This window comes from Acomys minous, assembly GCF_964271855.1.
Source record: "Acomys minous genome assembly, chromosome: 8".
NCBI lineage: Eukaryota > Metazoa > Chordata > Mammalia > Rodentia > Muridae > Acomys > Acomys minous.
The window spans coordinates 105,265,632-105,332,813 of NC_140489.1; the positions used below are offsets into that span (position 1 = coordinate 105,265,632).

The following is a 67,182-nucleotide window of genomic DNA, read 5'->3' on the forward strand; positions in this document are numbered from 1 at the left end:
AAAGACGACAAAGGAATAAACTGGCTTCCCTGTTCCATATTAAAAAGACCATATCTTTTTGCCATTCAATTATTTTTAATTATAAAGACTATATCTTTTTGCCATTCAATTATTTTTAATTACTGACAACAACTTAAGCAAGGTCTAGAGAGATAGTTCAGCAGTTACAAGTACTTGCTACTCTTGCAGAGGACCTAGGTTTGGTTCCCAGCACCCACATGGATGGTCCGCAGCCATCCTTACTCTATTTCCAGGAATCCTACATGCTCTTCTGACCTCATGTACAAGGCACAGGCTGTACACATACATTCATGTAAGCAAAACACTCATACACATAAAAAATAAATAAATTTGAAAATAAACTACCCATACAGGGGTAGCTAATGTCTACAAAGTCTATCCTTATTCCAGTACCTGACTGATTAGATCGTGGCAATGTCATAATCTAGTGCATTTGTGCTCTAAGAAGAGTGTGTAATCTCCTTGCATAGCTTTCTATGTTACATACAATGAGGGTACCAGCAAGAACTTTACCTCCTACAGACATACATTCCTTCTGAAACTCAGAGACCTGTCATTACCCTTAGATGCTGGCCTGCTCATTTGCAGTGCCCTGTGATCCAGAAGAGGAGTCTGGGTTTCCTTTTGTTTTATAAAGCTAATTCCAACAGCCCAGGCACTATTACATCCTTGGATCTTTCAAGGGAATTGGTTCATAGCCTGTTTAGCGTGGCAGCTAAAACCAAGACAGGCCATAGCAGTTCAAAGCCTGGCCTTGCCACCTTCCTGCTCTGAGACACACACACACACACACACACACACACACACACACACACACACACACACCATGCAGTCAACACTGTGCATTGAGAGGCCAGAAGCATATAAAACACTGGTTTTTATTTAAAGAACTCACCAAACGTCTGAAGTTCTGTTCAGATACAATTTTTTAAAACCCTCTATAACTATCACAGACAAATATTAAGCTGATATAAAATTACCTGCCCTCCCCCAAATTTTCTTTCTCAGAACGTTGAAAATTTCAAACTCAGAATGAAATAAAAGAAATTCGAATTTAGACTACAAACCTTTTCAAAATATTTATTTTATTTGTATGAATGTTGTACCTGCATGTATGTATGTGAACCACATGCATGCCAAGTGCCTGCAGAGGTCAGAAGAATGGATCTGCACTCCTGGCAGTGAAGTTAAAGATAGTTGTAAGATCACTGTATTGATGCTGGGAACCAAACATGGGTCCTCCACAAGAGCAACAAGCACCCTTAACCACTAAGCCTGCAATTTTTTTTGTTGTTGTTTGCTTTTCAAGACAGGGTCTCTCTGTGTAGCCTTGACTGTCCTTGAGTCGCTTTGTAGACCAGGCTGGCCTGGAACTCACAGAGATCCGCTTGCCTCTGCCTCCCGAGTGCTGGGATTACAGGCGTGCGCCACTATAAATCTGCAATTTTAATCTCTGGTACAAGTTTGTTTTTTACACAAATGTTGTTCCTTTGAGCTCCTCTGCTATTTATTGTGATGTTGCAATTCAACACATGTGTGTTTAAATATATGTATGTGTAAATATATATATATATTTACATATATATGTATATATATAAAATTCCTATTTCCCAGAGGAAACTGTTGCAAGTTCTCCTGCTGTTGGCTGTTGGCTGTTTTCATAAGTGGTCATTTGTAGCTTCCCAAAAGCTGTTGACAAGTCATGGACGGGATTTTCCTAGTAGACAGATTCCCATCATTTGTTTCTTATTCCATCTCAAATTTCACAAAATTTGATAGAGAAACCTTATCACAAAATGGTGATAGGGAAATACAAGGGACCAGGAGCCAGAAAGTCAAAGAGAATGGCATCAACAAAAATTTTAATGATGGATAGGAGTTTAACAAATCCTTTAAATCCTGACTTACTTGGATCTCGGATTTGTCTACTTAACTTGCTGGGGTGGCAGGAGAGAGCCAGCAAGGTGCAAACTAATTCCCAGTGCAAACACTCAGGAATTAAAGGTGCAGCTATCTTCTGAAGGTGGAATGCAGGATGAGGCAGAAAACAGCATTACCTATTCAGGAAGTGGGAGGCCCCATGACAAACCACATTCAGACCATAGCAGGCAGTGTGCCTGACGCTCTCATTACCATGGTCCCCTCATTCACAGCCACACACAGCCGCATGGCATTCTTCAAAGACCAATTTGTGCTCCGTTCTACCTGTAGCCTTTAAAAAAGAGACACCTTCTTGACAGTGTTTGCAAATCATGTTTTGTTTCTCCCCCTCTATAATTTGCATCATGGAAAGCCTTCCATATGTCGGAGGTGGTCTCATCACTTTGCTTGGAGGGGGTAGCCAGGGAGGATGAGCAAAGCTACAGACCTAGTTTAAAGTGGAGCATGTATAAAATAAAAATGGCATCTTCTTGGAATGGGGCTTAAGGGCTTTTATACCCGAAAGCTTCACCTTGTTTCTAATGTATAGATGATTTTCTTTAAGCATCAGGTTTGAAGAGAAAAGTAGATCAATGCAACTGAAATACAGCCTACTGTCCTAGCCTTTTATCGTACCAGCATCTTAACTGCTACTTGTAGACTGTCTTTTGTGAGCTAACTAACTGACTCTCATAACCACACTGGATATGGAAGGAAATGCTGCCTTACTGTATAAACTCCCACTGTCCTGAGGATGGTTGTCTACATTGTCCATCCACTCCACATGATTTAGCTCCTGGCGGTGAGGGACTAGAGCCACTTGAAGACATCCATTGGGTTATGGAGGCAGGAGGTGGAGTCACATAATGACAAGGGGACTTGCGTTATCCTCTCTGGACCTCTGGGGTCTAAAAGCCTCCAAGTTTAGTGCTTGACCAGTCAGTGTCTGTTCACACACAGAGCAAACCAGTCCACTAATGAGCTTGGCTCCCTTTTGCAATTACAAGAGCAAAGGAAATTCTACCTCCTGGCTTCCCTTTGGGGTTCTCGAAAGTTCTTTCTCCTCCTAGGCTTATATTATAACGCACTATTACTCAGTTGGAGAATGAGAGAGTAGGGTAGGGTAGGGTAGGGATTTGCATCTAACGAAATCACAAAGAGCACACAAGCAAAGCTCTACAATGCTAAAGCTTTTATCATCTGCATAAATTACACACACACACACAAATACACACACACACACACACACACACACACACACACACACACGAGTTTTAAATGGTCCTATGAGATGTTTTTCTAAGTTGGTTCATTCACAAACATCAGTATCTAATATGGATTCCAGTGGGCTGGAATTCGATACAGCTGTCTAATCTGCCTTGAAGACCCATGGGGCTTTTTCTTCTTGCTCCTTCCTAGATTTATGTCTTTGTTTTTGGCTGTAGGCTGATACTGCTGCCCTTGATGCCTCCCAGGCTCATGGTCTCATTTGATGAGTGCAGAAATCGCAACAACTACTACATCCGTATGTGTCTGCACCTGTATACCCTCAAACTCTCAGGCAATGCCATTGCTTGGCTGGAACTGTAGCCAGCTAACACCATCCCGGTACACTATCCCAATCATTTCATCAGTTCAAAGCAGCTGCAGTACCATCTGCTCACCATTTGTTTCATCCCTCATTCTCTGCACATCTCTCTCTTCCTTCCTTCCTTCTTTCCTTCCTTCCTTCCCTCCTTCCATAATGTGACCATTGCAGGCATCTTTACCCCTTCTGAGCTGGTCAACTGTACCACACATGAATGATCAGGCTTGCCTATGTGTCAAAGTTTACCTAGAAGACCTTTTCATAGTACATTTACCTTTTGTTCACTGACTGCAGAGCTTTGAAAACATACTTACACTTGGACCTGATGCCAAAGATGCTGATTTAATTGGCCTGGGTAGAGCCTGGGCGCTGCTGTGCTTTCCAAGTGATTTAAGTTGCCCCCAGGGTTGAGAACACCAGTTCTATTACCTCTATCCTTCTATTTATATGTGAAGCATGGAGGATGCTTACCAATTTAACAGGCTGCATCATACCCACAGGAGTTAATGGGATACTGAGTCCACTCAATTGAGTACATATGGAACTCCTTAGCATTTGTACGTCTCTAAAGCTGCTGTAGTTCTGTTCCTGGTCTCAGTGCTCATGAGATTAGCAGGGATATGTCTCCTTCAGCATTGGTTCTGGGGGCTCTGCTATTGCTAGAGTTCTGAGGGCTAATCACTGGCAACTAAACATCTCTTCCAATACTTTGATCAGTATGAGGTAGGAAGCGGGTCACATGTCTAATCAGGAGACAAACTGTATCCCTCCAAGGATAACCCTGAACTGGCCAATATGTATCTCCCTCTTACACTTAAGAATCCTCTTTGTCCTTCGTTCTCAGTGAACGGGAAGCATTGTCAGGATGATATAAACAGCTGAGCGCGAGCATGCTAGATCTTGGTGCATCTGCCTGGCTCTCAGAGTCTATTTTGATCACCATGGTGGCTCCATAATAAGACTTGGCCTGGGAGGAAGTCTCATACTTGGACTGGGGGGGAGGGCGTCAAAGATCAACAGACCATGAATCAGGCCCCCACAACAAACTTACCAGTAAGTTATGGCTTCGCCCTCAGTGAGCTGGAAGGTGGCCCAGCTTCATGGTGAAGGGCATGGACTAGGTTACATGTGTCTCTTTGAATTCCACGTCCAGCATCTCTAGGGTGTATAAATTAGAATTAGTCATGATTAGCTAACTCATAGAGTTCTTTTGAGGATTAAATGAAGCAATGCAGGTAAAGCTTCTTAGTGGCCTGTCATGGTACGTAATTAATGTTTTCTAATAACACGCATAGAAGTCCTCACTTTGCATAACCTTAGAAATCATTTAGGGGATTAAAAAACAGAGAGGAGCATGGGAAGACATCCTAATCGTGATATCCAGTCTTAATTTGAGGCTAGAATAGAAAGAGGCTGCGAAGATGAAATAAATTGACGTGGAGGAATAATTTTCTATTGCACATCCCACCTCATGTTTTTTGTAGGTAGGAAAGCTTTCTAATGAACACAGTCCATGTCAGCTGTTTTCATTCTCCCGGCTGATGAAAGATGACTAGCCGTGGAAGAAAGGAGAATTTCCAACCTATATTTCCCAAAGGACCTGAACCAAAAGAGGCTTAGCAGCCTCACATTAGGATCTCCAGGGTACTGATGAGACTTAAGGACCTCTGCCAGCCATGAACTGAGCTACTGAGACCCTGTGCACTGTAGCTGCCAACCGCCCAATGACCATAGTAGGTGGGGCGGAAACGTAAAGTTGGCTTTCCTCACAAGACAGCAGAGGGAAGTCACTTCACTGCTCCATTCGGGCAATGCCTGAAGCTGTTTAGGTGACAAAGCAGTCACATCAGGCTGTGACCCACTCTCCTAACACCTCCCAGTGTCCTTAACTTGACTCAGAGCTGAACGACACTCAGGAAAGAGAAATTTTCTCTCACCTTTAGTAAATAAAAAGAAAAAAAATCAATAAAATAATTTCCAATCTGTTCCTTACAACTAGATGCCCCACTGATCAGAGTAAGTCAGGAACAAACGCATTAGCTCTGTGAGAAAACAGCTTTTGGAAATAGGATTTGATCTAGCTGGCTGAGTAATCATTATGCTTGAAATTTCCTGTGCCATATTTACTAGTCAATAGAACACACGGGGATGCAGACTGCAGTGACAGCACCTCTCCTTGATACACATCTGCAATTACTGTCAAGATCGTCAAACCGTCCAGCCTCGGAGACAAGCTTAATTCTGACAAAATGAAGCAACAACAATTTTGTAACAAAATAAGAGAACGCCCCTCGGGACCAGCTCCTCACTCTAACTTCTCAAATTGAAAGTACTACCTGTTCTTGGGACTTAAAACTAGGCATAATTCCTATAAGCCTTTTCTCACCCAGTCCTGATCAATGGAGGACCCAGTGACCCTCCCACCCAGTCCTGAGCCTCCACTGATCAAGATGAGGGCATACCAGAAGTCCTATTGCTTTTAGTGGACACTAGGCATCAGTGACGCTGGTTCACAGTATGGGATAACGTATGAGTCCTCGCTACTCTATCCTAGAACTGCTCTACTCCCTACCTGACTCTGGGAACATCAGTTTCTAGACGTCCATTCACAAAGCAGAGGCTTTACTGTTGACAGCCTACTGCGCTCTGTTGGGTCTCTCTGTGTCCTTCTTTGCAGGTGTCTTTCTCTGGGCCTGAAAGCATCACTCCTATCCTGGCTTCCTGAATCGTGGAAAAACATTTAAGTTATAGGTTTAGTGTCTCTTTTTTGTTGTTTTGGTTTGGTTTGGTTTCATTGGGTTTTTTTGTTTTGTTTGCTCCGCAGAAAGAAGAAAGAAGGAAGGAAGAGAGGAAAGGAGGGAGAGAGGAAGGAAGGGAAGAAGGGAGGGAGGGAGAGAGGAAGGAAGGGAAGAAGGGAGGGAGGGAGAGAGGAAGGAAGGGAAGAAGGGAGGGAGGGAGGGAGGGAGGGAGAGAGGGACAGAAGGAAGCTGGTCTTACATAAAGCACTTAACTATACATATTTATGGCCTTGGGCAAATCAAACACCACACAAACTAGGCCGAACTTGAAGGGATGCAGGCTGTACCCTGAAGCCCTAGCCATGTGCTGCTAGGCTAGTCATTTACCGGCTGCCAGTGTCGAACCTGCACTTCAGCTTGGCCTAGCGTAATATGCACATCTGGGATCCAGCCAGCGTGCTCATTTCTAGAGTGGGTATCCATCTCCCAGTAGGGAAAATGTTGGCTACTAAAACAGTTGTCCCTCCTTTGAAAAACTGCTTTGGCCTATGCTCCATTGCCTTGGGCTGCTGACTGAATAACACAAAGAACAAAATACTAGCCTCCTGCTTCAAGGAGAGGCTATCTGTGAGATACTATTTCTTCCTGGGGGCATTCTATGGGACGCAGGCCCAGCTGAACAGCAGCAGAGAGGACATTTTCCTTCCTGAGATTCCCACCCTGACCCTAAGCATCACATTCTGTTCCTCCATTTCTCAGAAGGGCATTCTTTAAATAAATCCCTGTGTAAGCACCTCTAAGCCTGCATTTAGCATCCCTCTGTCCGCTCCGCTCCACTGAACCTGGCAGGAGGCAACTAGGGTGCCCTGTGGGGAAAGGATTAGGGTGAAGGCAGGGAAACACATTAAGGGCTCCTGGGACCACCTGGTTGGGAACCATCGGCCCTTTCCTATTCTCCTGGAATTCTAAGGCTCTCTGAGTTGGACCCTATTAGGAGCCGCAAGCTCATGAACTCAGATCCATATGTTGGAACAGACATAATTCAAAGTGGCACCGTGAGCTGTTGGTGGCACTGAGGCTGGTGGCTAGAGAAATAACAGAGCGAAATGGAAACATTCTGTTTACCAGGAAACCACACTGGAAAAATAGGTCAACTTCCAGTTTGCCAGTGAAACTTACAGTGTGCTTTCTTGGGACCCAAATGGAGGTCTCCGGGTTTAACACGCTGTTGACTGCACAGAGATTATCCAGGAGCTGTCTGCAACCCTGAGGCATCTTCCCCATCCTCCAGGCAGTTCCCTGTGGGGTCGTCAGGTGGTACAAGAACAAGACATTGCTAAGGCTGAGCCACCTCAGGTCAGAGATTCGCCAAGCATTCAAAACCAGATGAGTGGCGAGCTGTTATTTCACTCAGCCTGGGAGTTCATGCCTTTTCTTTAACAGAGGTAAATATTTCAAAGTTTCTCAAGTAGGTCTATAAATATACCCTTAGAAATGGGAAGTTTTTATAAGATTTTCTATTTTAATTTCTATGATCATCTTTACAGCCTAATGTGAGTGAGTTCTGCATCTGACAGATGGCCTTTGGTAACTAAACCCTGCTGAGAGACTTCAGTATTAGTGCTGTAATTGTGCGTTGACTATACTGGGACCCAGAGCTACAAGGGTTAACTTCACAGAAGGGTCTCTCAAGCTGGAAAAGTGTACATGCTTTCTCGTGAGTCTAGGGATTTTCAAATTTAAGAAATATTCAACAGCAAGTTTATACCTGAAGATAGTTCACACAAACTCCAGCTGTTAGCATGAGTATGGTCAATACTTACAAAGTCTAACTGCCACCAAGTTCTAATTACCTGGCACCATGATATGACGTAGAATGGTTACCCTAAATGTGAAGGATGAAGGCACAATTGTGAAAATCCAAAAGACATCCCTTTGTGGGATTTTCATTTAAATCCTACAGAAGATTTTTGATACCGACTCTCCTGTAAGCCAAGATAACCTCAGTCTTACTATGCACTCAAAGATAGCCATAAATTCTTGATCTTCCTACCTCTGTCTCCCCAGCACTGGGATTACAGACGTATGTCACTGTACATTACGGAAGAATCCTACTAACTTCCCTGCTCACAAGCATGAGGACTTGAGCCCAGATTGCCAGCACCCATGCAAAAAGCCAGGCATGGCTGCATGTATGCATAATCCCAGCATTGGGGACCAGGGAGGTGGCAGACAGGAAGATCCTGAGAACTTCTTGTCCATCCAGCTTAAATCACATTACTTCTGAGAGCCTCCATTTCCCTATTAGTAAAATAAGAACATCACCAACTACACAACACATCATTGTATTTACTCCACAGTCTAACAGTTAGGGAGGGGCAGTGTGGGCTCATGGAGGTAGACGGCAAGGATAGAAGGAATGAAGAGACCGTTCATTTAGCCACAAGTTGGGACAACCTTTGCTATTAGCCACTTACGAGTTAGGATGGGCCTGAGAAGAAAGAAGAGCATTTCCTAGCTACATTTCTGCATCTGTTTTTGTTTTTCTCATTTCTCTTTCCTTAAACTTAGGCTACCTAGGGATTATCCAATCAATTAGAACATGCTTTAATTAATGGCATTGTTCAAGCTGGTCTATGCTCGCTCAAGCCCCCAAAGGCAATCTCATGAATGAAGTGGGGTCTGGAGGCTTAGGATTGCGGTCTCCCTGTCAATCAAACCCAAATCTTTCAGGCATGGACGCTTTGAGGAAACAGTGTGAAGATAGGCTTTCAAGGCTGGGTTGAGCCCCAGAGATGGCTGGTGTAGCAGCAGCAAACTCAAATGCCAAGTAAAAGGAATGTCTTAGCAGAACTCTGTGAAGTAGGCAGCCTGTATGGGACATCCTCACAATAAGCACTGCCCCGTTGCTTTGTTCTTCATAACTCCGTGTAGAACTTCTAGTTAGAAGTAGCAGATTAAACTCATACATTCATTTTTTTCCCCTTCTTTCTGCAACCATAGTAAAATGATCCTGAGACTTTTTTTTTTAATGAATGCTTAAGGATAAAGAAGAGATGACAGCAGACAAAGGGCATCTATCAGTAAGTCCTTGGATGTAAGTGATGACTGACAGTATTGGGGAGGAAGATGAAAACTAAGCAGAAGAAAAAGGCTGCCATCAAGAAGCAAACTAAATCACACCCTAAATCACAAAAGAACTCTAAATGTAGAGCGACGTGATTACTCTAGTGGCTGGGAGGAGGACGTGGAGCTCCTGGGAAGAGCAAAGCAAGTCAAGCACCCCACCTTTAAGTGACCATGTGACACCTCTCCCTATCTTGTAAAAGAGTGGGAGTCTTGTCAATAATAAAAAAGCCCTAGACTGGCCTCTCGGGCATACCACCGGATCAGAAAACACTGAATGAAGCAGGGAGCTACACAGAGGCTTTACATGACTTCCTTTAAACATATTGTTGACAGTTTGTTTCGAGCCATTATTATAAATGGTATAGTTTTAAAATTCCACCTTCTGATTGTGGATATTGACAACTAACCACAAAGCCAATGACCTGGCCAAATTAAGCTTCCTAGATATGTAAACCCCACCTGCCAAGAATGGGTGTTATTTCTTCCTTTCAACTCGTTTTACCCTGATTTCTTCTTTAGTTGACTCCATGGCTGGAAGTTCAGATACAGCGTCAAAGATAAATGGCAACAGAAGAACATCATTATCTCCTTTCTGATCTTATCAAAGAAACTTATAAAATGTCACCACTGTTATTACTCTTTTAATAAATTCCTATCTTCATGATAAGGACATTTCCTTTTATTGCTATTTATCCAAGAGAGTTTTGAAATCACTAATAAAAGGGTGAATTTTATCAAACGTTTAATGTCATCAATTAAATTGGTTGTGTGATTTTTTTTTTCCTATTGCTAATTTGATAAACTGCATTGGCCAATTTTTTCATGGTAAACACTCCTTGATTTCCTACCCAAGTCCAGCTTCTTCCTGATATATTACCTTTCTCTATACTACTGTATCAGTTTAGCAATGTAAGACTTAAACCATATGTCATTATCCAAGAGAGATATTAGCTAGAATTCCTCGAACACTCCTTGAAAGATCTAGGTACATTATTCAAAACTTCTGAGTTTCGGTTTCTTTTTCTTTCTTATTTTCTTTTTGTAAAATGGAGAGAATGCCCTATAATACCTTGGATTGTAGTACGTATTAAAAGACAACAAGTGTGGGAAAATCCCTTTGCACATTTCTTGGCACACCATGGGTACTCAACAAATATTTATTAGAACGTGAATATTTACCCTCTCTCTAATCAGCTAAAACTTCAAAATAAGGTTTATACAAAACAATCTCAAGAATAAACTAATAGAATAAAGACTTCTTCTATTCCAAAATCAGCAAGTATGATTTTTTTTTTCACTAATCCATAGAGCCCTGTTCTGAGTGGGCTTTCCTTCGTACTGACAACCCAGGAATTGCCAACCTAAGAGCAGGAAATCCACAAGGAAATAGCTAAAAGCATCTCCCAAAATACCCACCCTTCAATCCCTCACCGTAACTGCTAATTCTACTACCAGTGTAAATGATTGGCAAAAATCAGCCTAAACAGGTAGCTGGGGACACATTTCAATACTGTGTGTCCTGGCTTAAGCCCCTTAACCTTTCAGGGCTACATTTTTCTGGTATATCAAAACCAACAGTGGGCCTAGAGAGATGGCCCAGGGCTTAAGAGCACAGGCTGCTCTTCCAAAGGACCTGGGTTCAGTTCCCAGCACCCACATAGCAGCTGACAGCAATCTGTAACCTCAGTTCTAGAGAGGCTCCAACGGCCTCTTCTGGGCTCCAGGGCACTGCAAACATGTAGTAAACAAACAACATACAAGCAAAACACCCATACATTTAAATAAAAATAAATTAACCTTTAAAAAAAAAGCAACAATAATCCCTACGCTGCCCATGTCACCATACTGTTATAAGAATGAAACATAAAAGTTTTTCTTTAAAAAACTGAATCCAGCTACCTGCAAATATAAAGCATACTTGCTACATTATTATTAGCAATATGTTAAGTGCTTTCTGTTGGTTACTTCGGTAAATACTAAGTAAGCCTGTGAGGCATCAACAGATCTAAGACTTAAGCAAATTGCTTGGGTCCTACATCTGGAAAATGATGCATCAATATCTAAAGCCAGGCAGCCTGTGCCTCAGCCTCTAGGTTGTTCAAAGGAAAATGCTCATCTCCCACTCAAAACAAAGACTGATGGCATGGTGTTAAGACCCAGCATCAGAAGCTTCTGTAGGCAGGAGACACTGTCAACAGAACAAAGCAACAACCTACAGACTGGGAATAGATCTTCCCTAACCCTATATCTGACAAAGGTCTAATATCCAAAATATATAAAGAAATCAAAAAATTAAATGCCACCAAACCAAATAACCCAATTAAGAAATGGGACTCATGACTAAATAGAGAATTCTTAACAGAGGAATATCAAATGGTTAAGAAACACTTAAAGAAATGCTCAACATCTTTAGTCATCAGGGAAATGCAAATCAAAACAACTCTGAGATTCCATCTTAATCCATCAGAATGGCTAAGATCAAAAATTCAAGTGACACCACACGCTGGCGAAGACGGAGAAAGAGGAACATTCCCTCATTGCTGGCTGGAATGCAAACTAGTTCAACCACTTTTGAATTCTATCTGGTGCTTTCTCAGAAAACTGGGAATAGGGCTTCCTCAAGACTCAGCTATTCCACTCCTTGGAATATATCCAGAAAATGCTCCAGCACACAACAGGGACATATACTCAACCATGTTCATAGTGGCCTTATTCATAATAGCCAGAATTTGGAAACAGCCTAAATGTCCCTCAGGAAGAATGGATAAAGAAATTGTGGTACATTTACACTATGGAATACTACTCAGCTATAAAAAAAACAAGGAAATCCAGAAATTTGTGGACAAATGGAGGAAATTAGAAACGATGATATTGAGTGAGTTAACCCAGAAACAGAAAGAATAACACAGTATATACTCACTTATAATTGGGCATTAGCCCAAAAGATATGTCCCATGAAAGTCTTCACTTAGCAGGAGATTGGGATAGATGTGAGGACATCCTACTGGGACTCTTGGTAAGAGAAATATAGGAGATGGGGAAATAGAAGGATCCAGAGGGACCTAGAAACCTACAAGAAGAACATCATAACAGGTGGATCAGGGCCCCAGGGTGTCTGTTCAAACTGTTGTACTAACCAAGGACAATACAAGTAATAAACATCGAACCCCTACTCTGATCTAGCTAACGGAGAGGACATTCTCCACAGTTATGTGGAGAACAGGGATTAACTCTGACATGAACTCTGGTGCCCCATATTTGACAACCTCCCCTTGGTAGGGAGCCCAGGGGGTACTAAAAGAAAGAATAAGCAGGCTACTAAGATGAGACTTGATAGTCTGTGACCATAAAGTGGGGGAGGAGATCCCCCTCAGTCATGGACCTAGGGGAGGGGAATAGGGTGTGTGGGGGAGGGAGGAAGGAACAGGAGGATACAAGTGATAGGATAACAATTGAGTTGTAATATGAATAAATTAATTTAAAAAAAAAGACAGCATCAGAGCTGAGTGTTGGCCCACACCTTTAATCCTGGCACTTAGGAGGCAGAGGCAGGTGGATCTCTGTGAGCTCTAGGTCAGCCTGGTCTACAGAATGAATTTCAGGACAGCCAGGGCCATGCAGAAAAGTCTTGTCTCAAAATAAATAAATAAATAAATAAACAAACAAACAAACAAATAAAATAAAAATAAAAATTCAGCATCATTTGATACGAGAACATCTATTAAAGAGAAGCTAGGAAAACCTTTTATGATTGTCCCTTTTGAGGGCCATTTGTTTTCTCATTCATAAAAAATAAAAAACAGAACAGAAAGGCCTGCCACAGGAAATGCTTCCTCCCATAAAGCTCCAACTAATCAAAAGTTTCCTTGGCCAGCTGCCCCTGCTGTGCTACTAGAGGACATTAAGACTTTGGGGGGACTCACAGTTCTCCTGTTAATCTAATATTAAATTGTTCTAACATTTCATTGACTCGGAGATTGCTCTCCATCCGACAATAGCTTCCGCCTCTGGATGTTCTTTCTTGGGTCTCTCTTGTCTCGTTGTAGAATCTGCAAAGAGCCACCAGGCCTTCTCACGCACGTCACCTCTGCACACACCTGATGTGGGGACTCCCTTTAGAGGCAGACACGGAAACAGGAAGATCCAGCCGCAGGAGGGCGTGATTGCCACCTCTCCACGAAGCCTCAGGGGCACACTGGTTAAATGAGGGTCACCGGATCCACCTCCTTCTCTGGTTGGGATTCAGGGAGATGGTGCTGAGAAGCCAGTGTGACAACTGCAGTTCACAGTAAGAAATGACAAGTCATGTCCATCCAGCTGTGGGATAGGAAAACAGCACCGCTGGAGACACAGAAGCCTGCGCCTCTTCTCTACAGAAATGTAATAATGTGCACCGCTCTCGATTTTCTTTTTGTTTCCCATCATCTAGGATCTCTTCGCCCTCCCTCTTAGCTTTCTCTCAGCCTACATTCCTCTTTAATGTTTTGGCTAAAGACAAAACAAAACAAAAGCTAATGCTAGCATGATGTTAAGAGTTTGTAGCCTAGGCACAAGGGAGATAGATCCAAGCTGATTTCCAAGGCTTGCTGGCCAGCCAATCTAGTTTACAAGAGGGGCCCCAGTCCATTGAGCAACCTGTCTCAAAAAAAAAAAAAAAAAAAAAGTAAGACACCCAAGGAAGGACATCTAAGGTTTCCTCTGGCCCCACATTCCATAGTTCTAACCCCCACCCATAGTCTATTCAAATTTCAAACTAATCAATGGATTAAACCAATTATTTGGCCAGAGCCCCTATGATCCAACTGTCTCCAAAATTACACAGAGATGAGCTTTACTAATCTAGGTGTTTCAGCCCAATAGAGTTGACAATCAAGATTAACAATGGAAGCCGGGCATGGTGGCACACGCCTTTAATCCCAGCACTCGGGAGGAGGCAGAGGCAGGTGGATCACTGTGAGTTCAAGACCAGCCTGGTCTACAAAGTGAGTCCAGGACAGCCAAGGCTACATAGATTAACAATGGAGTGTTTACAAAGTGCTTGGCCTTGTCCCAGGGACAAGAAGGTAAATTCAAAATGGAAACTCCTCAAGGAATTGAAAAGTCCCATAGAAAGGCCAGATCAATATCTTAGAAATGGAGACAGGACTGGAAATGAAAACTGATGAACGCCATGCTCCAAAGAAGACCAAACCCAGCCTGAAGTTATAGCCAAGGAAAGTATTGCAGAGCAGCAGCCGCCAGGCTTAGCTCTTAAAGAGAGGAGAATTGGCTAGATGATGCAAGAGGAGAGAGATCCCAGGCACAGAAAACAGCATATGCAAAGCCTTGAGAGAAAGTCAGGAGTGCTGAGTGCAAGCATATTGAGAAAATTCTAAAACAGAAGATAGAGAGACTTAGGCAGACGTAAGTGTAAGCATGAGTGTTGTCTGTTAGTTAAGAAGCCTGTGGGGAAAGCCTGGGTGGTAGAGTCAAAGGTTCAGATCTGCAGCCTGAGTCGCACTGGTGGCATGAAAGGAAAGCTGAAGTCTTACCAGGATGCCAGTTAGAAACGGCAAGAAGCAAAGGATGCCTCTGCTGTCTACATCCTTGAGAGTGAAGAGGGGAGCCAGCACGGAAGAGAAGGAAGCTGCAGGAGCTTCTGACACCCACTCATTGGGGGAGGGCAGAGCAGAAGGGGGTGCACGGGGGGGGGGATGGGAGGGATGGGGGGGCGCAGCAGGGAGCAGCCAGCTAGCTGACTTGGGCATCAGAATGAATGAAGACGCTATCACCAGTATGCAAGCAGCCTGGAGAAAAAAAAAATACAGTTTTGGAAAGGTGTTGAAGGTGTTAATTGGGCTAAGGAAAGGAGATCAAGCACGAGAGATTATAAGTGTCATGAGGCTCCATTTTCATAAAATTACAGAAAAGGCAAAACAGCATAGCAACAGAAATCAGATCCACGAGGCCGAAGGCCAGGCAGAGGAGCAAGAGAAAATGCTAAAATGAGAGAGCACAGAGCCAGAAAGTATTGTTCTAAGGATGACATTATTTGTCCACCTTCTACAGAGGAAAAGAACCAATAGCATAGTCTGTTCTCTGCTGCCTATTTCAGAGCCTGGAACAAATATATCCATGTATATAACCGTAAGAGTAGGTTTATTAAATTTGCTTATATGGCTAGAATCTGGACAATGCCACTATGGCTGTCTTAAGATTTCCATTGATTTGATGAATCATTATGACCAAAAAACAAATTGGGGAGCAGAGTGTTTATTTGGCTTTTGCTCCCATATCACTGTTCATTGTCGAAGTCATGACAGGAACTCAAACAGGGCAGGAACCTGGAGTCAGGAGCTGAGGCAGAGGCCATGGAGGGGTGCTGCTTACTGGCTTGATTCCCATGGCTTGCTCAGCCTGCTTTCTTACAGAACCCAGGGCCACCAGCCCAGTGATGGCGCCAGCCACAATGGACAGGGCGCTCCTCCATCAATCACTAATTAAGAAAATGTCTTACAGTTGGGTATTATAGGATCCCTCCTTTCAGATAACTCTAGTTTGTGTGTCAAGTTGACATAAGACTAGCCAACACAGTGGCCTCCTAAGAGTTAAAGGGCCTGGACATCAGTAGCTACTCAGATCAAGAATCTAGAAGCCCAGAACAGAGGCCCCAGGGATTCAGCATCAGTCTGAGGCTGAAGGCCTGGAAGTTCCCTGGAGAGGGACATGTGCAATTCCATGTCCAAATGTCTAAAAAGCTGGAGTGTGACATCCGCTGACAAAGGTGGCAGGAAACTCCGTACACACTCCAGTCAGGTGCAGTGTTATCTGGGTGAGCTCTCTCATTTACTGTTTTCCCACCTAGCCATCCTCATTAAGGGCAGGGCTTCCCCACTCAGCTGGCTGATACCACAGGCCAGTCTTCTCCTCACAGACACAAAGTTTGCTTTACCCATTTTTTCTTTTCTTTTTTTTTAATACTACAATTTAAGTTAATTTTCTTCTTTTTCTCTTTTTAACTTTTCGCTTTTTTCATTTGTTTACTCATTTTACTTGCTGGTTGCGACCCCACTTCTCCTCCCCTCCCAATCTCACCCGTCTTCCCTCTCCCTATTACCCCTCCTCTATTCCTCAAAAAAGGGACCCCACCCACCCACCCCAGCTCATCACGTCACATCAGGACTGAGTGTGTCCTCTTCCCCTGTGGCCTAGCAAAGTAGTCCCATCAGGGGGAAATGAACAAAAGGCAGGCAACAGACGCCATGTCAAAGACAGCCCCTGCTCCCTTTACTAGAGGACCCACATGATTTCTGAGCTGCCCAGCAGCTACATCTGTGTAGGGGACCTAGTTCCAATCCGTGCAAGGTCCTCTTGGTGCTTCAGTCTCAGCAAGCCTCTCTGGGCCCTGGCTTTACCCATTTTCTAAGCCTAAGCCCAGTCAAATTGACAGCCAAGATTAACCGTTATAGGCAATAAATATCTTAAGGCGGTAGTTTATACAACAATACACGATGAACAGAACTGATGGAGTGATGCACCTAACGTGAATAAATTTTAATGTGTTTATATGTAAATACCTGAGCTGCTTTTTAAAGCAATATGCTCAAGGGCAGAGAGTATCCTCCAGTGGAGAGGACAGACACAGAAGTAGATGTAGAAGAAATGTAGATGTCCATATTACTGCAAGGCAAGTATATTATATAAGGTAGGAGAACAAAAGTCATGGCAAGTCCCTCGAGACATGGTGAGATGATGTGAAAAAAGGCCATGGAGGATTAAAAGCTAACAAGCAAAGCACGAGAAAAACAGTGGACAAAAGCTGAGGACAATATTTTTTTAACATTATAATTTTGTATTAATTCATTCATATTACATCTCAATTGTTATCCCATCCCTTGTGTCCTCCTATTCCTCCCTCCCTCCTGCTTTCACCCTATTCCCCTCCCCTATGATTGTGACTGAAGGGGACCTCCTCCCCCTGTATATGCTCATAGGGTATCAAGTCTCTTCTTGGTAGCCTGCTATCCTTCCTCTGAGTGTCACCAGGCCTCTCCATCCAAAGGACATGGTCAAATATAGGGCACCAGAGTTCGTGTGAAAGTCAGACACCACTGTCCACTTAACTGTGGAGAATGTCCTGTCCATTGGCTAGATCTGGGTAAGGGTTTGATGCTCACTGCACGTATTGTCCTTGGTTGATGCCATAGTTTGAGCAAAACCCCTGAGCCCAGATCCGCCCCTCATAGTGTTCTTCTTGTAGGTTTCTAGGATCCTCTGGATCCTTCTATTTCCCCATTCTCCCATACTCCTCTCACCTAGAGTTCCAGTAGGATGTCCTCACCTCTATCCCACTTTCCTGGTAAGTGAAGACTTTCATGGGACCCTTGGGCTAGTGTCCACTTATAAGTGAGTATATACCACTTGAGTCTTTCTGCTTCTGGGTTAACTCACTCATTATGATAATTTCTAAGAGGATAATATTTTAAAAGAAGAGCACAATCAGCAGGGGGAAATGCCCCAAGAAAGACCCAGAAAGATGGGACTAAACCTGAGCACGCAGTGCCTTCATCTGTCTAGAGGCCTTTGGTGGGGGCTGAGGTTTCTTCTCCCTGGTCTTGCTATTACAATAACTAGGTTACCCTGAGGCAGTGGTCTTAAAGCACATTTTTTTAGTGTCAAAAAACATGGGAAATGAGTGGTAGAGGGCTTACCATGACCAATTCTAAATTTGCTGGCTTTGGGTCCTGAAATTGAATTCATGAACCCTTGGCCATTTCTAGTCATGCACTGGTGAGGTAAAATTTAAAATAAATTAAAATTGCATAAGTACCTTGGGCCTGGAAACGAAGGACAAGATGGATGGTTGTGATAGCCTCCTGGGCTGATGCCTGGAGTTGTTTGAACAGGTACTGGGGATCCAGACAAGCAGGCTCATAGCTAAGAACCTGGGTTGTCAGGGAGTTAATAATCCACCATTATAAGGCAGAGGGTGACACCCCGTGGCCACAGAGATCACTGCAGGCTCCCAACATCATCCAGCCATTGGCCTCCAGCTTCCTAATTTAGGAGAGTAAACCAGGCTAAAAGCAGGATTAAGTGACCACGAGTAAATCCCTGGCATCCTGTGCAACATAAAAAAGCCCTTCCTTTTGAGTGATGAGACCTGTACAAAGAGGTCTTGGTTGTTCTAAGGCTCTCTATTGCCTCGAACATCCTTACAAGGCAGGCAGAGCCACCAGTCACTGCTCCATTTTATGAATAGAAGACAGGGAGGGTTACAGAAAGGTGATAGAATTTATCCAGAAAGCCAGATCTTGTGGATCCTAGTGAAGCGTTCACTCTGTCATAGCATGTCATTGGAACTTACCCAACATGCCTCAGGGAATTCAGTTAAGCATTCAGAGTCCACCCATCTGGAGCCCTAGACATGAAATATGACTTGGGTTCCAAGAGATCCCAAAACCATTGAGTCAACAAGTATTTCTTGGGTGCTTACTTCATACTAGGCACAGCGTGTGCACAGACAATAGAGTCCTGCCTGAAGAAGGGCTTTGTCTACTCAAGGAGGCAAGCAAGCATGGATGGACGGGCCAGCATGCACCAGGAGTGCCTCTCTGCAGAGAGGACTGGGCCTGACAAGGACACAGCTCCCCACACCTGTGTAAGGCTGCAGCCCTGGGTAGTTTGACGAGTGCTGTCTACCACCAGGCCACCTGGAATAAGACAGAAGCACCCACACGTTTCCACACAACTCCCTCTGCCAAAGAATGGAAAATGGGGATGAAAAATCATCTTCAGTGAAACTAGGAAACAGCCAACACCCGAATACCAGGCTGATGTGCCAAATTGGAGGAAGAGGCATGGCATGGGAAGTACATGTCCAGCTCTCAGACAGCTCGTGGGTCCATGGAAGCCAGGCAACAAAAAAGCACCCAGGACTCACACTCACCCACGCAAAGGCAGGAAAATGGGAAGCGTGCCAGAGAAATCTTGACACCCATATTAGAAGCTGGCAGAGCTGGGGACAAATAGCTCTGCCTCTTCTCATCAGAGATAGCCGAAGGGAACTGCAGAACCAGATGACATTCTTAGTGAGCAGGCTCGCTGCTCACTCCCCAGACACAGGGAGAGGCAAACATGAAACAGAGATGCGTCCCATGCAGAAGGCAGAGGCGAGCCCATGACACAGTATGTAAGAGACTTACACTTCTGGCAAAAAGGTGGCCAGGTACTACCAGGCAGTGAAGGAGAGGAAACCACGCTATAATTATCTACCAGTACAAGAAAGATAAAGAAACCTTGTCTTTAGAGAAGGTCTCCCTGTGTAGCTCAGGCTGGCTTTAAACTCCTGCCTCGGCTCCCAAATGCTGGGATTACAGGTAAGCTTCACTCGCAGCTTTCTGAGTCTTTAATGCATATCTAAGATAACTTTTACCTTTATTTTATGTGCATTGGTGTTTTGCCTGCAAGTATGTCTATGGGAGAGTGTAGGATCTTGGAGTTACAGACAGTTCTGAGCTGCCATGTGGGTGCTCGGATTTGAACTCCAGTCCTCTGGAAGAGAAGTCAGGGCCCTTAACCACTGAGCCATCTCTCCAGCCTCCTTTAATGCGGATCTAAACTCAGTAAGCCAAGAGAATCCACGTGCTCTAAGATAACTGAAGAGAGATGGTTGAGGGCTTTGAGCTGCCCTGGGGGATTCAGCCCCCAGCTTCAAAGGACGCTAAGTAAAGGGTGGAAGTCCAGAAACTGTGACAAACTACCCCATTGGGAACAGGGCATCCTTGAGGGCAAAGATTATTACAGGAGCTGACCTGGAAAATTACCTACTTCAGGCCATAACTTGGAATCATTTTAATTACCTTTCATAATCCATAAAATTATGATCTTTGTAGAAAAATGGGTAGAGCTTGAAACTATTCCACTAAATGAGGGGAGTGAAACTAGGAAGGCAACAACCCCACATGTTCCTTCTCGTATTCAGATGGTAGTTTGAAATCTGTATATGCATAGATATGAGTGGGTTACATGAGTAAAGCCTAAAAACTAGAAAGGAAACCAAATGAATGGGGGGCGGATGAGGGAGGGGAGCTGGGGGGGGTTAAGGTGGTGTGTGTGTGTGTGTGTGTGTGTGTGTGTGTGTGTGTGTGTGTGTGTGTAAGAAGAAAGGAAACTGGGTGGAGGGAAAGATACAAGGAGAGAGAGATGGAGCATACTTGGTTTAAGAATGCCATTATAATCTAATACATGATAAACTAATCTTCAAGATACTTCTCTTAAAAACACAAGTTTCTTGCAAATCTACCGCACAAACCTTCCCTCTCACAGGAGGGGTCTGAAAATACACTCTCTCTGTTAGGGAACCACCAGGGAGAAATTAATCTCAAGTGTTTCTCAGAAGCACACTGGATACCCTGCAGACACAAATCGGAAAACACTTAGGCCCCTCAGGATTCCTACAACGAGTAAAACATGATCCAATCAAAAAATGACCAAACACAAGAAAGCAAACCACCAGGAGAAGTCAAGCGAAGAAGCAAAGGCTGAGTCCCAGACGGTGCAGATGTTAAAGATGATGGAGGCAGGATGAAAATGGAGTGAAAACAAGCAAGCAGTGGCCACAGAAACCCTCAGCTAAGAATGCTCATGGCATCTGTATTTTTAACGGCCAAATGCTAGAAACAGCCCACACCCTCTCAACAGGAGAAGGATGCACCAACTTTGTTGGGCTCATTCAGTGAAACCTGACTCAGAATTAGACAGAAGCAAATTAAAGGAACAAGTAACCATCTTAAAAACAGGATGAGCATAAATACTGTTTGATCCTCTTTATACAAAGCTCCAAAAGACAAAACTAATGTCAAGTCAATGAAAATGAGAATATCTAAGGGAGAAAGGGTAAATTTCTGAACTTAGGACAATATTCTGTGTGGCGCTTAGATACTTATTTCATAAGCACAGACACCTATGGAAACCTATTTCATTGTGTAAGTATATCTAAATAACATACCTTTAACAAAAAAGAAAAAAAGTATGTTTTCATCTATAAAAGTGATCATGAATATTGGGAAAAGATCAAAAAAGAAATTATGGAAATATCCAAACTGGGTGTGGTGATGCACACCCTGAGTCCCAGCACTCGAAGCTGAATCTCTGTAAGTTCAAGGCCAGCCTCATCTACACATTGAGTCCCAGGACAGCCAGGGCTACAAGACCATGACTCAAAATATTTCAAAAGTAAATAAAATAAAAATTAAACAAAAGAACTAAATTAAAAAGCTGAGTAGACTCTGCTTCAAGCTATGGTTTATATAAAATATTAAGATTTAAGTCTCTCAAGAACATCTTTTAAGGCAACAGAATATGGTTACTATTCTAAAAGACAATTTCAGGGCCTGGCATGCAACTCAGCAGGTAAAAGGCCCAACTGCACTAACCTATCGATCCGAGTTCAGTTCCCAGAACCCACATCAGGAGCCACATGCAGTGTTACACATCTGTTATCGCAGCACTCCTACAGCGGCGTGGGAGGCAGAAAGAGGAGAACCCGTGGAAGCCCGTGGGCCAGCTAGCCTGGAGCATACAGCACGGGAGCAGAAATGACAAGAGAGACTCTACTGCCGCAAGGTGAAGGATGAGGACTTAACCCTGCAAGATGGTCTCTGACCTCTACACAAGTGCTGCAGCACACACACACACACACACACACACACACACACACACACACACACACACACACGTTAATAAAAGATGTTTTCAAACATCTATCAATATATGAAAATCTTGAATCTAGTTCTTTTGTTTAAATGTTTAATTTACTCTCCTCTCATGTCCCGACTATAGGCCCCCCTCCCTCCTCTCCTTCTGGTCCCTGTCCCACACCTCCCCTCTGTACCTCCATTTCTCTTCAGAAAAGAGCAGACCTCCTAGGGATAGCAACTGAACCCGGCATAACAAGTTATAATGAGCCTAGGCGCATGCCCTCATATCAAGGCTGGACAAGACAACCCAGCAGGAGAGAAAAGGTCCCCAAAGCAGGCAAGGGTCAGAGACGCCACTCCCATCCTCAGGAGTCCCGCGAGAACACCAAGGTAGACGACCATAACGTGTACGCAGAGGACCTAGCTCAGACCCATACAGGCTGTCGCTTCACTCTCCGTGAGCCCCTAGGAGCCCTGCTTGGTTGTTAAATTTAGTTATTAAAGAGAAGGACAGCACGGACTGCAAGTCAAGTACCCAACTCTACTTTTTCCTCTCTTCAAGGCATTTGTTGAAAGTGGCCGCCTGAGAGTTGGGGGGAATTGGAAGAAAATGGCAACAAAGGTGCTAAGGATCTAAATAGAGCTTTTTGTAGTCTAAAGAGAGCTTGAGAGTTAAGTGTCAGAGCTCAGAATCCTGTAAAGCAGCCCCAGATCTTCAGGTGAGAGCCTGACAGAGCCATCCCCGCGGACCAAAAGTGACAGCTTTCACAAAGTCCCAAACAAGTGTCAGTTGTTTCTTTTTTCTTTCTTTTGAATTTCAAAATGGACTGAGTCTTTGAGCGTCTTTCTATTTCAGCCATCTAAGTGAAGCAAGAAAACAAAACAAAAACATGTCGTCTTTGGAGAGAGAGTTCATCTGGAGTCTCAAATTAGCTCCACAACTTTTCAGACACAATATTGCTCATTCAAACAAAACCCAGGCAAGCGTGAGGGCGAGCATCCAGGACAAAGGTAGTACGGATGCCATCAATTCTGTGCTTGTTCGGCTGCCCAGGCACCCCCAGATGCTTCATCACCTTCCCAGAGATGACTTTCCACAATTACCATGACCATGTATATTTGAACCTCCATTATTTCCACGCAATGGCCACTCTTTGGACGCAGTGGGTCTGTCCATCTCAGAGGAAGATAAGAATTGGATTCCCCCAATCACAACTATTAAGAGCGCTTATCCCTAACTGAAACACCCATACCACACACCCCTGCTCCAAGACTAAGGGAATGTTATTGCATAAGGGGTTGAAAAGATGGCAAGGAGCAGAGGATGGGGTGGACTATCTAGAGATGGCGTCCTTTGAATGTGGCAAGGCTGCTGCACCCATGAACACACAACTGTGGTTGCCTGCACAATTCAAACCAGTCAACGCCCCAACACAGATGTAGGAGGAGCTCTGAAGGACCCACCCCTTTGGCTGAGGAGCTACTGGCAGTTGATGGCTATAGGGGTTGCTCGTGCTCCACTGGAGGACCCATGTACATGCAGGCAGCACTGGTTAGACTCAGTGGGCTAGGAAGGAGGAGGAGGAGGAGGAGGAGGAGGAATAGCATTGGGGGGAGGAGGGAGATACACTCAAAATGCATCACATGCATATCTAAAATTACCAAAGGACGCATAGATCTTACTTCAAAGAATACAGAAATATCTAAATGAACAAGACAAGAACATTGCACTTTTCTCCACATATCCATGAAGGTTTCTTAGGATAATACTTTTGTTAGTGCTTTAGGAATCTTACACATACATACGATGTATTTTGATCATATTCACACGTGCTCCCACGTTGGCCCCAACTCCTCCTTATACCTATCCCTACTGCCTCCCAACTTCATGACGGCTTGCTTTTGGGTGGTGGGCAGGATTTCGTCGTGTAGCCACTCTAGTCTGGTACCCATTACGTAGCCCAGGCTGGCCTCAGAATCACGGCAACCTACCTACCTCAGCCTCTGAGTGTGGAGATTACAAGTCTGCAGCATCAGGTCTGCTGTAATGGTACTCATCTGTGTGACACTAGGGGTTGAACACAAGGCTCTGTGCATGCTAGGCAAACGCGGTATCACTGAGCTGTTTCCCCTGGGCCTCTTTGGTGATAATTGCTTTTAAAGGAGTGGATACTTCGGGTAAAAACTTGTGAGGAGAAAAAAAAATGTTTGTGAGATCTTAATTTGACTATCTACAACCACCATACACCCAGCAGAATTGTATTTCTGCCACATTATCACTCCCGTGATCTGCACGCTGCTCTACGCTTGCTGAATTGCACCCTTCATTTTCTCATGTGTGTTCTCTGCATTGAGTTGTTTCTATTTTGAGGTGGTTATATAAGACTCGCTTTTACTTAGTACTGATGTCAGCATTTCAAGTGCTGTGAAATCATGTGTTTTGTGCTATAAATACCCTAGTACCTGCTTTCCTTTGCTTCCGGCTCACTGCAGATATTAAGCTAAGTCGTGTACACTTTGATTTGTGATACTGTGACTGACTCTCTCTACAGCTCATTTCGGACTTACCAGCAGGGTCCCAGGTAGGCCTTGCCAACAGGAGGCCCTAAGAACAGAATGGATGGAGGAGGAAGAAGGGAGCATCTCCCGTGGCTTCCTGCTTCCTTCCTCTTCTTGAAACATCCATTTAGCAATGCTTCCTTACCCAGGCACCCCCACTTCTCTCCCATGCCAGTAGCTGGACTCAGTGCCCAGCTTATTGTCTTTGGCCAGACAACTTTCATGGCGTACCATCAAGAGCTCAGCACAGCCAGCTAGGCCAGTGGTTCGCGGTTCCCAGCCTGGGGGTTGTGACCCCTTTGAGGGGGATCAAATGGCCCTTCCACGAGGGTCATGCATCAGATATCCTGCATAGCAGATATTTATATTATGATTCATAACAGTAGCAGAATTACAGTTGAAGTAGCAACAAAATAATTGTGGTCACCACACCATGAGGAACTGTATTGAAGGGTCCCAGCGTTAGGAAGGCTGAGAACCACTGAGCTAGGCCCTCTCCTCAGAGGTCTGATCCCACCTCTTTCCTGTGAGCTCAGAGACACCAGTGTTGGGTATAATGCTTCATGCAGCCCTCCTCCAAGGTACAAAGCCTTCATCATTCCAGCCTCTGACCCTTGCTCCCTCAACTTTAAGAAATGTTCCTGAGCCTCTTGCCCTCTTAACACCTGAGAAACCTTGGATAACAAATACATATATTGTTAATAATTTTTCTATAGTTTAAGATTTTGTGTGTGTGTGTGTGTGTGTGTGTGTGTGTGTGTGTATGTGTGTGTGTGTGTGTGTGTGTGTGTGTGCGTGCACTCGTGCGTGCACATGCACATTGTGATCCCCTGAACCTGGAGTTACAAGGGCATAGTGAGCTGTCCAGTGTGGGTGCTGGGAACTGGGTCCTTTGCAAGGACATGCTCTTAACCACTGTGTCCTCTCTCCTGCCACATTATTAATAATTTGTATATAAAATGATCTTTGTTAAAATTATTTGCAAGTCTCTTAAATAAATCCCAACTTTTCTGAATTTCCTCTTGATTGTTTTTGAGGTTCACAACATCAACACTTCCACATATTTTGACAGAATGGTGCTATCTTAATGATTTTTTAAAAAGATTTATTTATTTATTTATTATGTATATAGTGCTCTGCCTGCGTGTACATCTGCAGGCCAGAGGAGGGCATCAGATCACATAATAGATGGTTGTGAGCCACCATGTGGTTGCTGGGAATTAAACCCATGACCTCTGGTGGAGCAGTCAGGGCTCTTAACTGCTGAGCCATTTCTCCAGCACCCTATTTTAATGATTTTAAATGACTGTTTTTTGAGACAGGTTTCATATAACGCAGACTACACTTGAACATCAGCACTTTGACATATTTTGTCAGAATGACAAATATTAACGATTTCAAATTATTTGTTTGTTTTTGAGACAAGTTTCATATAGTTCAGGCTGTATGCATGTAGTGAAGGATGATCTTGAACTTGTTTTTAAACTTATTTTTATTGTTGTTAATTACGTGCATATGTGTGCGTTGAAGGTGTGTTCACATGAGAGCAGGCATCCATAGAGACCAGATCCCCTGTGGCCTATCCAACCGTGAGCCACCCAGTGTGTGTGCTGGGGATTGAGTGCAGGTCCTAGAGAGAATAGCACATGCTCTTAACCTTTGAGCCTTCTCTCCAGCCCCAACCTTGACCTTCTGATCATGCTTACCTTAACCTCCCAAGTACAATGATGGCAGGCGTGTGCCACCATGTTTGGTTTTATGTAGTACTTGGGATTAAGCTCAGGTCTTTGTGCGTTCTAGACAAGCACTCCACCAACGGATCCTCTGAATGATTCTTTAAGAATGAGTTAAAGGATTAGAGGATTCGTTATGGTTCACATGTAGATTCAATAAAGCAGAAAACCTACTAGGCTTTATTAAGTAGAAGCCAGTAAGTTGATTTCGAAATTTATATAGGAAGGCAGCAGGAATGTAATAAACTAAAACAATTTTGTAGGGCCCACACTATTTTGTTTGGAAGCTTAATACAGAGCTGTAGTAATTAACACAGCGTGGTATTAGTAACCAGGCAGACAGACAGAAGATAGACCAGAGGAACAGAATGAAGGGACCGAACAACCTGTCCCTTACACAGGCAGCTGATGTGCAAGTCACAGTCCCACAGAGGAAGGACAACCGCTGCAAGAGATGGGCCTGCGCCAGTCACACAGATGTACACAGAGACAAACCAGAGTCCACGCCAACTCTCATTCCATGTGCAGTTTCAAGTAAATAAATGCCGAAAGCACATCAACATTTTTGTTTGTTTGTTTCTTTTGGTTTTGAGACCAGGTCTCCGCTATGTATCTCGGGTCGGCCTTGAACTCACAGTCTTCCTGCCTCAGCCTCCCAGGTGCTGGATCATTGACTATATTCACTGAAGAAGCCTCCATGGGTTTGGTTACCGAAACTAATAAAGTATTCTCTGAGTTTACAAAAGGAAAGGAAAACTCTAAAAATACTTCAGGGAGAAGATAAACTGTTTTATAAAAAGGAAAAAAAGGGGGGGGCACTAATCTATGGGTATAAAAATGAGAATTTAAAATGGCTATATAATGATTTAATTTTAATAGGTGCTCTTGACATTTTAATATCTTAATGTACATTGTAGAGGGCATGAGCTCAAAGATAAGCACTAGAGAAACCAGATTGTTAAACACGCATGCTTTTTCTTAAGAAATGACACTAGTTTTTCATCCAGAAAGCTGAGAACGGATGTGTTAATTAATACCTGGTAGTCTTTAATATTCTGTAAGCTAGCCCTCAGTAAACACCCCAGAATCCTGGGCATTGTCTTGGGGTCAATAGAACTCATCCTCATGAAAGAGGCCCCATGTACTTTGCAAAAAGAGTTTGCTATTTTGCTTATTACAAACCCTTCCTCCATAGCCAGACTCCTGAGCGCTGTTTCTCACACAATAGAATCCATTCTAGTGGAAAAGGTCACAGGGCTTTTGCTAAAGAGCTATACTCTGCAAAGGAGTTTCCATGCAGGCACAACTAAAGCCTTGTTGTGATAACTGTCACATGGTAACCTTTTTCCAAAGTTTTATTGTGTTTAAATGTGTGAAAAGTAAACCACTTGGTGGCAGCCTCCAAAAGTTTTGGCCAAGCCCTGGTTAACAAAGTCGAGCTGAACTCAAGTTTCATCCTAACCTCACTCAGATCATTTCCCTATCAGCCACGATGCTGCACCCTCCCTCACCCCAGAAATATATGTTTAAGATAAAAACTAAAATTACTAAACATTGTGATTATCTTCCTGAAAAAATGTTTCCCCTTAATTCCTCTTGTCTTTCCCTACTAGAGATCTTATATTGCATTTTTATTATTTTGAAGCCTTCAAATTATACACTGTTCTTTTTCATAGGTAAATTTGAGGAGATTTATCCTTGTGTTTTGGCTATTTCTCTTCCCACTTTTTTTTTTTTAAAGGAAAAGTGGTTCTTACCTGCAAACTCAGTACTGGTGGCAACGTTGATGTTAGGTGTTCTAAGTTCAAGGCCTGTCTGGGTCATATACTGAATTAAAGGTTAGCCTAGGCTACTTAATAAAAAGAGGGGATGAGGTGGATCTGGAGGCACACATCAGCAGCTAAGAGTATTGCCTGCTCTTCCAGAGGATCTGAATCCAGTTCCCAGAATTCACAGTAGGTGGCTCACAGTTGCCTCTATCTCTAACTCCAAGGAATCTCCAGGATTTACAAGCACCCAAACACATATGGCAGACACTCACACAGGTGTATGTATGCTCACACACACCACACCAAATAAGCAGATCAATTAAATGTAGCTTATCAAAAAAAAGAAAGAAAGAAAAAAAGAAAAAAGAAAAGTAACTTCCAAAGCAACCTAGATGAATGGAATTAAACAAGAAGCAAGTCTAAATGATAGGTAAGTCAGAAGGAAGAAAAACATTGGAAATGTAGGCAAACAACCCATAATATAAAAAGGGGAAATTGATTACACTTATTTTAAAAATAACTTTTCTTTTTGAATGATAAATATGTGCTGTTTTAAAGAGGTACACTCAAAATATTAGAGCCCAGAAATTTTTAAAGTAAAAGGTGGCCAGCTGGGCAGTGGTGGTGCACACCTATAATCCCAGCCCTCAGGAGGCAGAGGCAGGGGAATCACTGTGAGTTCGAGGCCAGCCTGGTCTACACAACAAGTCCAGGACAAGCAAGGCTATGCAGAGAAGCCCTGTCTCAGAAAAAAGAAAAAGAAAAAATTTTTTAAAAAGTAGAAGGCTTTCATGGGACATGCCCCTTGGGCTAGTGTCCAGATATAAGTGAGTATATACCATTTGAGTCTTTCTGCTTCTGGGTGAACTCACTCATTATGATCATTTCTAGCTCAATCCATTTGTCCACTCATTTCGGGAATTGTTTGTTTTTAATAGCTGAGTAGTATTCCATAATGTAAATATACCACAGTTTCTTTATCCATTCTTCTACTGAGGGACAGTTAGGCTGTTTCCATGTTCTGGCGATTATGAATAAGGCCGCTTTGAACATAGACTTGATACCCTATGAGCAAATACAGGGGGGACATAGAGGAGGGGAGTCACAGACATAGGGGAGGGGAGTACGGGGAAAGCAGGAGGGAGGGAAGAATGGGAGGATACAAGGGATGGGCTAACAATTTAGATGTAATATGAATAAATTAATAAAATATTTTTAAAAGTAGAAGGTGGCCAAAGATATACTATATGAATATTAATTGATAGATAGCTAATGTCAAGTTAGCTACATTAACAGGGGAAAAGTTAGTGCAAACTAAAATGAACTCATCAATGAAAGAAGTTTTGATTCCTAGGAAATACACTGTTTCTCATTTGTATGCAACTTATAAACTTCAAAACAGACCAACCAAATTCTATTTGAATTAGTAAATTCAACATGATAGTGTGTAGGATACTAATATATTTTTCTCATTTATTGAAATGAGTGTTATAGATGAGTTGAGCAATCAATCCATGTATAAACTTTGAGACTTATAAAATGATTACCCCAATGGTTAGAAATGTGTTGAACTTCTACAAAAGTTGGGTGAATTTTATAAAGATCTTAAAGCAAATTTCTCTAAATTTCAAAGAATATATGTGAAATAGTTCATATTTCTGATCACAAGGCAATGGATTCAGTAATCAAAAGGCAAACAAAAACTCTTTTCTAAATGCATATTACCAGCAAAGCATCTGATATCCCCAGTGGAGTCTGAGCTCAGAGGCAGGTTAACTAGACACCTGAGATTTACAGCAATCTCAAACAAAGTCAACAAATTGAAGAGAAATGTCTGTGTGTGTGTGTGTGTGTGTGAGAGAGAGAGAGAGAGAGAGAGAGAGAGAGAGAGAGAGAGAGAGAGAGAGAGACAAAAATATTGGAGCAAGTGAGCCAGGCATTCTTCTAAAGCTTGAAGAGTATTAGTAAGCAAAGATATTAGTAGTGCAAAGCAGAAATTGAAAGTAATAAAAAGAGTCATGTGGAAACATTAGATTTGATTATTATAATAGCTAAGGGCAGTTTGGATATTAGACTAAAGTTTAAGCAGCAAAAACAAAGATATGAGAGACTAACTAGGAGTCACCGACGCATGGAGGGCAAAGGCAGAAGGTCGACATCTGGAAAGAAGAGAACAGAGATAAGAAGCTCCCATCTGAAAAAATGCTGAAGCTAAATTTCCTACAGTTAAGAAAATGAGTAAGACTGGGAAGACTGAGGGAGCTCCCAACCACCCAACACCACAGTGACGTAGACGGACATCTAAGTGACAGTGCATCAGCTTGTATTCGTCAAGAGGTTTTAACATCATCTCCCAAAGAGCTTATAGATCAAGCAGATGAAAACAGGCACGACGTTGACAGCTTGAACTAGAGCAATTAACTGGAGCTGATGAGCAACTCCGACCTTGCCTTGATTAGCCCAGTGTAGTTCTGGTACTACCTGTTGCCATGACTAGCTACCAGCAGACCTCTTTCACCATAAAGCAGGTCATAATTTGAACATTAAATTATATAGTCAAGACAGCAGTTTGTATTCAGAACTTTGCACTCAACATCAGAGAATATAATTTTTTAGCACCCATGAACCTTTGCACAACTATGTACTGTCCATAAACAAAACTGCAGAGGGCTGAAGAGAGGGCTCTGTGGTTGAAGGCACTTGTTATTAAAACTGAGTTCAGTTACTAACACACATGTTAGGGGCTCCGTGATCTCAAGTCACTTCAGCTCCTGGAGAACAGACACCCTCTTCTGCCCTCCAAAGGCATATGTATGCATCACCTACACACACACACACACACACACACACACACACACACACACACACGCACAAATGCTTGCGCATGCACTCGTGAGCACATGCATGTACACACATACACAAATAAACATATTTTTTAAATAAAAAAAAGAGTGATGGGGCCAAGAAATCAAATAAGCCAAATGATGCTGACCCTCGTAGGCTGATGTAAAGCCATTGGCTTTTACACTGATGGACAACTGGGATTTTTAGATACTTTTTAATAGAGAAATGACATAATCTGAGTCCTGTTCTGGAAGCATCACTGGGGCTGCTTTGCAGAAAATAGACTGTAAAGGCACAAAGTTGTCCCAAAAGAATCCTGCAATAACATAAATGGGCAATGAAGGAGAAGATCAGAGTTGGTGTGGTGTCGACGCAATAACAGTCGAGTTTTGAGTGTATTTCGGAGCTAGAACCAATGTAACTTCCTGACATCAAATGCAGAATAAGACATATTGAAAGAGAGGCAGGGGTGAAGGATTGCCTGCGGTGTGAACAAGGCCAGCTGGGTTATAGACTGAGTTACAGGCCAACCTTGGCTACAGCGTAAGACCCTATCCTAAAAAACAATACGGAGGCTGGGGATGTAGCTCCATTGGTAGAGTGCTTTCCCAGCATCCTCCAAGGGCCATGAGTTTAATTTCATAAGCACACCAAAAAGAAAAATAAAACAAACAAAAAGGAACTGGGGAAAAAGCTTAGTTGGTAAAATGCCGGCCACATAAGCATGGGGACCTGAATTTGGATGCCCAGCACCATTTAAACTTAAAGAGAAAAAGAGATGAAGCATGTAGATTTGCAGTCACTGGGTTTATTACTGATAGGACGCAGCAAGTTAGAGCATGCTGCTCAAAGCAGAACGCTTGAGACAACACAGGAAGAGTATGCCATGGCAGGTCTGGATAGGGTATCATGTCTGGCCACAAAAGTGAGAGGCTGAGATTGGGCAAAGAACAAAGAGTCGTGGAAGGAAATCAGATAATACACTTGGTACTTTTTTAAAAAATTCTTTAGAGCCAGGCGTGTTGGCACACTCCTATAATCCCACCCACCACTCAGAAAGGCAGAGGCAGGCTGATCTCTGAGTTCAAGGCCAGCCTTGTCTAGAGTCCAGGACATCCAAGGCTACACAGAAAAACCCTGTCTCAAAAAACCAAAACAGAAAAATTACAACAAAACAAGACATTTCTTTAGACAGAATAGAGGCCTGACACACTGGGTCACACCAGAGATCCCAGAACATCAGTGTCACTGTGAACTGGAAGCCAGCTCCCACAGGCTCACGGAGCAGGGGGGAGCAACTACGGAGTGCTGGCTGAGTGCATCATGCAAGGAAGGCAGTGTCACTCTTACAATGTCTCGGACAGCAGGAGGAAGACAGAAAGCAGTGTTTGCAGCTCAAGTTACTCTAGGACAGTTAACAACAGGGAAGTTAGTGCAGATGGCCCTAGCTGGGGGCTTGAGGCTCTAGGGTGATCCTGGGACCCTTAGCTTCTCTCAGAAGGCAAGGCTTCGTGCTGTGTAAACCCTTCAGTGCTGCATGGTGACGGGCCCAGCTGCAGAGGGCAGAACAACACTACAAGCAAAAGCATGTCTGTCTGACCTTTCCAAAGCGACCTTTTAGACACACCCTGTTTCTTCACTACTTATCTGTACACAGAAAAGGCAGAGCACTAGTAACTCCCTCTGCCTGCAGCTTTTACCTGGCTACCAGAGATTCCTGCTGACCAGGAAAAAAAACCAAGAGTGCCTAAAGCAGTGGCTCTCAACCTGTGGATCAAGACCCCTCTGGCAAACTTCTATCTCCATAAATATGAAGATTGCATTATGATTTATAACAGTAGCAAAATTAAAGTTATGATGTAGCAATGAAAATAAATTTATGGTTGGGGGGATCACCATAGCATGAGAAACTATATAAAAGGGTCACAGCATCCGTGAGGTTGAGAACCACTGGCGTAAAGGGTGGTACCAGGGGAGCAGCCCCCGGCCAACAGCAGATGGGGAGAATGGGTGATAAATGTACCAAATTCTTCTCCCCACTGAGTCCCAGAATCCCACAGTGGTATCAATAGTAACTTGCTTAAAAATTCTGTCTTATCTTCCTCCCTTTCCTGTTCTACTTCCGCATTCCTCTGTGAGCTTCACTGTTCAAATAAAATGCTTGCCTAGAAAAGAAATGTTTGCACGGAAGGCTCACTTCAGAGTCTGCTTCCGCAGGAAACAAGCAACCAAGGCATCGGGTGCAGAGGCAGAGGGAACAGCGCTGAAAACCAGGAGGGCTCTCCGAGACCATTTAGTCCACTTCCAGCACCTTACAGAGAGCCGAGCTGAGGTCTGGGACTGTGGAGTCAGAAGCACAGGGAATGTTAACGTTGAACTCTGACAGTTTTGTTGAGACTGAGAAGCTAATAAAAATGAGTAAGTAACAACACAGCAACCAGGAGGCTTAGGAGCTGCCGGGGTTAAGGTGTGACTAATGTTGATTGTGTTTGTGTTTGCATGTGTGTGTGTGTGTGTGTGTGTGTGTGTGTGTGTGTGTATAAACATGCAGGTGATTTTGTAATATACTCCATAAATATAGTTATTTTTCCTTCTGATGGCTGCAATTCATTTCTGCAGCTTAAAAAACAAAAACAAAAACTCCTAGCTCATGTTTTAAGAGATAAATTTTAAAAATGAGAGTTAGTGGCTCATTTTCAGGACTGTGGAACATTCCAGAAAGGTGGCCCAAACACAGTTGAAGAGTATTCAGCAAACAGAAGAGTTTCACTCATATCTACCTTTCGGTTGGTTGCTCTCCACCACTTCAGGTCCACCCTGAGAAGACACAGGTCTGTCTGGACGTATGTGATGTGAATACACACCACCAAGGTGCCTCTGACTCAGGTATTTCCAGAGTGAAAGCTTATGCTAGGTCTGCATGCTGTTGGAATCTGCATGGGGCACTCGCCAGGCAGCTTGACCTCAGTCACACACCAGTTGGCCACACGCCAGCAAGGAAGTCCCCAGCTTCCCCAGCAGCTGTTTTTCCATCTGGAGCTTGGGGTGACACTTGATCATCATCATCATCTACGTCCTAGAGAGCAGGGAGTGTCTGTCTTCTTCATTTGAAGTTCTGTGCCTTATAGTGTTGGGCTCAGTAAATTCCACACACGTTATCTTGATGGCGAGTGATAACTCAAATGATGGGTGTGGAAGAATGTTCTTAAGCAAACGCCTACTACCTGGATGTTAAAGGTAATCTGCGGAGACTGCGGGTGTGCCTCATTTGGTAGTCTTTGTCTAATTTGCATGAGGCCTGGCTTCCATACCCAGCACTGCATGCACTGGAGACGGTGGTACACACAGGTAACTTCAGAATTTGGGGGAGGAAATGGGAAGATCAAAAGCACAAGGCCAGGGCTGGGGTGACGACTCATCAGTCAAGTATGTGCCACACAAGCAGAAGGACCTGAGTTCGAATCTGAAGCACCCATGTAAAAGGCAGACACAGTGGGGCAAATCTGTAACCCCATTTCTGGGGAGGCAGATCCCTGGAGCTCACTGGCCAGACAGCCTAGCTGAATCTATGAGCTTCCGGTTCAGTAAGAGGCTGTCTCAAAAACTAAGGTGAGACACAATAGGAGAGGACACCCAACACAGACTTCTGACCTCCACACATATGCATGTGTACATATATATCCATGCACACACTGTGTACACACTCACATGAACATGTACACTCATCATACAAATAAATAAAAGAATAAAATGTTTAAGAAATTTATTTTTATTTTATAAGCGTTTTGCCTGCATGCATGTATGTGCAGCATGTGTGTGCAGTGCCTGAAAGGGCCAGAAGAGGGCGTCAGATGACCTGAGGCTAGAGCTATAGGCAGTTGGGAACTGCCATGTGGGTGATGGGAATCAAAGCTCAGGTCCTCTGCAAGAACAGCCAGTGTTCTCGACTACTGAGCCATCTCTCCATCCCTAAATGAGCAGATTTTAATTTAAAAAGCTCATTGTCTTCTTCAGCTATTTAGCATGTTGAAAGCCTAGCTAGGATACACGAAACCCTGTCATAAGTAAACAAAATAAAACAAAATCTGCCTTCCTTTTTAGGCTCATGGTCGCTCTACTCTCTCTATAATTCTTGTTCCAGCATTATTGTTCTGAGAGCGGGGAGGGAGGGAGGGAGGGAGGAAGAGAGGGAGGAAGGGAGGGAGGGAGGGAGGGAGGAAGAGAGGGAGGAAGGGAGGGAGGGAGGGAGGAAGGGAGGGAGGGAGGAAGGGAGGGAGAGAGGAAGGGAGGGAGGGAGGGAGAGAGGAAGGGAGGGAGGGAGGGAGGGAGTCATATTTTTAAAACCCTGATTCATCCAGGCCTGTGCCACATGGCTTTAATCCCAGGACTCCAGAAGCAGAGGCAGCAGATCTCTGTGAGTTCAAGGCCAACCCGGTCCACATAGCTAGAACCCATCCAGACAGGACTACGTAGTGAGACACAAATAAACAAGCAAAACCTGACTCTCCCATTCACACTGTTCATCAGCTAATGTCCCACCATTTGCAAAGTGAGGGGACAAACGGGCTCTTAAGGAGCTGAGAGAGCCCTCCACGTTGCCTGGCTCTTTACACCCTTGTAAATGTCTATTCTCCCTTCTTCGGCTCACCTCGCTCTTTCATCGACCCCTTAAACCCAAATCAACCCCTTTCCTCAATGCTATACTCATGAGGAACAGAATGTTTCGTGGGTACACTCTTCCTACCTGGGCTTTCTAGAAAGATCCAGGCACAACTTCCTTTTGTGGGCTTTTCTAGAAGGACCCCGGAACAATCTCCTTTTGTACGGAGGCTCAGAGACATCATATCTCTTCCCCAAGGTCACACAGCACCTAAAAGGAAAGCTGACTCAGCTCAGTTCCCTGCAACCCCAACATTTACGTTTTGTGCTTCCCACAGCACTCTCCTTCAAATGGATGCGTGTGATTCAGAGCCACAAGCCAGGAAACCTGACAGCACTACATCAGTAACGAAAGCCTTCATTCAGGAAGGGCTGTTTACTCTGGGGACATCTTCATCTTATTTTCTGATATCCCACAGTCCGTGAGTTGCTTTCTCTCGGCTGTATTTCCCTCTCTATCCACAAGATGGCAATGTTCAATAAAGTTAAGTGTAAAGCCAGGGAACTTCAGCACCTGCCCCTGTCGGAAAAGACCCTGACAAAAACACTTACTACCCTTTAAGCAAACTGAGAGAACAAACATGTCTCAGCAGGTAAGCTTCCTTCATCTCTCCACCTCCAGGACAAAACATGCACTCTAGGAAGCTGACGCTAGTTCCCACATCATACACAGAAATCAATGGACCAGAAAAAATAAAAATGGGATAAGAAAGAAAGGAGAGCCTGGGAGATGGCTCAGCAGGTAAGGGGCGCTTGCTGTCAGGCCTGATGACCCGAGTCTGATCCCTGGGACCCACCTGGTAAAAAAAGAGAACTGATTCCCACAATGTGTCCTCTGACCTCCACAGCCACGCAGTGAGGCACACACATGTGTGTGCGCGCACAAAATAGATAATTTTTTAAGAGAAGGAAAGGAAAATGAAGGATGAGGCCAGATTTAATTGCAAGGGAAAATGGCAGACTCTTGATAAAAAAGAAACTTCAGGCAGGAGGGACAGACAGGATCCTCAATTCTAAGTTTATTTTTGTGACTAGGTTGGTTATTGAAGAAACTGGTAATTTTCTCTTTGATTAAGGAGCCCTTTTAACTACTCTTAGATAATACCAGCATGATGGCCATGAACTCTAGCCCTCTGAAACTGTAATCCCACCATAAACTCTTCTTTCTGTAAGTTGGGTTGGTCATGGTTACCACAATGGAGAAATAATTAAGACAGATGAGCAAGTTTTAAGAAGTTGAAATCAAGCATCTTAGATACTGGGTTTTGGGTTTTACTTAAATATTGTATCTCACTAGATCCTGATGGGGCAACCTCAGATTTTCTTCCTGGCCTGCAGAGATATCCAGGGTATGGACTTCCTGGAGCTGCTGGGCAGTGGTGGGAGCTCGGGGTCTTCGGATGGCCAATGACACCACAGGGGTATGTCATCATCACCTGGTGGTGGGAGAGCCCCTGGCATCCATGTGGTGTGTATTGAACTCCACATGATGCTTGCAACCGATAAGCAAGAATGAAAGCCCAGCTCCCATTGGCCCTGCCCTAAACTGTGTCAGCTGGAGGTAGTTGGGGAGAGAGCAGGGAAGGATGCTGTGTAGAAAAGTGGAAATACGGGATTTCTGCTTCAACTTTGCTTGAGAGGGCAAGGCTGAAACAGGCCTATGATATTTTCCTGGAGCTGAGTGGTTACTATCCAAAACACTTTACATTTTTCAGGGCTAGGAATACAGCTCAGTGATAGAGTGTGTGTTCTATTGCTAATACTACATACACATTTTTTTCCGAGACAGGGTTTCTCTGTGTAGCCTTGGCTGTCCTACACTCACTCTGTAAACTGGCTGGCCTCCAACTCACAGAGATCCGCCTGCCTCTGCCTCCCGAGTGCTGGGATTAAAGGCGTGCACTACCACTGCCCAGCTACAAACACATCTTTATTTCTATTAGGGTGCTACTTTCCTGGAATTTTGGTAAGAGAATAGGGTGTGTGTGTGTGTGTGTGTGTGTGTGTGTGTGTGTGTGTGTGTGTGTTAGGAGTAGACAAGTGGACATCCTTCTCCACCTTATTTTTTGAGACAGGGTCTCTCACTGATCCTGGAGCTCACGGACACAGGACTCACTAGCCAGTTACCTTCAGGGATCCTCCATTTCTGCCTTCCCAGAGCTAAGGTAACAGCAGGTGCATATCAATACACACAGCTTTTTACGAGGGTACTAGGGACCCCAACTCAGCCCATCAGGCTAGCATGGGTAAGAACACTATTGACTGAGCCATCTGTCCAGTCTTTGGAGGTGCTATGGTGAGCTGAGCTGTGCTGTGTGTGCTGTGTGTGCTGTGCTATGTGTGTTGTGCTGTGCGATGTGTGCTGTGCTGTATGTACTGTCTGTGCTATTCTGTGCTAAGCTGTGCTGTGCTGTGTGTGCTGTGTTGTGCTGTGTGTGCTGTGCTGTGCTGTGCTGTGTGTGCTATGCTGTGTGTGTTGTGCTGTGCTATGTGTGCTGTGCTGTGTGTGCTGTCTGTGCTGTTCTATGCTGAGCTGTGCTGTGTGTGCTGTGTGGTGTGCTATGTGTGCTGTGCTGTGTGTGTTGTGTGTGCATGCTGTGCTGTGTGTGCTGTGCTGCACTTTGCTGTGCTGTGCTGTGTGTGCATGCTGTGCTGTGTGTGCATGCTGTGCTGTGTGTGCATGCTGTGCTGTGTGTGCTGTGCTGCGCTTTGCTGTGTGTGCTGTGCTGCGGTTTGCTGTGCTGTGCTGTGCTGTGTGTGCATGCTGTGCTGTGTGTGCTGTGCTGCACTTCGCTGTGCTGTGCTTTGCTTTGTTTGAGATAGTTTCCTGTATACCGGACTGTATTAAAATGCTCTGTGAAGTGAGCCTAGCCTTATGCTAGTCATTCTCCCACCTCTGCCTCCAAAGTGCTGGAAGTGACTTTGTAAAAGGGAACATGCCATTAAGGGGAAAAATCAAGAGAAAGAACAAAAGTACAGGCAAATGCAATAAAGTTTCCTTCCACTCTTGAGTTTCCTACATTATGTTTAATGGTTGAAGCAAGAACTATATAATATGGCTCTGGGCATAGGTAGAAGATTTAAGACAATTATAAGTGGGACTGGCTGGAGGGCAATAAAGGGAGTTAAGCTGTCTACACTTTACTAGAAGTGGTAAAGCACTGGCGGCAATGGATACTGATAAACTATGTGCATATAATACCTACAGCAACCACAATAAAATCTAACAAAGACACACTTAAAAGCACTACAGATAAAACAGAATGGACTTCTCAAAAGTGTTCCCAAAAAAAGAACCAAACAAAACAAAAGAATATAATCATACTTTTCTTGTTGTTTGTTTGTTTTCCCTAAGCCACGGTGTCTCTGTGTAGCCTTGGCTGTCCTGGACTCTAAAATCACACCTTTAAGCTCTAACAAATTATTAATAGCAGTAAATACAAATGGCCTAAATACAGGCAAGAGAAGACATTAACGAGCTTTTGGTCAAAAGGTACAATGTTGCATTCAGACAGGGAAAATACTTAAGTATTTTAGGTGACTTATACACTAACTAGCCTAGTTCAGTCATTCTACAAAACATACACATATAACATTTGTGTCTTTTATTGTTATATATGATTATGTTTTTTTAAAAAACAGAGAGTATCATAGGGATTAAACACAACAGTGTATTTCTGCCAGGAACAGGGCCAGGCAAGGGGGTGCAGGTCTGTAATCCCAGCTCGTGTGAGGCAGAGGAGGGAAGCTGAGGAGCTTTTAGCTCCATCTATATAGGGAATTCAAGGTCAGCCCAGTCCTGATGAGGTACTGTCTCAAAACAAAACCCAAATACAACAATGCAATGTATTTGTAAAAGGTATTTGGAAGTTTAAAAAAAGGCAGAAAATGATATATTATGAAAATGTTAATAAAATAATGCTGAAGTGGCTCCATTCAGTGGTGGAAGACGTGCCTGGCATGTGGGAGGCCCTAAGATCTCCAGCACCACAGATTTAAAAAATTACAACCTTTTATACTACCATCCGATTAAGTAAATGTCAGAGAAAAGTACGAAAGATCGACAGAGATATCAATAATGTGTCCATTTCACATTTCTGTGACCAATTGCCTGACATAACTCAAGAGCAGAAGAATTCATTTTAGCTCATGTTTCAGAAGCTTCCATCCATCCCGGCACAGAAGGTGTGGCGGGACAAGCTGCTCACACACGGTGGTGTGGAGGAAACAGGGCAAGGTGGGAGGGGTGAGGGGAGAAGAGAGACAGAGACTCTTCTCCTTTATCATTAGGGTCCTGGTCCTGTGGGATGAGGTGCCTGCATTTAATGTGGCTCTTTCTCCTTTAGCTACTCCCCTCTGGAAACAGCCCACTACACCACTCCCAGGTCTTCATTACTCTCCAACCACACTGAGATTCAAACTTAGCTGCCACAGGCTGTAGAGACGGCTCAGCATTTCCGCGCATGCACTGCTCTTCCAGAGGACCAGCACCCGCATCAAGCAGCTCACCAACTGTCTATAACTTCAGTTCCGACGTGGCCCCACACCTTTGGGTCCAATGGGCATCTGCCCTCACACTACCATACCCACACTCAGACAGCTACACAGACTCTCTTTAACAATAAAAAATAAATCTTTAAAAAATAAAAATTAACCACACCATCAATCAACGGTATCTGGTGGACATTTGACGAGTGTTCGACCGCAACAGAAAGTACCTCCAAGGGGCTATGGAGCAGCAGAGGCCTTACCCTAGAGCATAAGCAAAGCTCAGCAAATGTAGTGCCACACGCCACATGTGGAGCTCAGAGGCAACTTCCGGGACTTCCACTGGGAGTCCCACGGATCAAAGTCAGGTTGTCAGGCTTGTCCGGTACGTGCTTTTGCCTGACGGTCCATGTTGCCACCCCAATGTAAAAGAACAGAAATAGCAGTTTATTCTTGGACCTGGATGGAAGCTTCCATAAAAGAACCAGCTACAGCCTGCCTCCTCGGCGCTTAGGAAGTCCAATCTTGTGCTGAAGGAAGTAATCGACGTGAGGGTGCAGGGCTTCAAGCTGTGTGAGACAACGCCTTCCCTTAGCCATGGGGCCCTCCAGAGACACCGGTAGGCCGGAGAGTGAAGGAGACCCTGCCTCTCTGCTTCACCCACCGAGCTGCTTCACCATGGCAGCAGCCATTACCTGTGGCAGGAGCTCCTGAAGACCACTGTCATTTCCTAGGACTTGAAGAGCCAATCCTGCCAGGCTTGGTGGTGTAGGCCTGTAATCCCAACACTCCAGAAGATGCTGAGGTGGGAGAAGTTGCCGCGGACCGTCTCAGTTCCATATACGTCCTTGGGAACGGGAGTTCTCAAAGATAGGCAAAGTGACAAACAGACAAGCCCAGAGGTAGTGTTTGAATCTGAGTGTATTTTGCAGGCAAGCAAGCTAGGTTTTTATACACATTTTTTTGAAATGGGGGGTGGGGGGTGGGGTGGGGGGGTGGGGGGTTGTTTTTTGTCATTACATTTTTTTCATACAATTCAAAATACAGGATGCAGAGTAATAATGTTGGCATCAATCTTGAATCATCATTCTTAAGTCATTAGATTGGTGTCAGTACGCATGTGCCCTCTTTATCAAAGGTCAGTGTTCTCTCATTACGCCAAACATCTGAGTCAAGACAGTTTTTTCTTAGCTCTTCTCGTCACTATCTGGAGCTTTCTTAAACACTTTATTTGTAAGTCATAATATAAACTATGATTAATCCTTAGCCATGCTTTTATTAACAAGTGGAACGGAACTTGGTGATAATATTACCTGAATGACCCTTGGCTACAGCCCCAAGTTAGGGTGCTAGGGTGTCTCCTAGCAACACGGTTACATTTGAAAAGTTCTGATAAGAAAGTAGGTTAGACAGAATGTTCCAAAAGAAATGAATAAGAAAAAAGGAGGGGGGGGTGGCTCCAATCAGTTACTCCTGGCAGGAACATCAAACCCATTCCAGGAGGCTCTCCCTTGGGTAGGGGTCATCGCCTTGTGTTGTGCAGTATCAATTGTCACACAGACTCCAGTGGAGGGGTCATTGCAAGAAGTGTATTATGTTTGAGGACAGGGTAAAATACATAGTGAATTTCAGGCCAGGCTAGTCTATAAAGTGGAACCCTGTCTCAAAAGAAAGAAGAAAGGAAGGAAGGAAGGAAAAGAGGGTGGGAAGGAGAGAAGAGAGAGGAAAGGAGAGAGGGAGGGAGGGAGGGAGGGAGGGAGGGAGGGAGGGAGGGAGGAAAGGACGAAGGGATCTTATCATATTGCTTCAGAATTAACAGTCCAGGCTATAGAACTTACCCTGACCTCTCGTCACACACATCGTGCTTTAGGAGGAGATGCACATAATACTACTGGGTAAGGGTCCGCTGTCAGCTTGCCACTTCCTCCAAGCCACGTCCTGAAGTCATTGCCTCTACTCTGCTTTAGTTTTCTGTGTCCCTACAGTTGTTCATGCCTAGTAAGCAATTCCTCCTGGTAGTAAATGCTCTCAAGCGAGCTCCTAGGGAGACCATCTCATGTGACCCCAGCTACCACACTGCAGACCACTTTCCAAGTGCAGTTATTGCTAATGAGTATAAGTCAATTGGCTGATGATAGTGGACACTCTCAGGACCCTGACAGATGAGAGGAGTTGCCTCATCAGTTACTAGTTCACAGAAATATGTGTTGAGCACAGAAGTAGTAAGGGTCAAGGCCAGTTCCACCCACTGGCTCCATCCTCCCCTTGCCTCCTTGGCTCTGGATTGTTGTTTTCTTCCTCAGGTCCCACTCCTTTTCTGTCTCCTTCTAACCCATCACCTGCAGTGTGCCCCTGCCTCCTACTTAGGACATGACACCACAAATATATCTCCTCTCAACTTGTGTTGTTTGGCTCTTCCTGGGAAGATGAGAATAAACATCTACTTATCCCATGGCTCTTCCTGGGAAGACAAGAACAAACATCTATTTATCCCAGGCAGGATGACAATGACAGGCCAGAGAAATGATCCCACTCAACTCTAGCATAGTGAACCGATGAGTTTATTGGGCTTACTCACCGGAGCCTGAGATGCTGCACCACTGAAGCCCATCCCAGCATCAGTACCAACTCCTGAAAACATCCCTGGGCACCCTGTACAACCTGTAGGCAGTGTCTCTTCTCCCCAGCAAGTGTTCACTGCCCTTCTAACCTGGGAGAGGAGCCTTGTGACTCTCACCTGCTTCTGGACTTCTGTCTCATGAGCTTTCTGGGTTTTGAGAACCTCTCTCCCTTGGGAAATGTCCCAACGCCAGAAACAGCTACATAGTATCTATATACTGATGCACTGTCTTACTTGGCATCTGTGTCTCCTGTGAGAACAGCAGTGTTGGTTGCCAGGCTTTCTCATGCTCTGCCTCGGTGGCCCTCCATAGGGTAACACCTCCCTGCCCCCTCCTATAGCTCATGTCTGTCAGCAAAATACAAAGAAAATTATTTATCATTTCTAAGTAGAAGCATGGAAGAATTGCTACCCAAGCCTGCACTCCCTACACACACACACACACACACACACACACACACACACACACACACACTGCCCACAGCTTCTAGCAGCCAATGACATCCAGGAGGTGAAGCCTCCTTCTGCCTTATCTCTAAGTGAGGTGACAAGGAGCAGAAGTGTGCAGCAACCACAATGGGACAAACGGCACAAACACGAAATAAGCCTTTGTTTCCACATAAGAGGCTTTTTGCTTTACTTTGCTACCACAGCCCTGTCCTTACTGATTCCTAACCTGGCTCTGAGTGCTCCTGCCGGGTTTCAGTGTAGCTTTTGGTGCTTTCTGAGACTCTCAGCTCTGAATGCTAATTGGGTAGTGGAGAGGCAGCACTCTCCTGTGACAGTTCACATGATAGGACCTTCGGGAGAGCACACAGCCCTGGGATCAGGCTGAAGCCCCTGCAGGTCTGGGGAGGCAATAATGAGCTTCCAAAGCTGTGGCAGAGTGTAAGATTCCTCCGGGAGAGCTGAAGTGTGGAAAAACACATAATAAACAGACACAAAGATAAGACCTCACCCGAAAGACAAAATAGTCCCTGAAACAGGAAAAATAGCATTATCAATTCTTTTATGTCCTTAACTTGACCAAGACAGGCATGTGAATTGAAAAGGGAATATTTGGAGATGAGAACAGAAACCCTGGCATCGTGCCATATGTCTATAATCCTAGTACTTGGTAAGTGGGAGCTTAAAAATCGTAAGTTCAAGGCCAGCCTGGTGTACATTAGATTTATCTCATAAATACAAAAAGGGTGGGGTGGGTACATAGCTTAGCATGTGCAAGATCCTGGGCTCCATCCCTAGTGCCACATAAAGTGGCACACCCAAGAGCTGGAAAGTGACAGGAGAGAGGCAGGAGATCCCCTGGGTCCCAGGACCTGAGAGACTGTCAGTATATCAGATGTCTAGATACCAGCTGCACAGCAACATGTCTGCTGTCAGCAACACCAAATCACGCGTTTAGAAATCTCTTAAGAGAGTAATCTCTTGTTTAGTGTTCTTGTCACAAAAAGTGGACACCATGTAAATACTAAACAGAAGAAATCTAGGCCACTGGCTCATTCCTGTAACCATCACATTCAGGAGGCTGAGGCAGGAGGATTGCAGTGACCTAGAAGCCTGCCTGGGCTACTAGTGGGTTCCAGGCCAGCCTGGGTTATAGAGTGAGATGCTTTTTTCAATAATTATATAAAGGAAGGAAAGAGGAAAGGAAGGGTGGAGGAAGGGAAGGTAAGAAAGAAAACATTCTAATCAGGGCCAGCAGTGCACACAAGCTTCCTGGGACTATAAACAGTAAAATCAGGAAGTCTGTATGAGTGGAGCACAGGCTTTATGTGACAGAGGCTGGGAAAAAGCAAGCTCCAGATGGTACACAGCACTGGAAGCCAGGCTGTGGATTTTAGAGCAGCTCTCGGATGCTGAAAGAGTTCAGCAGAGGTGACCAGGGGTAGAACGGATGGTTGTGATTATCGCAGGCAAATATCATCACTGATTCCAGTGGAACAACCAGCACTAGGTGTGCAGAGCCCAGGCTCTCCCCTTTCTGATCCCTGTGCTTTCTGTGGTCGCTAAGGAGGGGTCTGGCCAACACTGGTATTTACCTTACCTGGTGCTATTACTGCAGTTCCCTCAGTGCTTTCTACTGAAATATGCCAGCCCACTGGAGGATCATGAAGGCTCCTAATGGTCACCCAGCATCTCGGAGACAATATTCCTCTGCATCAATAGTTTCCATCTGGCTCATCAGAAAGAGAGAAAACCGGCTTTACTCACATCAGCAAAATAACAAGACAGAGGAAGACCTTTAGAGCAGACCACTACAGTCCCTGTGAAAGTGCCCTACCAGAGCTGTGCGGAGTGTGACTTGAGAATCTGCTGGGTCTCCACAGAGTCAAATGTCAGTCAGCACCTCTACCTATTAATCATGGAGCTCTAAGCAGCTGGTAACTGCCTGCAACACCAGCTACAACTACATGCACTACAGATACCTACACATGCATCACACACACACACACACACACACACACACACACACACACATTTTTTTTTAACTTGAAAAGGAAAGAGAGGAAAGGTTGCTTTTCTGTCACTGTGGGGGAAATGCTTGGGGGAGGGAAGAGTTTATTTAGCTCACAGGGTACAGCCCATCATCACAAAGCTAAGGCGGGAATCTGAAGCAAAAACCATGGAGGTACACTGCTTACTGACTTTCTTAGCTCCCTTTCGTATAAAACTTTCATAAGCCCCATTGTCTAGGGATGGCACTGCTCACAGTGGGACGGGCCCTCCCACATCAATAAGCAATTAAGAAAATGCCTCACAGCCATGGCCACACACCAAGCATCGACTAGAGGCAATTGCTCGTTTGGTTGTCTGTCTTCCAGGGTGTCTCAAGGCTGTCAGGATCAGCCGTCACACTTAAGCTCCCAGTTTGGGGTTCAAGTCCAAGATCCAGTGTCCCATTGGTTTGACTTCTGGTGAAGGTGGCAGATGGCAACACATCCTGACAGGAGTATTCATGTGTAAAATAACTTATACCACCAGTCAGGAACTCGGAGAGACTGTGGGGACTCACAGTCTTTTCTGAGAACATGCCCCCACTGACCAAGGCAGCCTCCACTAGGCCTCACCCCCTAAAGGATCTATCACTTACAAATGTTGTAAATAGAGTGGATGCTCAAACCATTACAGTGAGAAAGAATGGTAAAGCAGATTATGAAATGGCACGGAGCCTACACTTCTGCGCAGAGGGGATCTGTTTTCTATCCTGTTCAATCAGGAAGATGGTCTTCCTGCAGATGAAGCTAAAGGACTCCTAATTGGCCGCAGGTAACTTCCAGAGCTAGAAGGCTTATTTATAATCTTTACTGTGTAGCTATATATGTCAAAACATCAAATCATACATTTTAAATATGTGCAATCTGTTGAATGGCAACAAAGATTTTTTTTAAGTACCCTCCAATTATCACCACAGTTTGCCAAGCACTGATCCAGGCGAAGAATACCCCCCCACCAGTAAGGTTAAATCAGCTAAGAGGCAGGACAAAATGTACACAAGTTAGAAAGATACAGCATCTTGAAATCCACATTAAAGGTGCATGCCTTTAATCCTAGCACTTGGGAGACAGAGGCAGAGGCAGGTGGATCACTGTGAGTTCGAGGCCAGCCTGGTCTACAAAGTGAGTCTAGGACAGCCCAGGCTAACACAGAGAAACCCAGTCTTGGAAAAAAAAAAAAGAAAGAAAGAAAGAAAGAAAGAAAGAAAGAAAGAAAGAAAGGAATCCCACATTAAAAGGAACAAATCTCAGGAAGCAGAGGCAGGCGGATCGCTGTGAGTTTGAGGCCAGCCTGGTCTACAAAGCAAGCGCACGACAGCCAAGGCTACACAGAGAAACCCTGTCTCGAAAAAACAAACAACCCCCCCCCAAAAAAAACAAAACCAAATCTTCAGAGAAATGATCAGTCAAGAGTGCAGTTAAAACAAGCCAGGAACAGTCACAGATGCAAAGACTGAAAATGATCTTTGCATAATGCTTAAGGTTCTGAAAAGCTAAGTGTCATCTTTACACCGTGAATAGGACAATGACCTGAGATGTGACCTTCCCCTCAGGAAAGTCCTTTCACCATCCCATGCCCCCTAACCCATTCTGTGAGCCTTGTCACAGTGACCCTTCCCAGAGAACATTTTCACTGTGAGTTCTCTGTCTCCAATTTCCTGAGCCCATGCTGCCCCATGGCTTACAAGGCAGAATAAGACCCCCGCCCACTTCCCCTCTCTCCATTTTTCTCTCTTACAATGATGTTTACCAGACTGTCTTCCCTCCTGCTCCCTTCCCCTGAGGTACCTGCTTTCTGTCTACCCTGGCAGCCCTTCCCTCTTCTAGGCCTGGCTGCATGTAGCAGTTACTTCAAAGCCTTTCTTGGCCACCCCACTAGATGCCCATCTGCCTTTCCTTTCATTAAAAACCTACCTACAGGGACCATTGTTTCTGAGCCCCAAACTAAGACACATCAACATAGTTTTGTGCTGCTGACAGACGTGAGTGACAGAATATTGCTTGGATGCTCAAAAATGGGTCCTTGGCAAAATGTGTAGATGGCAAAGCAAACTATCTGAAACAGTGAGTCTCAAGCTGATTCTGTCATTTGCCTTTTGGCCTGGGCTACACACAGCACATAACTAAATCCTTTTTTTTTTTTTTGGGGGGGGGGGATCTACTTTACAATTTTCAATTTTGTCTTGCAGACAGAAACTATGTAAAAAAAACAAAACTTCAGTATTCTACTAGCTAGCTTTACATCAACTTAAAACAAGCTGGAGTCATGAGAGAGGAAGGAGCTCACCTGAGAAAAGGCCTCCATGAGATCCAGCTGTAAGGCATTCTCCTAATTAGCAATGAATGAGAGGGCCCAGACCTTGGTGGGTGGTGCCATCCCTGGGCTGGTGGTCCTGGCTTCTATACCAAACCATGAGGAGCAAGCCAGTAAGCAGCACCCCTCCATGGCCTCGGCATCAGCTCCTGCCTCCAGGTTCCTGCTCTGTTTGAGTTCCTATCCTGACTTCCTTTGAAGATGAATTATGATGTGGAAGTGTAAGCCAAATAAACCCTTTCCAAGTTGCTTTTGGTCACCATAGGAAAAACAAAACATAACAAAAACAACAACAACAACAACAACGAAACACCTTAACTAAGACAAATTCTCAACACCCAGGGAAAGCCTGGCCATTGTTGTGAAGAAAAAAAAATGTGTGTGAAGGAACACTTTCAAATCCACAATCCCTGTGGGAAGGCACTCGTGTTCAGGGACCCCCACCATCCACCCTTCCTCATCCGCTGACACTGCAGCCCTCATCTGGGACACAGTGGCACTGTAGATGCAAGGCAGTCAAGGCACAGAAGCAATCCTCTATTTGATGCCAATACACTCCAAGCACCAATGATGGGCAGAAGCTCGCCTATCCACATATATTCTTTTTTCCCCACTTATTTTGTGTGTATGTTTACACATGTGTATGTGTAGCTATATAAACATATGTGTGACATGGCTAATATGTTGAGGTAAGAGGACAACTTCCAGGAGTTTGCTCTTTCCCTCCACCATGTGGGTCCTGGGGATGATGAGTCATCAGGCTTAGAGTCAAACACCTTAGCCGGCTGAGCAGCCAGCCAGCCCCCAGCATATACTTTAAGCTAATATTGGTAGGCACTTAGTAAGCACTTGTTAAATGTTTCATAAAACTGTATGGACTTCCTATGTCTGCACCAGTTCCAAATAATTACACAAAGATTTATATGTATTTATAATTTTAGGCCTTGGCTCACTGCTGTTCCCAACAGCCTATGTTAACACATTTATATTAATCTATGTTCTGCCGCGTGGTTCTTTACCTTTACACAGTGCGCGACAACATCACTCCAACAGTCTTATGTGCATTTGCTCATTTAATTCAGGTAATCACCATCCTACAACCTGGAGAAAAAGCTACTGGTGTGAAGTCACTCACGTGGTGGAAACCTCCAGAGACAGAGCCCAGCCCAGCTGTGCTACCAAAGCCCCTGTTCTTGCTCTCAGGTGTTGTTAGTTTTTGAGACAAAGTCTCATACGTAATTCAGGCTGGCTTGGAAATCACTAATGACCCAAATTAACTCTGACCTCACAGGTTTCTTGCCTCCACCTCTCAAATGCTGGTGTTACACACCACCACACCCTGCTCAAGTAGGTTGCCCACACTGCTGCTCCCTCTGCAAGGCTGAGAATTTAATCCAGAGCCTTCCACACACTAGCCAAATGCTCCACCACTGGGGTATGCCTCCAGGCCTGTGAGGGTTTCTTACAGTTCCTTCTGTGAGAACTGACCAGTGGTCAAGTGTTTGCCATGACAAATGCTCATTAAGTATTAGCTGTGGGGCTACTGTTCTTGCAGAGGACCCACATTCAGTTCCCAGGACCCACGTCAGGTGGCTAATAACCACCTGTAAGTTCGAGCAATCTGACACCTCTGGTCTCCACAGGCACCTGCTGTCTGTGTGTCTGTCTGTCTGTCTGTCTGTGTGTCTGTCTTCTCTCTCTCTCTCTCTCTCTCTCTCTCTCTCTCTCTCTCTCTCTCTCTGTGTGTGTGTGTGTGTGTGTGTGTGTGTGTGTGTGTGTGTGTGTGTGTCTGTCTCTGTCTCTCTCACTCTCTCTCACACACACACACATACACACACATAATAAATAAATAAATAAATAAATAAATATTACCAAAAAGAACCCTGTTAGCTGGTCTAGGTGGTGGAGCATTTGGGAGGCAGAGATGGGTTGATTTCTGAATTAAAGGTCAGTCTGGTCTAAATAGTGAGTTCCCAGCCAGCCAGAAGAACAACATGGTGATAGCCTGTCTCCAAAATAAACACATCCTGTTATATGCAGAATAAAACCCATCTTTGTTGGAAAAAAAAAAAGTCCTGGAGTAACTCCAGGAACAGCTAGAACTGCCTGAGTTGAAAACACCCTCTTGCTCACTGGGCTCCTGGGTGACAGTTCTTTATGGTTACTAGTACGGCTGGTGACAGGCCGTGTGCTCATCCTTCTCTAGAATTAGGTCAGTCACACATGCCCTGTGGGCCTCAAACTTCCCATGTGAGTAGTCACTGCTGGGGGACACACACACACACACACACACACACACACACACACACACACACACACTGTAAGGTCGAAGTCTGGCGTTTCTGGTTAGCCTCTGAGCTCGGTGGGGTCCCCTCTTTGCCTGACCTGGGGAGCCCTGGATCCCCTAAGGAGAGGTCACATAGCCCTCAGGGAAGATTACAAGGCCCAAGCCTTCCCTGATAAGAAACCTGTTCAGCAAGCACCTGGGGACTCCTGGAGATACCCACCCTAAGCTAATAATGTGTCTTGGTGCCATTGCTTTCAACCATTACCATACTTAGAGAGTCTCCCCCACCCATAGGATAATTAAGTATTGCTTTCCCCTTTAAGATAGGGCTATTTTGATACATGTAGATTAAGTATCCCTGGATCTCCATCCCCAGCAAATCACCTTCAAACCCCTCCCCACTGCCCAAGGTTTATAAATCCCTGATTCATGAATAAAGGTTGGTTGGCTTGCCCTTTCACTCCAGCCTTTCACTATGACCAGCTGAGACTCATTTATTCTGGGGAAGTGTTGCTGCTGGATACCCAGGGCTTGACTACGGGTCAGGCAGCAATAGTGGGACTGCCTGCCACAGTGTCTTTTGGTATCACCGCAGGCTTTTGGAATTCCTGAGTTTCCACTGCCAACTAGTACCAGCAATCTCATTCTAAAAGCTGATTGTAACACCCACTGAAAAAAATCATTTCCACCTCCCCCAGTGAGACTGGGAGCCTCACCTTGCCCACAGGCCTCTTCCTGAGTGCCCTAAGCAGCTCCTGAGAGAGAAATGGAACCTTTGGTTTGGAGGCCCCTCTGTTTCTTTGCAGAAACAAACAGCACCTGGACCAGATGCTGGACTTGAAACCCAGGCTACCACCAGCCAGTCTGAGGAACAGCACACTGGGACTGACGTGGAACAAATGCTTAAAGGGAAAACTGATTTATTTTGTTGTTGTTGTTGCTGTTGGTTTTCTTTTTTTCTAAGATTTATTTATTTATTATGTATACAGTGTTCTGCCTGCATGTATACCTACAAGACAGAAGAGGTCATCAGATCACATTATAGATGGTTATGAGCCACCATATGGTTGCTAGGAATTGAACTCAGGGCCTCTGGAAGAGCAGTCAGTTCTCTTAACCTCTGAGCCATCTCTCCAGTCCCTGTTTTTGTTTTTCAAGACAGGTTTTCTCTGTGTAGCCCTTGCTATCCTGGAACTCACTTTGTAGACCAAACTGGCCTAGCACTCAGACATCCACCTGCCGCTGCCTCCTGAGATGCTGGAATTAAAGGCGTGTGCCACCATGCTCTGCTGAAAACTGATTTCTTAAATAATGACTCTTCTGAAAAATCCTGAGGATCCCACTCTCCCTGCTCTCAGACCATGAGTACCTGTTAAGTCCCAGGCTGCCCAAGGCTTCACTGCTAGCTTCTCCTCCTGCCAGCTCTGGCCCCACCAGGTGCTACCAGAACATCAATTTAACAGCTATCCAGGCTCTGGGCTGTGTTCCCTGCAGGTGACAGGCATCACTGGCCTCAGGAAAGGGACATCCAAGCATGTTTTGCCAGACAAGCCTCAGTCCCTGGGTCAGCTGAGCCTGGTTAAACACTGGAAGACAGAGGGTGACTCTAGAATATTGATGCTCCCTCACCAGGGGGCCGAAGCTGTAATTAACCCACGCTGCACTTGGCCTCTCTAACTCCAGGTGGCTTTCTCCTCCTTTCCTATATAAAATTCATTCAGCATGGCCTGGCACTCAGATCAGATCCTGAAAGCAGGTCTCCTGCAGTGAAATAGCAGGCCCATCTTCTCACGTCACATTCCGAATGCTTGAGGGGCTTTTAGCCTAGTCTGATGTTTTTACCTTTTACCACTCCCCATTTCACACAGGTCTGCCTGTTCAGGTCTATTTCTTAAACACATCTATTTCACCTCCCTCAGAGCATCCTACGTGGATGGCTAAGGCTTCCAAATACCGGTTGAATGATTTGTGCACTTTCTTTCAAAAGGGGGGAGAGGCTGCCATCTGGTGCCCAACAGGGGAAGTGCGCACTTGAAGGGTGCCAAGTAAGTCTGGGCAAGTGCATTGTACCTGTGCCTGCCAATTTCCAGGAACATTGGTGGCAGCTTGTCACACACTCAGACAGGCCGCATACATTAAGATGCTAGAGAAGTGGCAGGTGAGAGCAATCTTCCCCAGTGCGGAATGATGGGCTGTCCTGCTTTACCAGACACGGGGAGTTACTAAGGATAGAGGAGTTTCAGAGCTGACACCTGCCAAGTCTTGGGAAAACAGTAACAAATTGGTCACCCACCCCATCTGGAGAGATGAGGCAGCTCTGCGGCAGAAGCTTTGGGAAACAAGAGATGTCAGACTTCTAGCCGCGGACAGAAGACACTTGGCTGCCAGAAAGTGTTGGCCTGTGGAGACTATGTCTTGTGGTAATCAGGAAGAGGGTCAGTCAGGAAGTGGGAAAGTTATGGGGCTGTGGTGTAAATTACTAGACAAGATATCATGACCAAGAGACTGGAATGAGGGGCTGGAGAGGTGGTTCAGTGGTTAAGAACACTGGCTGCTCTTCCAGAGGCGCAGGATTCAATTTCCAGCACCCACATGGCAGCTCACAACTGCCTAAAGCTGTATGGGATCTGGTTCCCTTTTCTGGGGTGCAGATGTACATGCAGACAGAACACCCATATACATAAAATAAATAAATCTTGAGGAGGGGCAGTAGAATGAGGGCCAGCAAGATAAAGGCACTTGCCTGACAACCTGAGCTCCTTCCTAATGGTAGAAGGAGAGAACTGACTCGCAGTTAACCTCTAACTCCCACGTGTGTCCCCACCACACGCATACTAATATATCAATAGATATCTTTAGAGAGAGACTGGCTGGGACCAGGGCTGCCCCATTGCCTCCAGAATGAAGAAGGACACTAACAGCACTGTTTTCGCACTCCCAGTTGCAAGGCCTTGGCTTTGGCCAGTGCCAGATAAACCACAGCCACTGGTCAAGCATGGGCTTCTCCTCTGACTTCCAGCTGACCACAGATAAAACTCCATCTTCTTTCTACTTTCTACTGTCTGCTTGGTTACTGCTTTTCTTCCTGCTCATTTGTCCTCACCCTTGGGATATGCTGCAGAGCAAGCTATTAGAGGCAGTTAGAGGGATTCACAAGATGGTTCGTAGTCAGGAGCAGGCCTGACACACACAAAGCTGGGAAGCACTGTTGGTTCCCTCCCATTCTCACCTTTACTTCCCAGCCATGAGCACTGGACTTTTTACCACTGCTGGAGTCAAAGAAATAACTGGGGCTGGAGAGATAGCTCAGTACATATGGTGTCTACCATGTAAGCTTGATGACCTGAGTTCAAGTCCCTAGCACAATGTCAAAAAACAAGGCATGGTGGGACATGTAATCCCAGCACTGAGGCCGAGATGGGGGGGGGGGGGGTCCCTGGCACCTACTGACCAACCAAACTAGCCTAAAATACCAAGCTCCCTAGCCTTACACATGTGCACACACATCTGTGTACACACAGGTGCCCAAATGTACACACACACACACACACACTTTTTTTTAATATGAAAGAGAAGTTCAGTATAAGCAGTTTTGGCTACTTTGTGGGTTCTTCTTTTCTTCCACCCTTATTCACCCTTTTTCTACCCTTCCCTTTCAATGCCCTAACACTAGATAGGAGAGGGAAAAAGGATAGAGAGAAAAGGGGTGATGTTGTCATTAGACTACTTCCTGCTGATTAGGGGAGTTCCTTGGGGAAAGCTTGATCTTTGCCACCCGGATATCTAATCTCTTCTTGTTGTTCTTGTTCTTCTTCTCCTCCTTTTCCCTCCTCCCTCTTCCTTCTCTTCCTCCTCCTTCTTGTTTCTTCTTTACACACGACCTTAAAACACACTGCAGCCAACAGCAGCCAACCAACAACTACAACTCACACAATCGCTGAAGCTACCTGCAGCTGGCAAAACTATGCCTCTGCTGGAGGATGAGGCAAATCATAGTCAGCCGCTGTGAAGCAGCCCCATAGCCCACATGGGATTAAAATGAAAACATATTCTTATAATATTTCTGTGTTCGAAAAGAAACCAAAACTCTAAATTTCTCCCTACATTCAAAAGACTCTTAAAGTGTCACCTTAAAATCTAAGTAATCTTGAAAAGTTTCGAAGGCCTCTCGCCTACCCACACACTCAAGACTACGAACGGCCCTTGTGCCACTACGCCAGTGGGTGACAAACACATCCCTGCCCTCAGAGGGCTTCCAGCCAACAGAGGTGCCAGGCATCAAAGGGCAGGATGGGACTTCGTTTCCGAGCTTCCGAAGATTCGCTCCATCACAGCAGAGAGGACGTGGTGGGTGGCGCAGCTGAGTTTGCTGCAAGACGGTCCAGAGAACAGAACCGGAACCTGCTGCCCACACTCAGAGTGGTTCTTCCTCACTCTACCATCCTCTTTTGAAACTCACAAACACATCCAGGGCCACTCCTCCCTGCTCTCCAAGTGATTCTCGCTCCAGGCAAGTTGATAATGAGTGGCCACCACAAGGAGACTGGGGCAACAGACTGAAATTTGGGAAGCTTGCTCTCTTTCCCTGGGGGCGGAGCTGAGCAAGGATTTTTTGCCTTCTCAACACACCTTCCTTTCATAAGCCTTTCAAACATGCTGTGTGTCCTGAACAGGCTGCTTAGGTGGAAAAAATCTCCCTCCTCAAATACTTGCAAACTAAGAGGCCCATCAGGTACATAGTGTGACTTATTCCATCAAAACATCCCTGACCGAGGAAGATGACTAGGGAAATAGCTCCACTCCCATCCCAGATGGTGGGGGAGGCTGGGAGCTAGCAGCAAGCCAGCTGCAGTGCCCACACAGACCTCTTTTTTTTTTTTTTTAATAACTATATTGCTAGTTTTTGTAGTTGGGTCAACAACTCCAGCTTATTGCAAGCCCGTACCTCTCACGTCTATACCGCTGCATCTGCTGGTCTCATGTGATTTTACAGAAACAGCCCAACGCTTCCAGAGGTGGGCGGACAGGCTGAGCACTTGGAGAGACTTTGTTCTTGTCTTCAAAGAAGTCGTGCTATGTTGGGGAAGGAAAAACTGCATTCAGGGGGGAGAAAAGGACAATGACAGCTTGTACACTTCTTGGTTTGGACACTGAGGCTGGGAATGATGTAGACTCATTCATCTAAAGCTAAACCAGTTGGTGCTGAGGGCAGTTGTAGGGCCCACCAAGGCAGGATGCTGAGGGCAGTTGTAGGACCCACCGAGGAGGCCCGGCTCAAGGCACACAGTGACCCCTGGAGGGAGACCCTGGGGCCTCTGCCTGTTCTCTAGGAGACTGAAAATAAGCAGGGGCCCAGGTCACTCCACTCACGGAGATGGTCACTTTGGTTCCTCAAACAAACTACAGGCTTAGGGTGTTCCCTTGCTTGCCTGGTTTCCTTTTGCTTGGTTTTGAAGGCCAATCTTCTTGTCTCAGCCTCCTAATAGCTGTGCCCGCCATACGTAGCACTGGTACACTTTCTCTTGTGGGTTCCTCTTCCTGGAAATCTCTGAGCTCTCACCACCACACCCTGGTCTCCTCTTCTGGATCCAGCAGCAATCCTACCTCCTCATTAAGTCATTTCCCATCAATACTAATTAGCCAGCCTCTCCTGTCCAGCATTGGCAGGTCCCTTCTTATCACACCCAACAGCCATCAGAAGCTGCCCTGCTCTGTCACCTCCTCCCCTGTCGCGAGCCCTGTCCTGCAGACTATACACTCTAAGGGATGAGGCTCTTCCCTGTCTGCTCCATTTCAAGGGCCCAGTCAAGGGGAAAGACATAGCCTAAACTAGTCACTCGACAGCTTTAGATGGAAATCAGTGGGAATGTAGAAATTACTTCATGCAAGTAGATTTGGAACTTGTCATTCGTAAGCTAATTACATTCAAAGGTGACATAGTGGAGAGACATCTGTGCTGAGCCATCACAAGACAGGAGTGTAAGTGCTAGGTTGACTTTCCTCCCATCTTCTATTGGGCCCTTCTGCTAAGGTCAAAGTCTGGCATTGCCAGAAAGCCCCTGAGCTCAGTGCTAAAATGATAGATTCCCTTCATCACCTGATATGGGAAAACCCCGGATCCCCTAAGTGTCACATGGCCCTCAAGGAATTATAGGTCCAATTCTTTCCTGATACGAACCTGTTTGAGGTGTACCTGGGGATTCCTGGAAATACCCAGGTTGGTCTGGAACTAACAGCAGTCTTCCTGGAGTTCTCCTGCAACCCGCTGCTGCCCATAGGATAATTAAGTCCTGTCCCTTCTTATGCTATAGGACTGTGCTGTTGCATGTAAATGAAGTACCTCGGGCACTCCTAGGCCCAGTGAATTAAAGAAACTCCTCCCACTGCCCAGGCTTTATCTATTTATTTATTTTTGGTTCTTCATGACAGGGTTTCTCTGTGTAGCCTTGGCCATCCTGGACTCACTTGTAGACCAGGCTGGCCTCGAACTCACAGAGATCCACCTGCCTCTGCCTCCCAAGTGCTGGGATTAAAGGCGTGGGCCCCCACGCCCAGCTTGCCCAGGATTTATAAGTTCCTGTTTTACATGAAATGAAGGGGGACAGACACTACCACCTAGTTCACCAAAGATCATCTAAGACTCATCATTTATTCCGGGGGGAAAAAAGGCTCCCCTCCTTCCTCTAGGATTCACAGCCAGATCCCCAGGCTTGCCTTCCCATAGCTGCCTAAGTTGCTACTGAAGCCTGCTCGACCACCACGAGCTGCTGACCGCCATGAAGCAGCCACTGAACCTGCGGTGAGCTGGACCTGCATTCTGGCCATGAACCAACCAGGCATGGGCATTTGCCCGCACCCTCTGCCATTATTTGCATGGTGACTTAACCGAAGGGCTGTAACACTGTACTATTAACACTGGCTTTGGAACTCCTGAGTTTCCACCATTCACCACTATGCCAGCCCGAACCAATGCTGTCATCTTTTTCTTTCTTTCTTTCCTTTTCTCTTTCTTTCTTTCTTTTGTCGTTGTTGTTTGTTTGTGTTTGTTTTGTTTTTCAAGACAGGATTTCTCTGTGTAGCCTAGCCCTGGCTGTCCTGGACTCACACTGTAGACCAGGCTGGCCTCGAACTCACAGAGATCTGTGCCTCTGCCTCTGCCTCTCGTGTGCTGGGATTAAAGGCACGTGCCACCACTACCCGGCACCCCATCTTGCTCATGCTGCTCTACCCACCACAGTGCCAGCCCATCTGTGAAGGTGAGCGGCTGCCATTTTGTCCACCTGAAACAAAGGAGGTTCCCACCAACTGCCTCTGGGTTTTCGAGCTCTGAGCCTCCATTATCTGCTGTTCTCAAAGCAGCCACTGACTCACCCAAGTCAGGCCAGGCCCTTGTTGCCGCCTGGCTCAGGTTTCAGACCCCTGAGCTCCCCTGACCCCTTAAGTCACCCTTTTCTGTAGCCCTGACTTTCCAGCAGAGCGGAGGAGCAGGAGGAGTGTGTACTTCTGTCTTGGGGCTCAAAGAGCCTGAGCTTCCTGGAAGAGTACCCGACAAGGCCTGGGCTCCCGCCAGACACAGAATGACAATCTTTATTGACCAAAGTATTAGAAACTCTAAATTCCAGATTAATTTGGAAAATTAGAAAATAAGAAAGCAGCGGCTGAGAGATGGGCATACTGATTAAGAGCACTTGCTGCTCTTAGAGACAACCTGAGTTCAGTTCCTAAGACCCATGACAGACGGCTTAGAACCACCTATATAACTTCCAGCACACTATACCTACTTTAAAAAAATAATTTAGGGTGGGAGAATTAGCTTAGTAGTAAGAGTACTTGTTGCTCTTGCAAAGGACTCAAGTTCAATTCCACATGGTGGCTCACAACCATCCACAATGCCACTTCCAAGGGATCTGACACCCTCTTCTGATCTCCACCAGTACTAGGCATATAGGAAAACACTCAAAAATAAAATAAATAAATCTTTTAATATGTTTTTAAAAATATCTTTCTTATGCATCAACTACTTAAAACTGGACTTCAGCTACTACTTAACAGTATTGACTGTTTGGTGGTTTTGACAAAGATGAAAACTCTCCATGGTGTGTGTGTGTGTGTGTGTGTGTGTGTGTCTGCCTGTGTGTCTCTGTGTGTGTCTGTGTGTGCACACTTGAGCTCATGGGACAGGCTTCCGTGAGAGTTCAGGTGCACTGGAGGGGACTGTCATGTAGCTCAGCAGCAGAACACTTGCTTATCGTGCATGAAGCCCTGGGTTCAATCTCCAGCACTATAAAGATCTTAAGTAAAAATAACCACATAAGGAGGCACGAGAATTAGCGTCTGTTTATGTGGACAGGCTGTATACAGACAGGAACTGAATGCCATGTTTATATTTTGATGCTACCCCCCCTCAAGATACGGTTTTATGTGTATGCAAAGTTTTTTAAATCTAGCACCTAAAATCCTTCAGGTTCCCACGCACTTAGGATGAGGGATACTCAACCTGTGTTCAATGCTCCATAAAATACAAGATACAGAGAACTGTATGGCTGCTACTTTATAGAGAAAATTACTACTTTGTTATTTATATAACATTCCTTCCCTTTGCCTATTTAAAACCGGCTTCAGCTTGGAAAAACTGATTTAGAACCAACATTTCAGAAGCTCATCTAGTACATAAATGGAATCACTTCTCCAAACGAGGGCAGAATATATAAGCTGTGTCTATTCTCAGGCTGTTGTTTTCCTTTCACACTGTGCCCACTGACAGCTGGCTTCACTTTTGAACAATTTTTTTTGTCTGTCTGTTTTCTTTCTTAAAAGGCTTTTTCATATTTATGTAGTTTGCGTTCTTGTAAAATACGAATCAGAAAATACAAGAAAAGAGAAAAGAAAACAAAATCACCTGTATCTGTAGAGTCTACGAGTAAACAAAGAGACTATTTTCGAAGGTTTCCTTCCAGATTCTTTCAGAAGGCTGGATCACATGTCAGAGTCTCATTTTGTACAAAACATGGAAGTGAACAGTAGTATGGTATTGCACAAGAGCTTATTTAGGTCCAACTTTCAGTAGACTTGAAATCAAATAAAATTAGCAGGGACAGCGAGGAGCATTACATAATAACATGAGTAAGACCAGCCAAGCAGACATAGCAACCCTAAATGAACATGTATAAAAACGAAGCCTGATAACGTTGAAAAAAGAAAGAGACGAACCCGTAATTATAGTTAGAGACTTAAACACTCCTATCTCAAAAGTAGTAAAGACAAAACCCAGGAGTCTGAAGAGATGCCTCTGTGGTTAACAGTGTGTACTGCTTCTACACAGAACCTGCATTCAGTCCGCTGCTGATACCTACACGAGGCCACTCACAAGTCACTGTTATGGCTCCACACCCAGGGAGTCTCATGTCTCTGGCCTCTGAGAGTACCTGCACTGCACATGCATATACTCTACACACACACACACACACACACACACACACACACACACACAGAGAGAGAGAGAGGGGGGGGGGGAGGTGGAGAACAGTATCACCATCAATAACAAGATCTGATTTACTATTTAGAGACTACTTCATCCAACAAAAAAAAAACAGATATTCCTTTCACACATCAATGAACAAAGCAAGAAAATTACATCTGGTGTCCTAAGAAATAAATAAATACCAGTTAACAAATGCAAAAGTGTTGAAATCAAGCCCAGCAGTGCAGAACATGCCTGCAATCCAAAGCACTTGGGAAGTGAACGCAGGAAAATCTGGAGTTCAAGGTCAGCCAGTGTCAGCTACACAGCAAGTTCCAGTCACCTGCTGCAGACAGTGCAAAGCAGCCCCACATGCCTGCATCTGGGATTAAGAGGAAAGCATGTTCTCATAATATTTCTGTGTTTTTAAAGAAATCAAAATTGCAGAATTCTCCAAAATGTCACTACAGTAAGATCCCTGAGAACATCGAGCAAAGACAGACCTAATTCCCCAACGTTGTTCTCTGCCGTCCTTCCACACATTCACCAGCACACATCCACAGGTGTGTGTGCGCATGCTTTACACATACACTAAAAAAATGAATAAATGTAATTGCTAAGACAGAGAGTTGAAATTACACACTGTATTATCTGACCACAATGGAATGAAACTAGAAACCAACAGAAGACTTCCTATCTTCCTGAACTCGGAAACAAAGCAGCACGCTTTACTATTTCATGGGCCAAGAGGCCGCCTCCTGGGGGATTTAAAGTACAGTGAGCAGAGTGTGCATGAAAACACAACCTGTCTAAACATGAGGGATGCCACACAGCAGGGCTGAGAGGAAAATTCCCAGCACTGAGTGCTCACATTGGAAAAGAGAAAAGGCCTGAAGCTAACAACGTAGCTAAGAGCCTTAAATAAGAAGAGGGTAACAGCTTGCCAAAACAAGCAGAAGAAGCAAGAAAGACAAAAACAAAATGTCCTTGATTGGCTCTGAAAAGATCAGTAAAACTGAAAGCTGTCTAGCAGGCCTGGTAACGTGAAATGAAAGGATATACCAGCAGTGAAATAGAAGCTCACCAGAGATCATGCATATATCAAAAGCAAAACCCAAGACATGACTCTACATACATAAAATTGATGGCCTGTATCAAAAGGGCCAAACTTTTCGCTAACAAAAAACACCGTATCACACCCAATATGAAGCACATACTTTGAATAGCCCCATGACCTCAAAGAAAAATGTTCTAACTCCCAGACATGGGTGGTTTTAATGCAGAGTTCTGTGAAATGGTTAACTAAGAACACCAGTTCTACTCAACTTTTCCTAGAAAACAAATGAGGAATCACTTCCCAGATTATATGACAAAGCTACTATATCAAAGCCAAATGAAGACAGTACAAATAGAAAACTACAGAGTAATGTTATCATGAATATAGATGCAAAACCATCACAATATTAGCAGAGGCTGAAGAGATGCCTCAGTAGTTAAGATCAGCTGTGGTACAATCATGTGGCACGCGCCTTTAATCCCAGCACTCGGGAGGCAGAGGCAGGTGGATCGCTGTGAGTTCGAGGCCAGCCTGGTCTACAAAGTGAGTCCAGGACAGTCAAGGCTACACAGAGAAACCCTGTCTCAAAAAAACAAAAACAACAAAAAAAAGATTTTGGATCCCAAGCATGTCCAAAGTCATAACTCTGCAGAGGAACAGCTCAAATTGATATAGGAAATCTGGTTCTGCATAAGCATGCATGCGCGTGCGCGCGCACGCGCGCGCGCACACACACACACACACACCAAGCCATAGTAATTTAACAATGTGTGAAAGCAATTGTAGGGCCAACAAGATTGTTCAGCAATAATGGCATTTATTGCTAGCCCTGACCACCTGTAAGATTGATCCTAGGGACACACATGGTAGAAGGAGAAAACCAACACCTGAGAGTTGTCCTCTGACCTCCACGAAAATGATTATGTACATGACCAAATGTAGTTTATTCCAGGCAGGGGTGCAAGATGAGTTCATTACTCAAAATGAATCATTGTAACCACTGTGTTAACAGACTAAAGAAGAGTCACGTGATTTTTAGAAGTTACCAGGAGAAGACTACACACCTGGCTCAGCTGTTAAGAGCACTGGCTGCCCTTCCAGAGGACCTAGGTTTGAGACCCAGCACATGACTGAATCCAGGAATTCATGCATACTAGGCAAACACTTTAACACTGAGTTTTTGCTCCCAGGCCTTTGTAAGCTTTTGAGTTGAGTCAGGGTCTTGCTAAGTGGCCCAGACAGGCCTTTGAGTCCTCCTTCATCAGCCTTGCTAGTAGCTGAGATGATAGGCCTGTGCCATGAGGCCCAGACTATTCTATTTTATTAGATATTAGATATTGGTACTTAGCAGGTGTGGTGTACATACCTACAATCCTAGCACTGGGGAGGCAGAGGCAAAGGGAGTTCAAGATCAGCCTGAGTTACATAGCAATTCCAGGCCAATCTCATCTCCAAAAGGAAGAGAGTGGGGGAGAGAAAGGCATGTGGATTTTAGCTAGTGCCTTCCAGATTTATACTGTCACATGCAGAGAGTAGATAGCTCACAACTTTAAAGCCAACATTAGGTTTTAAAAATTCTTCTAGTATAATCCAAACAAGGGTACTCATGTCTATAATGCCAGCACTTGGGGAATTGGGGAAGGAGAATCAGGAGTTCAAGACTGTGCCAGGCTACATGAAACATTATCTTATAAATAAATAAATAAATAAATAAATAATCTCCTGTGACATATTTGTGAGAATAATAGACATGTGAAGAAAAAAATGTCTTCTGACATAGGAGTTTGTGATCACACACTAAAAACAAGGGTGAGACATTAAGACACCAATAAGCTTAAAGTCACAGAAACAAAGAGACACAGATAAAGATAGACAAATGTGAGGACAAACAGATTGACAGACATATATATGGATGACACACAATGATATGAAATGTCATTTGATGTAGTTCCAGAACACACAACTTTAAACACCTGGACAGGACGAGCCATGACTGTTGGATGATATGAGTGGTTGTCTGGGCCCTCTGGCCAATCAACTGAGACCCTCGGACCCCTAGGTAGAGAATGGGGGACAAGAGACGCAAAGAACGGACAGCAAGTCAAGGAATCTGATCAAGCTGACAAAATTTTATTTTCTCAGGCTGCTTATATACTTTAAAGTCAGGATGTAGGGAGGGGGGTGAGGAGGTGAGAAGGGACTGATCTTGGCTGCAGCTGTGCAGGATATCAATTATATCAATTAGGGTCAAGGGGAGGGGGGAGGGGAATTGAGCTCATAGCTAGCCACATTCTGAGAAACCACGTCAGAAACCTGGTTGACTGAGAGAGCCAGGCCAGGTGGGTGTCTAGGCGACCGTGACCATAGATCCATATCTGGTTCATGAGAAGCCGAGAATAATAAGGTTCCAGGGTGATTGTGGAGAAGTCTTTGTGAAGGAGGACGTGAAGGAAGAAGGCCTGAGAGGACCTAAGTTTGTGGAGCCAAGGTAGTTTGAGCTGAGCGGAAGTACAAAGCCGCCCCTGGCAAGTGGTGAGGGAAATATTATCATATATACAACCAGAACATGTGGGATTCTCAGTGCTAGGTCAAAGCAGCTGACCCTGCAGAGGCCATCAGCCATACCTTAGCCCCTCTCGAGTGACTTCCCTAAGTTGTTTAGCTCCTAATCTGTAACGACCCTAAGGTAGGGTGGGGCAACAGGGTTAGTTTCCTAAATTATGCCTGACGTCCTATATATCATATCCTAGTAATTTATTTAATACCTTTGTTGAGCTCTGCTCCTTTTGGGTAGCATAATTATAGATATCTTTATTTCAGGCCCACCAGCCATAACATCTCAGCTCTTTGCCAATGTAAAAGAAACTCTATACAAGGCCAGGTTGACCATAAACTATGTTTATCTCCAGTCAAACTCATGATCCTCCAAACTCATTACTCTGCTGTACCCACTAGGAAAGCTGAGTCAAGGATTTGATTCAAGTAACACTTCAGAGGAGGGAATGAAGGGCCCACGTTAACAGCGGCCACGGCAGCAGCAGGCAGACTCCATTCTGCTAAAGGGCTACCAGACTCCATTGTATCACAAAAGACCTCTAACTCTGGCATAGAAAGAACTCCCTGGATGAAATCAAGCTAAATAAGAGCCAATGTTTATATTGCAAAGGGAAAAAATGTTTATACCTCCAGCTCTGGGTAAAAGTCCCTGCACCAGGTTACTTCAACCACAAATCACATTTATGAGTAAGCATATCTTATGGCCTTGATGGTCAGCGAGAATTCCCAACCCACACTTGCAGCTGTCCATGACCAAACTGGCCATAATAGGGGTCAACTAAACTTACTTTGTCTAAAAAAAAAAAAAAAAGTTTGAGTCATAGCCAACAACCCTGCTGACCACCCTATTCCCTTGGCAACCCCTTGCTTGAGCAAATATAGTTCTTGCCTATATAAACTAACTTTGGCAGAGACTGGTTGTCACAATTTTGATGCTCTTACATTCGACTGTGACCCTGACATCAGTTTCTGTTTCTCTTTCTGCTTGGAAATAAAGTTGTTGTTGTTGTTGTTGTTTTCCTTGCCCCTCTCACAGGTGTCCTTGGTGTTTTGTTTGCATGACCCCAGGCCCAACACCTTTACTAGTCTCTAAACTCAGAAACTCCTTCACTTAAGGCCAGAGAGCCTTCCCCTATAAAGTCTATAAATGTAAAGATTTTCTTTTACCTATTTCCCAGTGGATCTCCATATATTCCAGCTTCCCCTGATGTGAGTGACCTGTTTTATGTAAAGGGCTTGGTCACCCAGAATCTGTCTCAGCATATCTCTCTAATAAACCTAAAAATAATCTTTAATATTTAAAACACTGGGCTGTGTTGGGGAGCCAGTTCAGCAGTTAAGAGCACTTGCCTGCTCTTCTAGGGGAACCAAGTTCAGATCCCAGCACTCATGTCAGGCAGCTCACAACTGCCTGTAACTCTAGCTGCAGAGGATGCCCTCCGTTGGCTTCGGCAGACACATGTGCACACGCAGACACGAACACATAAAGAAAAGTAAACCTTTTTTAAAAAAAAAAACTCACTGAGGACTGTATCAGGAGGAAAAGTCAGGAAAGCCAAGCAGCTGTTTTTCTAGGAAGCCTGCAAAGGATAAGGGAGAAGTGTACTCTCGTGTGGGAACTCAGGAACAGTGGCCGAACATCTGTCCAGAGCTAAGGCATCTGAGAGGAGAGGGATAGTGGTTCACAATGACATGGTGGGCTGAGGGGACCAGTAGGAAGATGACAAATAAAAGAAACTGAGAGGGTCTCTGCACTCACATTACTGTCCAAGAGAGCCTTGGATGAATAGAGCTTCTTGTAGCAGCTGGGCAGGGCGCCTGGGGGGCAGCGGTGCTACACCTCTGGCCCTTTCTGCTTTGGGTGGGATTCCTTCTCCCTGTTTTCCTCGGAGGCGTCTGCAATCCTGGGCTCTTTCTGCCGAGGCCTCCTCCTCCTTTGCCTATCTCCTTCCAGGCTTCAGATACACATGAGAACCGATGCCCCTTGCCAGCTGACAGCAGCTCCCTTGGCTTCATGCTTCCCTGGTGTTTCCTGCATTACTGCTATCTTGTCTGATGGCGGCTTGGCATCTGCTTTCTGGAGAACCTGACGTGTCACACAGAGAAGTGTGGCTCTGCTGGGGGGAGGAAGCTGAGTGCTGCCAGCACCTGTTGCTACTAGAGGCACCAGCTGTCTGGGCGGCTAAGAAGACAGGCCACACTATTTCCCATTACCTTCTCGTAAAGAATAACTGAGGATGTGAAGAGGCCACGCAGGTGTGAGAAACTGCCAAGAGGTGGACTGCACCAATCAGCCAAGCCTCTCCCTCACAGACTTAGGAGTTTTCATCTGTAGAACAGGAAACCTGACCCACACCGTCTGCAGCTTCCTGGGTCCACAGCTGACTTGCTGACATTTCACATTTATTTTTTTTCCAAGATATATATTATTTTATTAATTTGCTCTTGTTACATCTTAATGGTTATCCCATCCCTTGTCTCCTCCCATTCTTCCCTCCCTCCCATTTTCCCCTTATTCCCCTCCCCTATGACTGTTCCTGAGGGGGATTTCCTCCCCCTGTATATGTTCATAGGGTATCAAGTCTCTTCTTGGTAACCTGCTGTCCTTCCTCTGAGTGCCACCAGGTCTCCCCCTCCAGGGAAAATGGTCAAATGTGAGGCACCAGAGTACGTGAGAAAGTCATACCCCACTCTCCACTCTACTGTGGAGAATGTTCTGACCATTGGCTAGATCTGGGTAGAGGTTTAAGGTTTACAGCCTGTATTGTCCTTGGCTGGTGCCTTACTTTGAGCGGGACCCCTGGGCCCAAATCTGCCTACCATAATGTTCTACATTTAAAGAATATATTTTACCCCTATTTAACCTCAGTACTTGAGAGGCAGAGGCAAGTGGATCTCTACAAGGCCAGCCTGGTATACACAGTGAGACCCTGTCTCAAATTAAAGCACGTGCGCACACACACACACACACACACACACACACACACACACATGAACCAGAATAATCTATGTGTGCTGTAGATTGCAGAGCCAAGGAAATAGAGGTGTCCAAGACCACTAGCATTAGGAAGAATGAGTGAGTTCCAATGCCACCTTCTCACAAACTGCCCAAGGTATAAAGCCTCACAGTCAGGTCTGTCAGCAATGCCTGATCTCTGACACCAATTGCTGTGTGAATTTGATTTTCTGTTGCTGTCATAAATGCCCATGACCAAAAACAACTTGAGAAATGCTGCTTGTTTCCCCTAGCTTGCTCAACACATACAAAGCTAAATTTTTAGTCGTTTGTTTATTCTTTTTCTTTTTCTTTTTTTTGCCAAGGCATGGTTTCTCTGTGTAGCCTTGGTTGTCTTGGACTTACTTTGTAGACCAGGCTGGCCTTGAACTCACAGAGATTCACCTGCCTCTGCCTCCCAGAGTGCTGGGATCAAAGGTGTGAGTCACCACCCGCAGCTGGTTTGTTCATTCTTTAAGACAAGGTCTTGCAATGACGGCACAGCCATATCCTCTACAAAGTCATGAAGCAGAAGGCAAAGTTCCTGAAGCCAGCGCAGCTGTTTGACACAGCTCCAGCTGTTACTGCTGTCATTTTGTCTCTCACTTTTAGGTTTTGGTCGCTGCATATTGCATTCCTGGGGACTTTCTACATTATAATTCATTTTATGTCTTTTTCAAAGAAATGTATGTCTGAGTGTTTTTAGGAAAGTCTTAAACTTAATATTCCTTCTTTTTTAGGGAAATAACTTTATCTGTCCCTATCTGGAGTTCTTCCATGTCTCCTGGAGAATGTGATAAGAAAGCACAAAGGTACTAGGAATTTCTTTATGAGGCCGTAACTCTAGGAATCTTCTTGGGGTATCCACCCCTAAGAACTCAAACAGTATAAATGGTACAGGGAACTTAGAGATAGTGATGAAGTCTGACTAGCCAGGAGAACTAGTAACAGCTCAAATGCCTCTTTTTCCAATACACTTAGAGCTCTCTGAAAATGTGCTTTAAAAATAGGGTGTCAAACAGGGTACACCCCTGGAGGAATAGAACTCTGTAAATAAGATAGATTGACTAATAGTGTAGAAGATGAAAGGATATAAGTAATGGAGTTAGGTATAGGTATGTTATTATTGCTGTATAAAGATTCAAATGATGAATTCTGGGTTCACAGCCCCCGAGGCCCACAGCAGCCAGGTCAAACAGGTGAGACCTATATGCACCAGCCCCCTGCACAAACACAGCAGAAGTGAGCTACCCCCTGCCCTCTACAT

At 44.8% G+C, this 67,182-nt stretch overlaps 2 long non-coding RNA genes across 3 annotated transcripts; both read right to left on the minus strand.

Moving 5' to 3' along the window:
• Positions 1-40,395: 40,395 nt before the first annotated feature.
• Positions 40,396-42,122, minus strand: LOC311603815. Of its 2 annotated transcripts, none has more exons than XR_014781271.1 (3): positions 41,967-42,122; positions 40,824-40,975; positions 40,396-40,527 (listed from the first exon to the last, which is right to left on the minus strand). It is a non-coding gene; the product is annotated as an uncharacterized lncRNA (long non-coding RNA). The 2 variants fall into 2 exon arrangements; XR_014781272.1 differs by having other exon boundaries at positions 40,824-40,991.
• A 404-nt stretch (positions 42,123-42,526) lies between these two features.
• LOC311603816 lies at positions 42,527-54,922 on the minus strand. Its single transcript, XR_014781273.1, has 3 exons — positions 54,793-54,922; positions 44,796-44,924; positions 42,527-42,589 (listed from the first exon to the last, which is right to left on the minus strand). It is a non-coding gene; the product is annotated as an uncharacterized lncRNA (long non-coding RNA).
• Positions 54,923-67,182: the final 12,260 nt, after the last annotated feature.